The 60,948-nt window shown below is 36.1% G+C and overlaps 1 protein-coding gene across 4 annotated transcripts; it reads left to right on the forward strand.

Annotated features, from left to right (window-relative positions):
• The first annotated feature begins 24,728 nt into the window (after positions 1-24,728).
• On the forward strand, positions 24,729-47,300 carry LOC117406838 (B- and T-lymphocyte attenuator-like). Of its 4 annotated transcripts, none has more exons than XM_059029127.1 (6): positions 24,729-24,889; positions 38,775-39,107; positions 40,131-40,184; positions 41,566-41,694; positions 42,181-42,221; positions 44,111-47,300. In XM_059029127.1, exons 2-6 carry the CDS (start codon positions 38,840-38,842, stop codon positions 44,507-44,509), a joined length of 891 nt encoding a protein of 296 aa, XP_058885110.1. In that variant the 5' UTR covers positions 24,729-24,889; positions 38,775-38,839; the 3' UTR covers positions 44,510-47,300. The 4 variants fall into 4 exon arrangements, with proteins under 4 accessions (XP_058885110.1, XP_033867068.3, XP_033867069.3 ...); XM_034011177.3 differs by lacking the exon at positions 24,729-24,889 and adding an exon at positions 31,916-32,053; XM_034011178.3 differs by lacking the exon at positions 24,729-24,889 and adding an exon at positions 31,916-32,053 and having other exon boundaries at positions 40,134-40,184.
• The last annotated feature ends 13,648 nt before the right edge of the window (positions 47,301-60,948 follow it).

Here is a 60,948-nt window from a genome sequence, read left to right on the forward strand (position 1 = left end):
GAGACCAAAGGTTGGTTTAAAGGTTTAACGATTTAACTGGACCCTGTGGGATATATCTTTGATCACTCGAAAGAGACTTTCCCTTTTAGGAAAGGTTAATGACTTAACGTGTCAGCTAAAAGTCATTATCAAAAAGAGCATTTTAAAGGGGCTGATATTCTAAAAAATACTTCTGAACAAGCAAAAGGGTTGTACGATTTGGTGAATTTAAGCAGATACAGTAGAGTTAATATCGAATGGTGTCTGATATTAATGGTCCTATTGGGCTTTATTCTTAAAATGAAATATACCTGTATATATGTGTGTAAATCTGTCTTCTCTCTCTGTACATTTGTATGTTTGCAAACGTACAAAGACAGAAAACAGATTTACACAAACCTCTATGATAAAATCACACAGGACATCAGATGTTTTACAGATAATGTTGTAATAATGGCTTTTATCAACCCTAATTATAACCTACATCTATTGTTGGACAATCTCATTTTACCCTTGGTGATAAATAACACTAGACTGCTGTATCAGTATATATCTCCAAGGTAACAGTGTCCATCCTGCTGGCCTGGTGAGGATCTCATACCTATTAGATCCTTGTCAAGTTTGTATTCCTGTCTCTCCAGATGGGCAAGGAGATTGTCCAAAACAAACTGCTACCACCACATTATAACTCTCTACAGCCATGAAACACACGACACAGAGCCATATGAAGGCACATATACATTCTGCTGATACATCCAGCGTATCAGCTGTGAAACGTGGAACACAGTAACTGTACACACAATCAGACTGCTTGTTGAATCACTTTAACTGCAACTCAGCTGAGCAAGGTTCATTGTGTACAGGTTAATATCTTATCAGAATTTATGTGACAGGGCAGTAAAACCTCTTTCAACATTCTTTTCCACAATAACACTTTATCAGATTTACTTTTCATAAAAGACAAGCCCTACCACTACCTTCAGCCCACAAATAACCTTTAGTTTAGACCACACACTCAAAGCACTGCTAATACAGCTTGCAATTAACCAGTCCTGTGGTGCACCTTTCTCTATAAAGCATTGCTCTACTTTTCTGTCCTTGTGTTCAGTGGAAAAAAACATGTTCTGCGTCAAGTAACCTCATCCAGTCCTACTGCTAATGACACTTTTTTAAAGATCTCACCGTACAGCTACTGTATATGAGCACATTTTACTTCTACCACAACACAGATTTTGTTAAAAGATTTTGAAGAACTGAAATGTAATTATACATGGGCATTCTAGTAACTTTTGGGATGTTTGAGTTTATACAGGCAATATCAATTGTATCCTGTTATTAATATCGTCAAATGTCGTTGTGTTTTTGCAATTATTTTGAGTGGTTCTGGTTTCCAATATTGAGTTATTAGCATTTTCTCTAAATCTGCCTTTAGCTGATCATGAGATTGTCTGGAAATCTGCATTTGACTGAGCACGTTTCCTCATTCCATTCAACTTATGGAACAAAATGGCCTTTCAACTTGGCAGGTCCCTCCTACAGTACTCACCCTGTCTATATACGTAATTGGACGAGGAGGGTTGAAAGGTCACACTGCCACATGGTTGAAGGATGATAACCAAGTAGCTTATTCTATTTATTTGCTCATCCTCAAGACCTGGAAAAGAAATTAGGGGGAAAAAAAGGTATATTCATTATTACTATGACAACTGCTTTAAATAATTGATGCACTTCCATTTTCAGTGTCATCTCGATATTTGTACTCGTTACAAACCTCTACTTGTACATAACATTTTTTTGTCATTGCTGGTACTGGGTGTGGGAGATTTCAAGACTTGATAAACCACCCCTTAATTCACAACACACACCATGACCATAACAAAACCAAAACTGTCTGAGAGGAAGCGAATGACTTATAAAAGTTCACATGCAAAGCTTGTGTGACTAGAACCAGCTGAAAATATTTCAAGGTCAGTCAGACCAAGGGCTTTGGTAGGAAAAAGAGCTTAAAGCAATTGATTTGGTTTACTTGTATACTGCTGTTCAACGGCAGATTTTTCATCTCCAGTCTGTATTGTGAATATCTTAGAATGAACTCAGGCACTGGAACGAAAAAACTCTTGATTGTAGTGGTGGTATTCCTGTGCGTAACAAATTTAAAAGGTAAGAACAACAATTATAGTTCTTTGCTGCTAACTGTACTGTATGAGAAAAATTACCAGAACTGATACATTATATTATTATTCAATTAATTGAATTGACAAAAATGCACAACTTTTGGAAACATATCTATATGTACTGAAGAAGTTTCCTGCTTGTGCTTATTCACAGGAGACCTTCAAGTAATGTACCCGTCATCCAAAATTTCAGTTGAAGAAATGCAGTCTCTGGTCCTGAACTGTACTGTAAAATACAAATCTAATAATCACACTAATATTCCTAATGTATACTGGTGTAAAATGGAGACGACCAAAAACTGCACTAAGTTTCAAGATCACCCAAAACACCTCATCATGGTATCTGAAATGGATGATACTGAAGAGAACACTAAACGTAGGCTTGTGTCTGTTCAAATTAACAACCTGACTGTATCGGACAGTGGAACCTACCAGTGTAATGCAAAAACCCACGACGCAAAAACAGCCATGGGACACTTTATAACACTGGCTGTCCAAAGTAAGTTGGATTAATAATTTATAAAGTTGAGGGCCAAGATAAGACACTTTTTTCACACGCAGGCTAGCCTACTCAGCCTTTTCTCTCAAGTCTTTGTACAGTAGGTTTACCCGTCTGTAGCTGATTGCTTACTCAATGGCTTCAAACTTAACAAGTATCCCCAAGAACTGTATTTTTCAAATCTGTTTTCAAAGGTTCATATGTAATACTTTTTTATGAAGTCTTATCCCTTTATTTGGTCATGAATAATTACAGTATGACATAATGATTCAGAAAGGTGCTCAAGTAACTTCAGTAATACAGTACATCTACTGATTCATTTGTTAAATGTTAATACATGAATGACATGCTAATTAATAAAACGTCTACGCTTGTTTATACTGGTGTATTTTTTGATGCTTGTAGTTTCAGATGCATTCATTTTAAAATGGCACAGGTTTACTTTTGTATTGAGATCAATGTGATCTTACTGTCCCTAATATTTACTCCCTCATTACTGGTTCTTAAACCTGGGCTAAAATGTTATGACAAACCCTGAAGTAGCTGGTATTCCTATGAACTATGTTCAGCCAGAGCGGAAAGCATGTATGTTTCCTAACATTTGCTCTTAGATCAACATACTATTATTTTCTGTGCTGTATAACAGGGTGATTATGGTTGGTTTTCAGTGGTTTGCATTGTAGTTTGTGTACTTTGCTGTATTTGAGAGTTAGGCTATGTTAGATCTCTCCTTTGAGAGTAAGATAATAAGCTGTTTTTATAGTTGGTTCCATAATTAAAGTGCAATCCCCATGTATATCCCCATGTCACACAAAGATTAGCCCTTCAGTCCACGACTTCATGTTTAACATTCAAAACTAAATTTAATGAACACATCAAACTAAATGAGAGATAGGTAGCCATTTAAAAAAAATGTTTATATATATATATATATATATATATATATATATATATATATATATATATATAAAGCCATTTAAATTTAAATAAGATTTGTATCTCCCGATTAGGGTACAGTATATTATATTTTTAATCACAGGTCAGGCTCCGGAAGTTTCAAACACCAGCAGCTGGGGACTGATCAAGACAGACCTAACCTACTTAATATTTTGTTCCTTCGTGTTTCTTTTACAACTTTCTAACTGACTTTCTAATATAAGGTAAGCACACCTCCCTGTTAAAACTTGACTGCAGTATACTTTTGTGAAAAACAAGCACTTAGAAATAAAGGAGAAATACAATGGTGGGTAAAACAAAAATAATTATTGGGTGATGGAATTATTTATAGGGCACATTACAATTAATATATTATTGCAAGGTACTTGCTATTTTGTCCATTACATGTATTTAATGGTTTTTGAATATTGTAATATCATATTTTTACAACGAGTAACTGGCTTGTTCAGAACCACAGTGCTCGATGCTGTCACCTACAGAGAGCCGAGGGTAGCACATCTGACATGTTTGTGTAAAAAAAACAAAAAATAAGAAATGTTATATGGTAATGGCTCTTTGATGAAAACAACAGTATCAAATGTACTCAGTTATGTAAAACAGGAACCAATGCGTTACATGTTTTATGGCCCATTCTTGTTTTACAGGTACACACGTGGACAAGATGTAGAACCTCACATCACTTTCATCTGTCTCCTTGGGATTTATATACACTCTTCCAGCATGTTGCCACCTGTTAATTGCTGATAAAATAACCTCTGTTTGTATTACTATATATATATATATATATATATATATATATATATATATATATATATATATATATATATATATATATATTTAAAAATAAATATTTATCAGAAAAATTAAACAATTCAATAACAATACAAAAACATGTACACATTTAAACAGTGTTATACATTAAATACGTATTTGTTAAAATCACATCGTCATGATTCAAATTCCTTCTTCCACAGAGCACCCCATCCCACCCCATGTAAAAAATAATGTAATTGTATGTAAAAAAAAAAAAAAAAAAAAAAAAAAAGTGGTATCTTGTAACATTTGTAAGTCGCCCTGGATAAGGGCGTCTGCTAAGAAATAAATAATGCTAAGATAGGGCATTGGCTCCCTCTTGTGGTTACTTCCAATACAACAGTTATTTGTACTTTTAGAATGTTCAATACTGTATGTTTTGTTATAGTGTTAATAAATGCAGCTAAATTATTCTGCAATATTGCATACACTCCTATTTTCATTAAACAATTACTTTTTTTAATTAATTTTAATTGAGCAAACAAATTTGTAACATTTGCATTTATATATATATATATATATATATATATATATATATATATAGATAGATAGATAGATAGATAGATAGATAGATAGATAGATAGATAGATAGATATAAAATAATGCATGGATACCCATGTGATGCTAATATTGAAGAAGACGAGGTTCAGCAGTACAGTGGGGGGGGGTCAACGTAGTGTTTCAGTGCTGTACAGACGTATGTCGTTATCTGTTAGTGCTTCCGCTTTATTTGGATGATCATTGTTTTAATTTCTCAAGTTTCTCTGAGATACGAATGTACCAGCTTTATTTCTGTACGGTACTGTGGGTGTTGTCGACTGATTGAAAACGAGACATATTGTGTTTTAATTGAAAGTGATGGTCTCGAGCAGTCAAATCGGTCAAAGTTGAAATATATTTTCATCTAGAGGAATTATCGCTTTTATGTGTGTGTGTGTGTGTGTGTGTGTGTGTGTGTGCGTGCGTGCGTGCGTGCGTGTGTGTGTGTGTGTGGTTTCGTCATTAAAAGAATCTGTCAACCCATTATCCGGAATGTCTTAATTTGAGTTAATGCAGTCATCTTTGTTATATAACTGCTACTTCACTGCATCTAAAAAATACAGTTAATGACTTTAATATACTGTATATCTAAATGCAATTGTCAATTTTTGAAAAATAATTTTGTCATACAATTCAATGCTATGTAAGTACCTCAAAAAAACAAAGAGGCGAGTTTGTGTATGACAGAATGACCAGTGTATAGCAGAATGACCAGTTCAAATGTATGTCAAAGGTTTAAACTGCATTGGATTACACGTTCCCTATAAAGTAGCAAAGACACCCGAGACTGCAGGTTCTTTCAGCAAGTTAGGAAAGGGAAACAGAAATGTTGCCGACCTGTTGCAATATACAAAGTATGTATTGTTAGTGGAATTTGGTTTCGTGGCAAAAATGTTTGCGTTATTTTTTTCATATGCGAAAAACGCATAATAAAGGTTTTGTAAATATTTATGCTTCACAGTATATCACCCAAATAGATCTTATGCATAAGTGTAATTTTTTGTATTACTGACACCTGCTGGCAGATGTCAGTAATTAGTCAAGTGGCTGCTCAGTGATAGCATCGCTTGTTGTTGTTGCTTTGGGAATCATTGCTTCTAATGATTCCAGTGGGTGTCAGTTAAAGACATCCAGTTTAGGACAGTAACTGGAGTTACCATAAGCACCCGAACTGCGAGAAACAGAATGCAGGAGCCTGGTCTGAGATCACAAAGACCAGCTACAGGTCCTCCACTGACCCCCCACAACACCAGAGAGAATGAGTACTGCCTTGAGCACCTCAACTGGCAGCGCCATCATTGGGCACCTGTTTTGTTCACTGCGGAATCAATATTGAATCTGTCCACTAATGAAGAACGTGTCTGAGTATGGAGATCCTGAGGGAAGGATTAGCTCAACACCAAGAGAGACAGATTCAACTGTATATACTAACTTCAACTGAAATACTTAGTGAAAGTTAAGAAAATAAAACTAATCAATTAATTTATTAAATCTTGAATAAAGTGCTATTCAAAATTCAAAGTTTCAAAGTCATAACTTACTGGATAGAAAAAGGTGTTGAATTTTTATATCATATTAGACCGCTAAAACCATGCGATCCATAGGAGACACAGAAAAGGCCGCTAGAAAAGTCAGATGATGTTGCTAGCTGGCATTGCACTTTATGAATTCAATTTTTATTTCCATTAGCCCAATAACACTAATAATCTCCTGTGACCTATGACCAAAGATGACCGCCTGTAACAGGGGTGTACTGTTCTGTGTGGCTATCCATTGACAGATGAGAGAGACACAGAGGGTGTGCCATTGAAAACGGGCGTCTAGGATTTATTTACAGACAGGTACTTGCAGTGATTAGTGGCCGCCATGGGGGTGCCAGCAATGGTCTCCCTAGTGCGGATGGACATACACACAGGTGTACATAATACATAAACACAAAACAAAAGACAGTGGGTAAAACAGCTAAAAACAGAAGTTTGCCATCCAGTGGCTCAGCGCTGCTCCCACTAAAAAAGAGGTCCCGCTTCAGGAACCTTCTCCCTAACTCACTAAATAAACTGGAGTGAGATTAAAATCCCCTAAACTAAACCCTATCCTGAGCACTTGAATCCCGGTTAACACACATAGTGAGAGGTTACTTTGTTTTCCTACCCTGGTTCGTGTACGCAGTCGTGAGGATTCCCAGCCCATTCACTTCCAGCTTGCTTGAAAAACGAAAGAACCAAGAACAATGGACTGGCTTTTCGGGCCCTTTTAAAGGCAGGTGACCAGGGTTATTATTATTATTTGTTTATTTAGCAGACGCCTTTATCCAAGGCGACTTACAGAGACTAGGGTGTGTGAACAATGCATCAGCTGCAGAGTCACTTACAATTATGTCTCACCTGAAAGACGGAGCACAAGGACGTTAAGTTACTTGCTCAGGGTCAGTAGTTGAGGTGGGATTTGAACAGGGGACCTCCTGGTTACCAGCCCTTTTCTTTAACCACTGGACCACATGGCCACCTGCTGCACATGTCTGATTGCCATAGCTAATCAAACAAAACCACATTTTTATGTCTAAATCATACAAAATGATATTTTACTTATAACCCACCACCACAAACACACTATTTAGAAGGAGGAGGCCTCAGCCTTGCCGCACCACCATTTTGTTTTTACTTTGTTTCTTTGCAAAGCTTCCACCGTGTCAATGTCAGACACCATTTGAGGTTGTGACTGTATATTTGCAAGGTTATAAGCCTTGCATGCTAGATGTGTTGCAGACCTCTGACCAGCTGCCATTTTAACACATGCTTTGACACAGATTCTCTCAATAAAGTTTATTCACAGCTAGTGTCCAGTGAACATGAACCATTTCACTGCTGCATTGTTTCTAACCTTTGGATATATCAATGATACAGATCTTTGTCACATTTCTATTGTATTCATGTTTTCAGACCCTTGGATCTGATATGACATACAGGATTATGCTAATGGTCATGCTTTATTTTTGTTGCTCAGGTCCTTGCATTTTATTTTTGCTTTGAACAAGAGAAAAGCCAAACCACACATTTAACCAACATGGGCTGACATATTCTGTTTGCTCACACTGACCGTGGAAACTAAGACACAGTTGCAGATTGAGATGAGAAGCGCAGGACTGCAAAATGATGATCGTTTTTTAAGTTTGTGGGGGTCTGTTAGGAAATCCAATCTACTGCTTCTTTGTTTTACAAAACTGCCCATGCCTCTAACTGACACACCATTTTGTTCTTCTATACAACAGGATGGCTGTTTTTATTTAAATATATATATATATATATGTATTTTATAATCGTTTTTTAATTGATGCTGAATATTTCATTTATCTGAAAAAATGTTTTTGTTTGTATGTTTTTTTTACCCCAAATTTGCATAGAATAACCTATATTATTGCATTGATCATCTTGAAGCTAAAATAATGATTTGCCTGAGTTACGCCATGTATCAGACATTGTTGCAAGAATAGTATGACTAGCAGAAGAATAGTAAAGTTGATGTCATTTTTGGTAAATGGAAATGTGTTTTGCAGTGGGAAAGACATGTAGAAAACCACAACATCATTTTTATGGTTAATGAACCTGCATATGATGCTTGTGTGGGTTACATGAGGTTAAAGACAGTGTAAAATACATGACTGGTGCTATATTGTAGATAATTGCTTTGACTTAAACAGAAGCACAGAAAACAGTTTTAGATGAATTTGTTCACAATGTCTTCAAATAGTGCCGTACAAGGACTGGTATTACTGCTTTGGTTGACTGGCATGGAAGGTGAGATACACCTACAACATTTAAGTGTTTTTGAAACTTACTTTACAATATTGTTGAGTTACATGGACTGAATATGTTTAATTTTAATTTGTACTAATTTGTACACATTTTTGTATATGGCTTGTACATGGCAGCCCAATTAAGAAAGTACAGCAATCAATAATGCAGAAAAAACATTTATTTAACTTTATATTAATATTTTACTTTGCAATATTTTCTACAAAAATTAACTGAAATGACTCTGGTGTGTTCAAGACAATAATGTCAGGATGAACACAAATTATAACCACTGGTACTTTTTGGTTCTGTTACTCCTTTGAATGAAGGTTTTATAAGATTGTGCTTAAATTGGTGGCTGTATCTGTCTACTTTAGTTTTCTTATGTTCAGGTAGTCTGTATGCTTTTATAATCACATAGGAAATAGATTTAAAACGAACAGGCTTCAATCCAGCACAGATTATCAAGGGAAATAAAATGCTGTAAAAAGCATTAGCGTCATACAAATGGTAGCATCTCCAATAACAATCTGCAAACTTTGAACATGTTTCTGACAGCGGTGTACATGGACAGTATTTAAGAATCTATTACCTGAAAATATTTCAATACAGTTTGTATTGCATTTATTTCCTCAGGTAATCACTCTTTATTCAGCTCAGTATTACCGGTAAATTAATAAAATGCACCCAGCACATGGATTTACAGAATATCCTACAGTCTCAGTTCATTATCTTACCCTGGTCATTAAGAAAAAGTGCACATTTCCATGTATTTATACATTTATTTTGTTAAAGACTGATGGTTTTGGACATTTTATCCATTGTTACTATCAAATAATTGAACACAATTATATATATATATAGAAATGCAAGTGACCTACAGTGTACAGTCTGCAGTCCATTTGGTGATCTAGATCGTCATGTTACTGATGGCTCAAATGTTATTTTAACAACAGGGGATGAATATCATTAACATTCTTGTTTTTAATATGAAACACTAAAGTTGTTTAATTTTTAGGACAAGACTCTGCATGTTCCCTTGAAGCTCGTGTGCCCCGAAATACTGCATGGAATGTTTCTGTTATGAAAACTCTGACAATAAACTGCACAGTAAACTACTGTGAAGAAGAACCTCAAGTAACATGGTGTAAAGTACTTGGGGCTGACTGCAAACCACTGAATGCAACAGTTGAAACTTCATGGAATCAATCAAGCATCCATTCAGCTGTCTCTTTCCTCACTTTCTCCAATATCTCCTCAAATGATAGCTGACAGTATCGATGTAAAGCTGTCGATGTCAGGGGAATTAGCAGTGTGGGGCATTCTATTACTGTTAGTGTTAATGTCGCAGGTGAGTTTTCAAAAGATCTTTATTTTTTCAGTTTTTAATTAACCAGTATTAAGCTTCAAGCAGCCTAGCATTGATAGATATAGATTTGTTTAATTCAAGACAAGTTAATCAGCGGATGCAAAATTCAAATTGTATTGCGGCCAGGCAATTATTTTGCACTGCGCCCTATGTAAGCTTACGAGCAATGCAAATTACTCAGCATGCACAAATCATCCGCAAATTATGATAATGAGGGTCTCAATGAGCGCATCGGTCTAGTGACCGCAGTACAGAGAGCAGTAGTGGCTGTATGACATTTGTAGAGCACAAAAATACAAACCAAAAAAAAAAAAACACCAGTAAAAACTTCTAAGTACTTTTGGCGCACAGAAAAGAAAAAAAGGAGCCGGGTTTCTGAGAAGGAACTGAGTCCTTACAGCTGAGGTCACTTTTGCCAGGTTTAACCCCCATGCTCATAAAACTTTTGTTTAGCATATTGTATATTTTATGTTATAGTATTACTGTATATATCTATGTATATACGTTTTATGATAATCTTATTTTCACTACTATTGTCAATTGCTCATAATGGCTGTATTTTTGTATTCACGGCGATCACAGATTTCGCGCTTTCCGTGAAATGTACCCATTGCCGTGAAATAATATAGTTCCCTGTGAAAATTTCAATTTCTGAAAGAATAGTGCAAATATACATATTTTTTTTATCACTCAAAAATAAATACAGCAAACGTTTGTTTTATTTATGCACTTCCTGTTACACTGCATTTAGGAACATGCCAGCCGGTTAAGTTAAGTTATATTTTGAATGTGACAACACAATATTTTTTCTACTTTAATAAATATTATGTTTAATCGTGAAATATCTTTAAATACCTATTTTTAGACCGTGAAATGCTGTAAAATAAGTCAGTTAAACAAATTACAGCCCATATTATAATATAAAGAATGATGTTCACCCAACTGTACATAAGGCCGTAATTTAATCGAGAGTTTATGGTGACATATAAATCACAAGAACGTTACCTCAGTGATTTATCAATGTCGATACCCGAGATAGAATGACAGCCTTAAGTTATATGTACAGTTTTAGTGTGTATTAATAATACTATTATTTGTAGGACTTCTGATTTAAGGTTTTAACCGATAAAACCCGATAAAACACCCCCGATACAAAAAATGAAAACACCGGAAAAACTGTGGAAATGGTTATCAATTCACGCTGACTTTACCCTATTCCCATTAAAAAAAAATAAAACCTATTGTGTGGTCCAGTGGTTAAAGAAATGGGCTTGTAACCAGGAGGTCCCCAGTTCACATCCCACCTCAGCCACTGACTTATTGTGTGACCCTGAGCAAGTCACTTAACCTCCTTGTGCTCCGTCTTTCGGGTGAGACGTAATTGTAAGTGACTCTGCAGCTGATGCATAGTTCACACACCCTAGTCTCTGTAAGTCGCCTTGGATAAAGGCGTCTGCTAAATAAACAAATAATAATAATAATAATAAATACATTTCCCAGTGCTGCTGGGCAATGTCTCGCCTTCCTGACTTGCATCAATCATTGATTCGTTCTCAATACTTTAAACCTGCACCAACTACTGAATGACAGCATATTCCTACATTTCTATTGGAGACTCTGCTTGCGATATTTAAAACTAGATTACAATCAGGATGGAGGCTTGTTAGCGGGATTTCAGGCTGTATTACAATTAAGATACTGAGGATTTAAAACAGAATTGTGGCGAAATGTACAAAAATGCCTCCACACAAAAACCCCAGAAGAATGTTCCCGTGACCATTGGGATTTCGTTTTGGAAGACAGCAGTGGAAAGAAGGTACAACTTAAGTGTGCAAGTACTGTCGAGTTACTATACATATTTTGACATAAAAACAACAACAAAAAAAACGCTCAAGCATTTTGGAAAGTAACTGAAAGCGTTAATTTCATACAGTATATCAAAAACGAAAGCCCCGGTAGAAAAAAACGATTTACATAAAACTCGAAAATAGCTAAAAATAACCACAGAAAAATACAATTAATAAAACCTGAAAAACAGAAGCCCTAATTATTTGTTATAATACTGTGTATGGCAATTTAACAGACAGAAATTGTAGAACTTGCAGTGCTTATTTTTAACAACTGAAGAAGTGCTGAGAATAACATTTAAATTAAATAAATAAATAAAACAAGTTTATTTTTTAACAATTCATTTAAAATTTATTTCTCATTTTATTAAAAAAAAATGTGGTGGGGTGATGCCTGAAAACTACCTTTATTTTTTATTAAGAATCGGAGAAGAAAATGTGCCCCTTTTTGGGCACCATTAGTCTACACTGCCTAACATCCCACAGAGGGCATGTGGCTGAGGTAATTTCCAACTAAACTGATGTTATAAACAGGTCTCGCACCACCACCTTGTATAATAAGACTGTAAAACACCGAACTTTATAGGAAAATCATTATTCACCATGTATTATATTTGTATTATACCTCATACAGACACATTTCCAATTTCTTTTGATAATACACCTGTATATGCAATTATTCTTTCTCTCAGGAATGCCTTGGTAATCTCCCAGATCACAGAACATTTTAATTCATCAGTTATATTAATATATTAAAATTACACCTTGTATATTTATCCATTAGTCATCTTTGTGTTGGGCTGGTTAAATCACCTCATTCGTTTTTAATGTCCAAGTAAACAGGTGCATGATCTGATGTCAATATTGGATCAATTTTGCACCTCTCTACAGCCCTCATGTATTTTTTGAAATAACAAGTTAATCCAACCTTGAATGTGTTTTATGAAAAGAAAGTGAAATCTCTATGTTCTGAAAGAATGCTTCTGCAGGCATTAAAGCACCAATTCCATTGCAAATAATTTGCAATGTTTGAGCCTTACTAGAAGGTGATGTTCTACATCTTGGTAGTTCATCTTTAGAGGGATCCATTATACAATGGAAATTACCTCCCATCAGGGTTTTGGTGTAAAAATGGTGCCTCATTAATATTGTACAACCATATATATCAACAATTGTTAGTGGTTTCCCATAAATGGTTTACCCCTAATCTTAATTACCAATTCTTCCTTATCACTTTCTTGGCTTTCTATAATGAATGAGATATTTGTTGCTATTATATTAGACCCCACTTACTGTTACGACTACCAGATGAAAACAAATATTAGCCCACCCTGTTTTAAGTTTATGTTCTTCAGCTTTCATATGAGTCTCTTGCAGTAATGCAATCAAGTCCCTATTTCCCCATAGATCTACTCAGATCACCAGTCTTTTTCAGTAGCTCCCAATCTGGTTTTGGATTTTCCATTTGTTTGTTGGGCTGTTTTGCTCTCATATATATATATATATATCTCCTCATATATATCCTCTTGGTTGTGAGTATTTACATTAGATTTCTGAGTTTGAGTTTCAGTTTGCTTTAAGCTTATTAGAATGGGCTCTTGTTTTAGGTGCTGTACCTGACCAATAGTCTTACAATAACATTATGTTTAGATGCACTTTAAAATAAAGTTTATTCACCTTACCTTTGTCTTTGGAAGCAGGTCAAAAGTCAAAGCCTTACCATCATATGAATACAACATCTTCTGCTCAATAGACCTCTTTACTTTGTAACCTGCTTCTTCTCCTCCTTTGTAGCATCCAGACTGGGAATTAAGTGTTCACTGTAACTCTAGCGACTCCTCCGGTGACAGTGACAAGCTTAAAAGTCCAATTTACATATAAAATGAAGCTTTTTTATTTTAAAATGTAGTCATTGCTCCTCCGAAGCGTGTGCCATCAGCCAACTGCTTTTTCCACACTGCGGACTCACCATGCAGCCACCCAAGAGCTACAGCGTCGGAGGACAACGCAGCTCTCGGGCAGTTTACAGGCAAGCCCGCAGGCGCCCGGCCAGACTACAGGGGTTGCTGGTGCGCAGTGAGCCGAGGACACCCTGGCCGACCTAGCCCTCCCTCCCCCCTCAATTGGCCGAGTACCGCCCCTTGGGAGCTCCCATCCTCGGTCAGCAAAGGAATCGCCTGGACTCGAACTCACGACGTCCAGACTATAGGGCGCATCCTGCACTCTACGCAAGTGCTTTTACTGGATGCACCACTCGGGAGCCCCATATAAAATGAAGTTTGTAATTATCAGTTGTATATCAACGTTCTGACACATGTACCCCCTGTAGTTCATTTTAGATTCCTTTTTAAGGAACTATTTTTCAGGTCTTGGTATAATTGCTCTCTAAAGAAAAAACACAGATAAAGTCTTTAATTTAGCTTTTTTGTTTGTTTTTACAGAACCATATCCATGTGATACTGAAATTGTGCACTGCCATTTCTTTAGAGATGTTTTTGCACTGACAATATATTGCAAAGTAAAATACAGCAAACAACAACCCAGTTTTACATGGTGTAAGCAACAAAGGGACACCTGCACTTCAATGGATGATACAAGCAGAATTGAAATAGGTTGGCATCAATTGAACAAACATGCAGGAATATCTTCTTACACTTTATACAATATCACTTCAAATGATGCTGGGTATTATCAGTGTAAAGCTTCAGTAAATCACCCTTGTGAAGCACAAAGCAAGTGGAGTCATTCTATCGCAGTATCTGTTTCAGGTGAGTTTAAACTTTACATTTACATTTTTAACATGTTGTTATTGTGCTGTTAGCTTTCTTTTAGTCTCTTTCATGGTACTGTAACTTGTTATTTAGTTATTTTTGGTCATCTGATGTAAATATTTGAAGAAATGAAAAACAGGACATATCATTTGCATTTGACAAGAAACTTGCACTATACATACAACACAGGTTCAGGTCTTAGAGTGTTCCACTGAGTTCAGTTCTCAGCATCCTAGTCTTTAAATTGTATATGGTACATACTGATACACAAATATATTTTAATCTTGACCCAAACCATACCACTGATGTATCGTAGTGCCTGGCATCAAACATTGAGGCCCTGATTTTCCACTGTGGGTTTTTTGCCCACCTCACACATTAAGCAAAGTGTGAGTAATTTGGCTTAGTGGAAAATATAGACCGGAAAGATCTTCTCTGTCTGCTGCTAAATACAGGAAACACTAAATTTACAGTATCACACCTCAAATAATGGCCTTTTGCCATTTAAGAAACATTTCAAGGAATTGACAAACAGTAGAAATTTGTATTCATGCTTTTGTGTCCTGCAGCATTCTGTAACCTAGGGCCAGACCAAATCAAACCCTGATCGCTCTTGTGAAAGAGTATTTATAAGAACATAAGAACATAAGAAAGTTTACAAACGAGAGGAGGCCATTCAGCCCATCTTGCTCGTTTGGTTGTTAGTAGCTTATTGATCCCAGAATCTCATCAAGCAGCTTCTTGAAGGATCCCAGGGTTTCAGCTTCAACAACATTACTGGGGAGTTGGTTCCAGACCCTCACAATTCTCTGTGTAAAAAAGTGCCTCCTATTTTCTGTTCTGAATGCCCCTTTATCTAATCTCCATTTGTGACCCCTTATGCGGTAATATCGCTAGTTTCCATATCGCATTTTCTTTATCACGAAACCAAAGCTAGCCATTTCCAATCTGCGAAAGGTCGCGGAGAGAAGTTTCACAGGAGTAGCAGGGACCGCCAAAAGCAACATGAAAACAGCTGTTGACCAATCCCCAGCCGGTATTTGTGACATTTTGAAGGGGCGGAAACAAAGCGGTAACATACGAAAAGGCAGGGAAGACAGCCAGGACAGAAAAAAATAAAAGTCTGTGTTGTACTACTGTTTCGTTTGAATATCAGTGAATGAATGCTATTACATACAACCGCTACTAGTAGTAATAATAATAAAAATATGTTTATTATTATTATTATTATTATTATTATTATTATTATTATTATTATTATTATTATTATTATTATTATTTACTATTTGCTTAATATGCGATAGCTTTCGACAAGTTCGAAAGTCTTGCGATGTGATTTATAGCTGGAATTGCGTAGATTTGGTCGGGCGATAGCAAACCACTCCCCCTTCTCAACCCACTTGTAGTCAACAAGCGATATCTGCTTTTTGAAGGGCAAAAGGGGCTTGTTTTGGTTCAGCGATATTTCGCATGGAATTTTTCTTGTGTTTTATTACCACTCGTTCGCTAAGTGCTAACTTTGATTTAGTCTGGACCCTCGTTCAATTAATGGACTTACATTACTCATTAAACAAACAAAAAACAACTTTGAATTAGTAGTGGGCTCTTATACAGTAAAATATAGTACATCTACAATTTACTGTCAACATCATGGATTAATTATTAACCAAATGTGTGTACCATCCCATTGTGAAATGGTGAAGGAATTATTACAGAGTACTTAGAAAGCTTTTAATCAGAAAGGTCCCGGAAATGTGTTTTCACAAGCCAGTGGCAGTCTTTTCAGTATTTCAGTCAGTTATGCTTTTGTTATGGTAGAATGAACATACCTGGTGTTATCTGGTCCCTATTCCTAACTAGCTTTCCAACACTCATTTCTGTAGTCACATTACAACATGTGTGAATGGCACTACTGCAGGGCTCTACTTATATGTAAAAGGAGTACAGTATGTTAATGTTATCAAAAGTAAGCAACCAAAATGGCAAAAGGGTATTTTTGGTAATATCCTTTCCACAGATCACTGGTCTTCTTTTTAATGTTAATCTATCTACTTCTGTTTTTTTTTAAAGAAATAAATCCAACAGCAACTGAAGATTGTATACCAGGGTCTCATAATGGTATGTGTTTAAACTTTCTCTATGTACTATAAATCTTGCGTGCACCTAGGTTTGTAAAACGTTGTCTTATCAAGCTGTGTCATTGTGTGATTTTAACAGACAGGTGTGTTAACAAGCTTAATGTAGAGTGCAAACGACTTACTGAGAAAAAGATCATTGTTAACAAAGTAATCGTTTTGAAAAATAGGAATTTTATCAACGTCAAAACATACATTACAGGTCATAATGTTAACAGTTTTTCAGAATGGTGTAGTTATGTGAAATATAATGTATTAAATCAATGGCTGTGGGGTTTGTTTGTATGAACCAGCCGTACCTTTTTAATTTCCTAAAAGAAACAGATTCACAGTCCATGCATGTGACCAACACACCCTGCTAATAAGATATATTACTACAAGAGATTACAAGAGCCACACATTGGTACAGAAGGGTACAAGACACCAACAACCTCCATAGCATACTCAAATAAGGAATGTGTCCTTATCAGTAACTTTCCACAAGCTTGCCCTTACATTGAATTAAAGAAAATACACAGACAAAGGATAGCATCATAAAAAATAGGACAACACCAATCTTGCAACATTAGTTTTTCCAGGTATTATGTTTGTAAGCATAATTAGTATGCAATATGCAGAATCGGATGTATATTGAAGTTGTGATTGTTATTTCTTCATCGTTTTGCTTACACCAGACGTGCTTACCATCCTGTTGGCTGTTGGCCGCTTTGTCCTGTTGATTCTTTTTGCTGCAGCCTTTGTCATGCTTTTAGTTTACGGGTTTCAGAAGTTGAAAGGTAAGGACCACATTTGTTCATATGATTTTACAAACTATAATTGTACTTATTAGCTTTTACAGTACTGACTTTAGAGTTAAATATAATGTGTTCTGATACCCTGGCCAACAAAATGTAAAAAAAAAAAAAAACTTGTCCATTTGTGCTTCATGCAAATGATGCAATGTGATTTGCAATCATTATTTTTTGTGGGGAAACTAATAAAAGCAAGATTAATATATATTTTGGTATCAGTGGTGCTCTGATTCAGTGTAAATATATCTTCACCAAAAACATGCTACAATGATCATAATCATTTTCTGCAAGTATGGAATGGACTCAAAATCTATTTTCTTCCTTCTAGGGAAACGAAATGAACAGAAACAAGATCAGGAAATGGTACTGTATCAGTTAAACTACCTTTTATATAAATAAATGAACACTCAGACCACTGCAAGCCATAGCATACTTCTACCTAGGCTGCCTGCGACCACATAACAATTATCAATTATCAGGAATGTCAGTTGACAGTGTAAGTGAGTTAAAACACACAGAAAAAGGACACGCTGCTTTGTCAACTACATCGCAAATAAGGAACCGGGAATAAATAACCAACTTCCAGGTGGTCTTTACAGTTTGTGGTTTCTTTTATGCAACACCAAATCTAAATTTAAGGTGCTGACAAATGGAAATATAACGAAGATATTGTAGCATTTTCGGGTTCTTGGGACAAAGATGACTGAGGCTGTGATGGAGTTGAAGGCTCAAGCCGTTTATTTTTGAAAGAAAGAATCAATAAAATAAAATCATGAAGTCAAGGAAGGGAACTGGGAGTCGAAAAATAAAACAAATGCAACATGCAACCCCTGCACGCACACATGCAACATAGGCAAAAAAGGAAAAACAATAAAATAAATTAATAAATAAACAAAATAAAAATAAATACATGAGCTTTTAATAGTTGTGCTGTTGATTGGTAACCTACAAGACTGTTACACGTGCGTTCAGTTTGAAGTTGTGGTCGTGTTGGTTAAAGTGGAAGGAGCCTGGAGTCAGAGGCTTCTGTGTTGTGATGATCAGGGGATGTAGTGTGTTGTGTGAATGATAGATGGCAGTGCAACGCAGGGGAGGGCTATGTATTATTGCAGTGTTTCTCAACGGGGGCGGCCCCCCAAGGGGCATTCTGAAGCCAAAGGGGGGGCATTTACATCCAAGAGGGCGGGAGAGGGGCGTTTAGCTAAAAAGGGAGGCATTGTGTTTTCTTATTTAAGATTAAGGAAAGTTTTATTTCAAAATGTTGATTAACTACTTACTGACTTATGCATTATAAGGTCGTGTAAACATCAAGTCAGAAATGTTTGTTGCTATGCAGCAACATCACTGCCATTTCTGCTATCGGGTTGGTCATGCAAATTTAATGGGGAGTTTTATTACAACAGCGAAAGCCATTGTGTGCTTGTATATGTGTGCTTGTATATGTGTGCTTGTTATTTGCAAATTTCACAAAGCTTACAATTAAAAAAATCTTTAACGACATGGTATGTGCTAACAGGTTAGTGTATTTTAGGATCCCACAATACGACCCCATCGGCTTGGGGTTAAATTACTTTTTTAAATAGCCGAAATCATGTCGTGTTCGGCTTCGGGTTGTCTTGCGGATGATCCCCTCGAGGTGCAGAAGATTCACTTTATGTAAAAGTGAGACTGAATTATTCTCCAGGGAAATGCATATAATTTAAAAAAAAAAAAAAAAAAAACTTTAAACCTCCTGTTATTGCTGTCATAAATATTTTGCAGACTTTTTTTCTAAGTATGAACGTGTCACTTATAGTTATCAAATGTATTTTTGCCAGAAATTAATGTTTTGATAATCAGTTTTACTAAAAACATAATAGTACTCGCTGCAACCGGATCCCCGATATTTGTTTCCAGTTCGTCGGTTCTAAAGCAGGAACCGGGTCCCCGATTTCAAAGGAACTGATTAGCATATCTCTATTGCTATCCACAGCATGGCGCAAGCAAAGAAGATACACTACCGGTCAAAAGTTTTAGAACACCTCCATTTTTCCAGTTTTTACTGAAATTTACGCAGTTTAATGTCTCAATGTACTCTGAAATTAAAGCATAGAACAAATAAACAATTGGAGATAAAAAAGAAATCATGGAATCATTTTGTTTAACAAAATTTAATCTAAATTTTTGACTCATCAAAGTAGCCACCTTTTGCAGATATAACAACCGAACACACTTGTGGCATTCTTTCTACAATGGAAATCAAATATTGTTTGGTAAGTTCTTCCCAACACTGTTGCAGGTTCCCACAAATGTGTTGCACTTGTAGGTTGCTTTGCTTTCACCCTTCTGTCCAGTTCACCCCAAACCAGCTCGATGGGGTTTAAGTCTGGAGACTGTGCTGGCCATTCCATGATTTGAAGCCTACCATTTTGTTTTTTTCTTCTAAGGTAGTTCTGACATAGCCTGGAGGTATGTTTTGGGTCATTATCCTGCTGTAGGATGAACCCCTGACCAACTAGGCGTATACCAGAGGGTATTGCATGGCGCTGCAAAATGCTGTGGTAGCAGTTTTGGTTCAGGGTGCCACTCACTCTGTGCAAGTCGCCGACTCTAGATCCAGCAAAAGAGCCCCAGACCATCACGCTTCCTCCTCCATGTTTGACAGTTGGTGTCACACACCGAGGAACCATCCTTTCGCTTACTCGACGGCGTACAAAAACCCTGCGTGATGAACCGAAGATTTCAAATTTTGATTCATCGGTCCATAAGACCTTCTTACAGTCTTCAGTAGTCCACTGGCGGTGCTTCATGGCCCAGACAAGCCTCTTTTTCTCATTTTGCCATCTTAGCAATGGCTTTCTTACTGCCACTCGACCTGTCAAACCTGCAGCTTGAAGTCTTCTCTTCACAGTTGAAACTGAGACTTGCTTACTTCGACCAGTGTTAAGCTGTGCTTGAAGCTGTTGTCCTGTGAGCCGCCTATCACGCAAGCTGTTGACTCTCAGAAACTTGTCTTCTGACTCTGTTGTGGCTTTGGGTCTGCTAGACCTCTTCCTGTCAGAGTTTCCTCCAGTTTCCAAGTGCCTTTTGATGGTGTAAGAAACTGTACTCACTGACACCTTGGCTTTCTTTGTAATTTCTCTAAAGGAAAGACCTACACTTTTAAGGGTTATAATGGTCTGTCTGTCTTCCTTTGTTAATTGCCTTTTTCTCGCCATTATGAGAGCAATATACTACTTCCTGCAGTACAATACTGTCCAAATAATGCTTAAGAGGGTGTAGTAACACAGTCTGTTCCAACACTGCTTTTATACAGACAGAGGGTTTGTAAGTAATCAACAAAAGTTGGGACACCTGTAGGAATTGTTAGCATCAACTTTCAAGGCTTAATTTACTTACATTGCTGCAGAACAGCTGTAAGTTGTTAACCCATTACTTGTTCCCTGTAAGGCCTTTTTGTATAACTCTGAAATGTACATTATTTTTCAGTTTTTGGTAACCTAAACTTTTTTTTTTTAACCTCTGGCAGTTTACCGCTTACCTTTGTACCATTTCAGGTTATTCACTGGACTTGAACTGCTTAAATTTCAATAAAAACTGGAAAAATGGGGGTGTTCTAAAACTTTTGACCGGTAGCGTATGTCGGCAATATTCCATAATAGTAAACATTTTATGCATGTATCTACATGTTGATTATACCAGGGACTGGTGTTTAGTTATTTATCTGTAATTCTTGGAACTAGTGGAATTAAATGTAATTAATGATTGATGTTAATTAAACTGAATTGTTAATCAGCAATAATTCTTAATTTTTTATTTTTATTTTCTGTGGCAAGGGGGCGATGACAGCTCAGCTGATCCTTAGGGGGCGTTGTTACAAAAAAGGTTGAGAAACACTGTATTATTGCATCTTATTCATTGTTGGGTTAATGTTTTATTGGATCAGGCTTAATGTAAAACTGAATTTAATGAAGGACTTGTAATGCTCCTGCTTTTCAGACTGGGATCCCTACAGATCATGCTGGTGGCCAGGAAAAGATCACTGGACGTCCACAGGATGCAACTGAAGTAGTTTCTGACTCTGATGAATATGAAAATGATGCTGTTTAACTACAGGGTTTCTTCCTATGAAATCAAGCATTCATATTTAGTTCATATTAATTAATAAGTAATAACATTGTCATTAATGTAACATACAATGCAATTGCTTACAATGCTTACATTTAAATTAATCTGTGCTATTTTATATTTTCAGGCAATGCAATAATATGATAAGTTAATTACATAAAAACAAAGGTGTTATACTAAGCATTATGTGAAGTATGTTAAAATATTACTCTTGTTGTTTTTGTTTAGTCCTCCTTTAATAAAAAGTAACTGTTAAGTGTGTGGCCTCTTTATTTTTCATTGTGTCACTATCTCCCTCTGGTGGCTGATAATAGTAATGATTGTGTGAAATACAACCAAGCTAACGTTACATATGAGTAACCCTCCTCAAGCTGTTCTTTTTTAGAATTGAGATTGGTTTTTTAACCGTACAATTTACACTTATTGACAGTCTACCAAAAAAGTATTACCAGAAATATTTATATAGAAGGAATTTGTTGAATTAATTAAACATTTGTATTCCAAGGAGCGGCTGCTGGGCATGGTCTCTTTGGTGTTGCATTTCTGAACAATTTGATTAATACAGTGGAATCCCTCAGTTATGACCAATAAAGGAATTGATTGAAAAGTTATTGTTGTAATACAAAGCTAGTCCCGATGAAGGGAGCTAATCAGAAGGGGCTGAACCACAATGTTAATTGGCAGATGTGATGCTTCCTGTATTTTCAAACTTGTTATTCGTTTTCCATATTTCTGAGGAGTTGTGTCAGTCGGTGTCACTGTATAGGTCCAGGTTTATTGGGATCTTTTTTGGTCCATTCATTTTGTAACTCATATGAAATGCATCCTGGTACTTGTAGTACTTTGCCTCCTTAATGCATAGGAATTAAGAACACAGAGCTGTTTCCTGTCTCTATCCCCTAAACCATAAGGTCAGTGGCCTACCCAGAGATGAAAAGTACTTGCTCCATATTTTTATGGCTATGATACCAAATTCCCTTTTTGGTGAGATGTTCCTTCCTCAGTCACATCTGCAGGAAGCTGCTTTATTTTCCATCAGTTTGTAAAGTTTTCCATCAACTTTACAAAGCATTACCTTTTTAACAACACATATTCCTTTAAATAGTTGAAATATACCAGTTTAAGATACGTTATTAACATATTGTGCAACTAGTCTGAACCCAAATAGCAAGCACAGTATACTGTACATTGGACATGCTAAAAAAATTTCAAACAAATGAACTATTAACTTTTAATCAAAAAATAGTTGTATTAGAATCTGTTTTAGTCATATAAAGCAGCAGTGATAAGGATTCTTTATTTTTATTAGCCATATAAAGCAAATTGACAGCAGAAACCTTTTTTTCTGACAGGAAAACACTTAGTAGGAAGTAACAGGAAATGATAAAAAGAGACATTTTTAGATAATCATTAAACAAAACAAAGAGATATGTTAGCCTCATGGTGGGTGTGCATAGCATGTTTATGATATCACTTCCAGCAGGAAAAAGGATGGTGTCAGTCATAAAAACAATGGCATGATCTAATAATTAGATTGGTTTAAATCAACATCAGTCATGGTGCACCCAATTCCAGCACCAATTGATGTGTTTGGTCATTCATTTTAAAATATCAATTTTTACTAGCTATTCGTTTTAAAATACATTTTAAAACATTTACATATTTTAATAAAACAAAATCCAGGTGAGGTTGAGGGCTTGATTCTCCAACAGATGTGCAAAGAATATCTATGAACAACAAACTGTTTCTACTTTAACAACTATGCATTGCAAATTTATTAGTTTCCATGGAAGGCATTACTGAATAACATTGGTCAGCTAAGTGATTTCAGCTTCATCTGAAACACTGATGTACTGAGCCAGTCGCTAACTCTAGATATGTCATCCAAGACCTCATCACCAGTGAAATTAACTGTTACCCACTGCAAGAATGCAAAGCCTAAAATGCATTGAAAATTAAGTAGAAATAACATGCACATTCCATAACTAAATTTAAATATAATAACACCACCCCTAGAATAACTGCTTACATAGAGGCTGTACTAATAACATTTTCAATTTTATTAGGATGCTTTGTTGTTTCTTGAAGAATCAGTATAATTTAACAAAATCTTCCAGATGGCCGAATTGAGTTTATGTTGCACCAGAATAAATGCAAATTAAGTTAAATGATGAGTTAATGTGTTTAATTTTATATTTATATTAGATTTGGTAGTTTTGCCCATGAACCTGCAATATCTTTGCATTTCCAATTGTATTGGTTCTGCAGGAACAACTGGCAGACATACAGTAATGGAAAATGTAACTGCAAAGCAATGACTATGACATGGTATACAAATGTAATACAACTGCAAAAAATATAACGACCTTTAGTTAGGCTGACTGAACAACATACCGGACTTCAATCCTCATTGCCCCCCCCCCCCCCCCCCCCCCCTTACTGTCTTCATTGAGGATTTAACATTTTAATAAGGGTTATGGTAACAAACAATGTTGGGAGAGCCGTAGCCTTTGGACTTCATGTTGTATATGTTTATAACTTGTACTTTTTGTATAAATTACTTATTGCATACAAACTTGTATTACCCTTTACACTTGTAAGTCTCCTTTGATAAGGCGTCGGCTAAATAATAATAATAACTAATGTTTGGGATGTTTCTTTGAAATTTGGCAAGTATAAAAAAATATATAGGGGCCTACTGGTTTGGGATGGTTGCATAACATATATAAACAAGGCATTTACAGTGACCGTTTCATTGTAAAGTTTAACCATACATATAATACTCACAGCATTTTCAAATGTACTTTAAATTCGTGAAGCACTACGCCTCCTCGTTTCACAACGCTAGGAGTGTAAAGTGAAATTGATTCCAGCCTTATTTTTCACTTGTCAGGTGATAGGGATGTGACGTATATAGCGATGACGTATTTGAAGTTGCGTGCGCATAGACCACCACAGATAAGGCACCACGAGCAAGGTCTCCGAGCCTGCAATTATACACTCTTGAAGCTAATGTGGTTCTTCCCTGGATAGTCCCCTGCGAAGACCGTCAGCCTTGTACAACCTGGATTCGAACTTGCGATCGATGGTAGCCGAGCGCTAGTGCTTTTTACCAGGTGAGCCATTCGGGGACCCGCTCAATTTGTGTACAGTATATAATATGGATATTCATTTAAATAAACACATGAGCTTCCAGATATGTGCCTTACGTTCAAGTGCTCATAATGTTTACACTGTTCTCCTTATTTTGAATTCCTGGTCAAGACCCACCTGTTTAGACTGCACTTGTAAACATCTCCATCTATCCCTCCTACTGTCCCTGGACTTTTCTGACCTAAGCAACATGTTCTGGACCCTCACCTAATGCATTATCCATGCACTACTAATATGTCATTGTAAATAGAACTTGTTGTAATCCTATCTTGTTGCTTCCTAGTTCATATTGTATTTTAGGTGTACTATTGCACTTACTGTAAACTACACTGTATTTGAATATTAAGCGTACATTGTAACCCTGTACTGCCCCGTAACACCCATAAGTAGCCTTGAATAAAGGCGTCTGTCAAATAAATAAATAAATAAATAAATAAATAAATAAATAATATGTTTCTTGACCAGCTGAAAACCACCAGACTATCAGCTCTGTGGCTCAGATAGACCACTGCTGGATAGAACGCTACAAAAACCAGCCAATCGAATAGAAATCTGTGGGAGCAGCCAATCAGAAATGAGATTCTTAATGTTGAACAGGTTTCAGATCCCTGTGAACAAAAATAATTAGGATTTACACCATTTACGCCTATCAAAACAACCTCTCAGAACAATAGAAATGACTAATTTCAACAACAAAACTGGGAATTAAAAATAAGAAATGAAAAAGCACAATACATAATTTAGGAAGTTATCAGTTATCAGGTTTGCAGAATACAGTACCGGTGTCACATGTGAAAAGCTAATTTTAAAATGAAACGGTTTTATAAAGCATTATGTTTTTAACAGTTGATCTAGGTTATCCTTGCCCACTAAAATACATGCTGTTTGTAATTAAAGCTCTTAAAATCACAGTATTACATGTTGGTTAGAGGGAGTTTGACAGCCTGCTAATTGCATTTAACAAAACTGTATTTAGTAGCATTTTCTTTTCATGAGTAGAAGAAATAAGATACTTACAAAAAAAAAGAAAAAGCTATTAATACAGTTTTGTTAAGTGCGATTAGCGGGTTGTCAAAGTTTTGATTTGGTCCCAGCCTAAGTCGAGACAAAGGGGCCAAACACTTTGTCAAAACTGACCAGTACATACAGTAAGTGAATAAATTTATTGACAATAGTGTGGTCTGCTATACCACTGATTTACAACTCTGAATTGCTATAGGTTTTTAAATCAGGTTTTGATTTTTAATTTATTGAATGCATTTGTTTATAAATTGAAATATTAATCAACAAATTATTTTTATATAACGCCCTTTCATAGCAAAGCCATCTCAAAGCGCTTCACAATCAAAAATGTAAAAAGGCCTGCAAAACAAGACTGAACAATAAAAGAATACAAGTAAAATACAGTCCAAAATAAAAACATACATTTTGTATGATTCAGTATATACCAGATACTAAAAACAACATTTAAAAATCAAACTCGCAAATCATGCAATGAACACACTAAACCAGAGAAAAATGGGGATCAATAGAACTTACTAGAAGGTTTGTTACATCATCACTTGAGAATCAATTCTAAAGTCTAGACGATACAATACAGAATATAGTAATTGCATTAAACTTTTCCAAACTGGAATAAAGAGGAGTCATATGCTGCAGTGTTATAGCTGGCTAGCACGGTGTCACTAACACATGGACTACTATTATTATTATTATTATTATTATTTATTTCTTAGCAGACGCCCTTATCCAGGGTGACTTACAATTGTTATAAGACATCACATTATTTTTTACACATTATTTTATTTATTTGTTTACATACAATTACCCATTTACACAGTTGTTTTTTTTTTTTACTGGAGCAATCTAGGTAAAGTACCTTGCTCAAGGGTACAGCAGCAGTGTCCCCCACCTGGGATTGAAGCCACGACCCTCTGGTCAAGAGTCCAGAGCCCTAACCACTACTCCACACTGCTGCTAACATAAAATCACATACGGAGGGTAGAAAAGAGGTTTAACTTTTTATGACATTCAGCCACAGGACTTTTTAATTTGGTTTACTCAAAAAGGCAAAATAAATGTTCATTCCTCTTCTGTTTAGTTACCAGGCTTCTGGGGAAAAAAAAACAAAACAAACATTTCTGCTAAAAAGTAAAAAAATAAAATATAAAAAGCCTATAGTTGTTAACAAATCAGCATATAGGTCTGAGAAAGAGGAAACCATGTTCGTCACAAGCAGCACCTCAGAGGTTATAAGGGCAGTGAGGGTTATAATCTCATTAGCGGTTTTAAGGGCAAAACAGCTTTATGAATTATTTTGAAAGATGAAACTATTTTGGGGTGGGAAAAATATAGTCTATATATTGCTATGTAAATTCCATGTTTGACTGGTAGATTGCATAGTATTAAGATTATCAATGTTTGATTGTCAAATTATTATCCCCTACTAGGGATCAATATACCCGCCAGGGGACAGTGCTTATGTATGTCTAGAGATGTGCTTGCCCTAGTGTGATGAGGCTTGGATTACTGAACATATCATAATCTCTGGATACTGCATATGCTGTTTGTCTGTCTGTCTGTCCGCCTGACTGTCTTTCGGTATGTCTTTATATACAGGTAGTGGACAAAAAAATTGAAACACCAATGTAAAGTCACTTAATAGGGCGTTGGGCCACTGTGGTATCTCGCTCTGTGGAGTTCTCGGCGGACCGTTTTTGATGAAACTGACAGAGCGCCCCAGGTTGAAATTTGCAGTCAAATGAGCTGCAGTTGCTCGCCTGTTTTGTCTTACACTTCGAATTAATGCACGGATATCACGATCCTGGAGTATGCTCTTCCGCCCACTGTTGCCCTTTGCTGATGATGTCTTTCCCTTGGAGTTCCATGCCGACATCACCTTAGACACCGCTGCTCGTGAAACATCAGCAAGTTGAGCTGACTTGGTCACTGAAGCCCCTGCCAAACGCGCCCCAACAATCACCCCTCTTTCAAAGTCACTGAGGTCTCCTCTTGCAGCCATGCTAGCCATAATTATAGGCAACCAGGCCTGTCCAGCAGTTTTATACATGACCCTAAGTATGCTGGGATGTTATTTGCTTAATTAACGCATGAGCCACACCTGTGTGGAAGCCCTTGCTTTCTGTATACTTGGTGTCCCTCATTTACCCAGGTGTTTCCATTTTTTTGTCCACTACCTGTATATATAAAGAACATTTTCAAACTAATATTTATTTCTTGCTGAAATACATAATAAAAACTAAGTTTAAGGTTACGTTACTGACCTTTATAAAATTGTATTTTCAAATGATATTCTGCAAATCTAAATATATGGATAGGTTGACTGATGACGGACCAATCTTGTTGAACTGATGACTCGAAACAAGGTATTGTTAAGATATACTATCCTTGACATAACAAGACAACTGGGGAACTGATAATACTCCATTTCATAATGTAAAAGTAGCTATTCCCACAGGTAACACTAAAACATACAGAATCTCAATCTTTATTGTAACTGACTCCAAACAGCCTCTGTAGAGCAGCCTGTGTAATTGAAATACAGAGCAGCCAATAGAAATGCAGTATTTCATGGTTGCCCTCAGTGATCCGGTCTTCCAAATCTAACCCATTATTATCTGCAGAGGACAAACAAATATTGATATATCAAAAATACATATCTAAAAAGATATACACATATATACATACAGTATATTTATACACATCCCTCTACTATGTAGCAAGTTAAGCATAACATTATCAAAAGGATGCCCAAATTAATGGGGCAAGCGGCTTACTGATACCCACTATATACATTTCTTTCAGCTGTCAAGCCACACCACTCGCAATATATAAGTTGGGAGGCACCTTTAAAAATGAATATCACAGTGACCTTTTTGGTTTCCTTTTAATACCTTCCCAAATGAACAAGTCCTTTGTTAAAGACATTTTACAGCAGGAGTCTGTTGGTATTTTACAGCTTAGAAAATGACAAGGTACAGGTATGGCGAGGGATGATGTTACATAATGTTACATAATGTGCTTATCCTGTCATGTTCCGTTCTGTATGTGATGAACATTGCAGAGCATCTCAATACTGCATGACTAATCCAAACGTGTGGAATCTTTACAGTTGAAGTGGTTTGTCACGAGCGCAGTGTGTAAGAACAGTTCATAGCATAGCAGGTGTAGTGTAAGGGGAAACATTAATCATGAAGTGAAAGTCCTTTTAGCCATTTTCCCCCTACACATTTCCTGTCTGTGTGACCCTGGTGCTATTATTAGACATTTGAGCCCACCCAGAGAATAATATAGTATGGTGTACTGCTGTCTAAGGGGGTGTGAATCTGTAATGGCAAGTGGAAAGAACAGTGTGACACACGGTTTTGCATTTAACCACTTTATGTCATTCAACCCCCAAGGGAGAGCGAAGCCCATGTTCATAATTTCTCACACAAGTAGAGTCCATTTTAATTAGATGTGCCTCCTGATGGCTTTCAACTGATTACTTAACATCGGCATTGCTTATGTGATACACATTTGTTTTCCTTAATTACTAATTTTCATATTTTAATTTGAGAGTAAAATAAATATTATTTGTATGAAATATATTATTTCTTATAGGTGCTATTAAGCAATGTAAGTGTGTATGGTCTGATACGCTATTGTTATATTATTATTATTATTATTATTATTTATTTCTTAGCAGACGCCCTTATCCAGGGCGACTTACAATCGTAAGCAAATACATTTCAAGTGTTACAGTACAAGTAATACAATAAGAGCAAGTGATACTACAGATTAAACACTTGGCAGATTACAGTACTCTGAAGTACAGGATTAAATGCAGTAAAATAGGGGGCAGATAAGAGCAAATAAAGCGCATTTAAGGAAGGGTGATAGTGTCCCAGGGGAAAAACAGAGGAGATCTACAGGTGCTGTCTGAAGAGGTGAGTCTTAAGGAGGTGCCGGAATGTGGTCAGGGACTGGGTGGTCCTGACATCTGTAGGAAGGTCATTGCACCATTGCGGAGCGAGGGTGGAGGGGCAGCAGGCCCTGGAGAAGGTGCGGTCCAGTTGACGGCCAGCTTTGTGGGTAGGAGGGGATGGAGAGAGACAGAAGTCGAAGGAGTGAAGTAGAGGGAGGAATCCAGCAGAGTGGCTGGGGTTGGAGAGATGGATGTTGAAGTCACCTAACAGGACAGTTGGGGTAGACAGAGAGGGGAGGGAGGAGAGTAGAGTAGCAAGTTAGTTTAGTTTAGTCAGTATCACAATTACCTGTATTCTAACCAATCTGCTGATTTGAATTCTATATTGACTTTTGATTGGTTACTGCACGATGAGCTAGTGTGGGATGTATTGTTTGTTTGGTACTGAAGAAGTAAGCTACCTTGAGCCTGCACATTTTTTACCATTTTCTGTATGGTATAAAACATTGCCCTTTTATTTGAACATTTTCAACTGGACGGGCAAGACTGGCTAGCAGCAGGAATAGCGAACGATGGAGATGCAGTTAAACACCAGGAGGACTATTGTTTATAACCAAACAATAGTCACCAAACCAAGGCTATTACAGTGAAAACAAGGCCGAAGAGCACTCACATCTGCAGTACCTGAGTCCCAGGTTGAACTGAGAAGCTGTCTCCCATCTCCTCCTTCATATACATGGTCAAACTAAAACTGGCATTCAATTAGCCAGTTTAGCCTGACCACATTCTCACACGTTTGTATTTTTATTTTATTTTTTTTCTGTCCCCTCTAGTCAGGTCAGGCCTCCCATTCAAACACATACTTGTTCACATGTTTGGTTGGCATGCCTAATTGGAGGGGAGGTACATGTTTATTTACATTGTAGTGAAGGGTTTTTAAACCCGTTCCTCTCAATACCACATACTGTACAGTAAATACATAATTTACATGTGCAGGGCATCTGCCTGGTGAGAGGTTCCCATTAGGGACTGTTAGATTCTGTTTAATTTCCTAACTATTTAAATATTGATACTTTCATACACATAAGGGTAATACATTAGCTTTGTAGAGTACTGTAACAACTGACATATGTATTTAGGAAAATAATTCTAACATTTAGCACCTGGGTAATGTTTAAAAGTTATATCTTTGCTGGAGATTCTACAGGGAGAGTTGCATTAGCTCTGGCCCTCTTGCGGGTTAGGAAGGCAACATAAGCGGGGACTCTTTGTCCTGCCTGGGCTACAGTTAACTCTATTGGCTCATGGTGAGGTGAATGCAGACCCCTGCAGGAGCTGGTAGCTCTTCAACATCCTGGGTGTAAAGAGGCAATTGGCATGTTTAAATTGTAAACTGTTCTGCACGATATTTCTCTGCATTATTTTCTGAAACACGTACTAGAACAACGTTTAAAATACTAGATTGTAACTATACAGCTTATACAATGACAGGTGACAAAAAACAAATACAAAAATAATGATCATAAAACGCTCTAAAAACAGCTTTATAGCAATCCCTCGTTTGTTATAAAGGGCCACCTGGTTACAGTTTAGGGTAATGCATTACAGTGGGCTGTTGGTTTACAGTAAATGATTAATATAATAGAAATGAACAGTATGTGGTATCATTAATATAGTACCATTTTTCACCTGTTCTTTTTTTTTGTATTTACATTTGTTTACTAAGTGTGCTGTATTATAAATACATATGGCAACACATATATTTGAATAAAGCTAAAGACTGTAAAAAATAGCTCAGTCAATATTTACAGTATGTTTCTGAATTGTGCTGGCCTATTTGTGGTTCGGTAATATATTCAGTGCCTGTTCAAAGGAACGTGTCATGAGGTCATGACTACTAATTTAATGTAATGACACTCAAAACTATGTAAGAGGAAGGGTTCTGCAAAGAGGATGTAAAACCACAGCTTACTTTGAGCGGGGGAAGAAATCTGACGTAACATGTAGAAAGAAAATTTTGTGGCTTTTCCTCATTTGATACAATAGTGATGCAAACAGGCATTTCAGATTTGATCTCAATGAGTGTACACCTATCTGACGCTTCAGCATTCACAACTGCACATGGAGGGCCTGTGGCTACAAGAAAGAAGGGTTGATCTGGCCTATTTTCTATTACTTATTCTTTGTATCGAAGTCAAGGGTAAGCAATATTTATTAAGAGAGATTGAATAAGATTTCACTTTAAATATTGTGTAACTGGGGGGGGGGGGGGGGGCAGAGGTTGTATTATTGATGTTTATAGCGTGGCTGTACCCTTTTAGTATATACTGTATTATCCATGACCATAAAACACTGAATACTGGTCAATTACAAAAATGTATATAATCAATGACAAACATTGCGACTTATAGTTTACTAGCTGAAGTGCCGGGCGTTGCCCAGGGAAATTCAATATTTCAATATTTCATGACAAATTGGTGATCTTTCCCTTTCCCTTTTTTTTTGGTTTTTGCCATTTTTTAATTTTTTAAAATTGTTGTTGTTTTTATTTATTTTTTTGGTTTTGTGGGCTTCTTTAATTTGAGATACATGGCTACTGTAGTGATCCAGCAATGGGGTTACTAAATAAAGTACCCCGAGGGTACTTTATTTAGTACTTTATCCAGAATTTTGGATCCAAACATAGCCCTCGACCTTCCCCTGAATGAAAGAGGAGGCCGTGCAGAGTTTGGTTGCGCTGGCTCCTGCGGGGTCCAAATGCATAAAGGAACAGACAGGCAGACAAACTTTCTCCTTTATATATTAAGATAACCAAGAGTAGGTAGTAAAATAACTGCTGGGATTATATAGTGTTTGAGGTTCTGACTTCAGGTGTTCATAATAATAATAATAATAATAATAACAATAATAATAATAATAATAATAATAATAATAATAATAATAATAATAATAATAATAATAATAATAATAATAATTTTTAATTACTACAATGTCTTTCCACAAGCATATTATTGATAAAAAAAAACATTACTGAACATATTTACTGCTCAGTCTGTTCACTAAGAAAGGAAAGTTGATCAACACTGTGAATAGATAAATATTTATAAATAAATGTGAGAAAAAATACATTTAAATGAAATGTTTTAGATCTCTGGTCACTGGACTTATGCTGCATATTGTTGAGGTCTTAAATGACCAAAATAGAGGTACCGTCAGATTAATGGATGAGTGTGAACAACCTAAACAAAAAATAGAGGTACCATCGGATTTTATAATGTGAAACAAGTAAGCAGCACAACTATCATATTATACAACTTTTTGGGGTTGCAGAGTTTTCACTCATGTTTATAGTTTTTCAGGTATGTTTTAATTAAAACACGCATGTGAAGAACATTTCATTTTGGTAAGGTTGTTCACGCTCATCTATTAAGCCATTACCCAAGTAGATACAATGTCTACATGTTCACGCCATCATCAATGTGCTGATTTACTTTCTTCTGGTTTGTACACCATGAACACCCTGAAAATGCATTATAGTATGCTTCAGCTTTCTATTTCATATCTTCATCGAATCAGAAGTCAACAAGATGCGGTTACTTGTGGCTGCTTACAATACAAAAGTGTTCAAATAATGTACATTTATTTGAAATGCAGATAAAGGTGTGGTAAGATAGGGATAGATAGACAAAAAAGAGAAGCATTTCATATATAAAAATAAATATATACAAATACTGAATTAAAATATATTACACTGATGATGGCAGAACGTTTGTCTAAAGAATCAAGTAGTTTTCGCATTAATCCTGGATTGCCTTACCTAAAATAACATTATAGAACAAGATTAGTGCTGATTATAATCGATGACACCAGTTAGCCATACGTTTTCCTAACAAATTAATTTAATTTGCCAGTTTTATGAAAAGGGATTTAAAGTTGCAAACCAAGAGTGATGAAATGAGGAAGTAAGTGTTATTGATAAGTGAGGTTTTATCTAGAATCGCAGAAAACAAAGGCACATTTTCTATGAGGAATACAGTAATTGTTAAGGTATAAAACTAGCGAGAACAGGTCAATTGTCATTTTTGTTCTGAGCAAATTCCTTAGTTTTATACCATTCTAACTCTGAAAATAATCTTTACACTTTCACAGTTTGGAAGTGTGTTTGGGTGTGGGTGCATGTTATTGGAAATGGCTGCTTGAAAACAAGTAATGGGCCAAATATGGTTTTGCACCTGAAAGTTAGGTGGGCTTTTTGTTTTTACTGCTCTTATATTGTTTGTTTTTCTGAACTGTATGGTATTTCCACTTTGTAAAAATGTTCCTTCTTTGCATCTTATTTTTATAGACGTCTTTTCGGTTTCTAGTTTTGGTATCTGACTCATATACTGGATCAGGTGTGGGTTATTTATACTGGATCAAGTGTGGGTTATATACATGTGTTTCCAATCCTCCAGTTTATATGCAGGAGTCAATTGTCATGAGCACGCAAGCATGTTAATGTCTGGAGTTCATTTCCCAATAGCTACCAACATTGTGAAAGCATCAGAACAACAACCTTTGTGAAGTGCACTTTTATGTGTTCTCTCAGTTCTTGAAGTTCTTGAGTGTTCTTGGGTAGTCTTGACATGTCTGTGGATGTTTATAATACAATACACTGCAAAACCATTGGGAGATCACATACACATAGTAGTGCATATGTGCATGGCTGCTTTACATGTATGGCTGCTTTACATGTATGGCTGCTTTGCAAAGAACAGTTTCTTTGAATCTTCAGTAATACCGTTCTTTAATAAAATAAAGACTTTACGCCTTTAGACACCCAATAAGACTTTTTTTTTTTGTAAAGAAATCAATAAAATGCTTGAGAGAATATCAAAGGGTTTTGGGAAATACTAGTTAAAAGTACTAGTGTCATCGGGAAACACCCTCATGGACAATGTAAGCAGCATTTTTAAGTAAATACAAATTATTTATCTTGAATCTGTTTAACTTAGGGAATAGCATTTTAATGCAGTACGCATTTCTCATATGTTAGCATGTTAGTGTATTCTTTCTTAATTTACAAAGGATCTGTTTTATTGTGAAAGTATTTATTATTTTTTAACTCAAAAATATGTCTTGGACAAACTCAGTGCTCTGATTGGTTAGATCTCATGACCTAATTTCCATTTCATTGCCATCTGAGAGTGATGTTAAACACACAACATCCAGACTGGCTGTTTGTCTGACACTTCGCAATGTGTTGAATGCGCTGAGCTGTACCTTACTGTCACAGGGCATGCTGCATTGCACAATGACTGCACAGCTTATTAAGTGTTATTGCTTATCTTACTCGTTCTTAACTCTGTCTTTAATCACTAGTTTCACTGTCACCATTGCATAGGATTATTTAAGGCTTATTATCAGGGGAAAAAATACTTGGTTTGCAGAGGGTGCTAGCTACTGTAAAATTAGCATATTGTGTGCTGTTTTGTGTATTTTATGTTGGTTTTGGTTCTTACACTGATCCATCCCTACCCTCTTTAGTTAGACATTTGGTTGCATTGACTACTGTAAAACTTAAAATAATTGCCTGATCTCACATAATCGCCGGTCTCCAATACGCGCCGGGTCTGCTGCCGTTTAATTGTTTTACGGTACTTAGATTTTACGCTGGATTTTGTGGGGTGCCATGTGTAAAATAAAGTGTTAATTTTCCCAGATTTAACGTAAGTCTTGTATTTTTTCCCCAGATTTATAAATGTTGTGAAAATAAATAAATATTTTTTAAATGTGTACATTCAGATGTAATTTATAAATCTAGTTACAAGATTTAACATTTGTGCTTTCACGCGATTTGATTGGCTCTTGTAATGCTGAAATGTGCATATTTCCCGATTAGCTTTAAAAGAGCCAATCAAATCGCGTGAAAGCACAAAGCGGGCGGAACTTATTTGTATACAAACTCCAGATTTAGCACCAGTTAAATATTTAGCTAAATGTTAAATCTTGTTAAGAGATTTAAGATTTAGTGAAATATTTAGCTAAATGTTAAATCTTGTTAAGAGATTTAAGGTTTAGTTAAATATTTAGCTAAATGTTAAATCTTGTAACTAGATTTATAGATTATATCTGAATGTACACATTAAAAAAAAATATTTATTTATTTTCACAACATTTATAAATCTGGGGAAAAAATACAAGATTTAAGTTAAATATGGAAAAAATAATAATTAACGCTTTTATATTTTTACACATGGCACCCCATAGAATTCACACTACATGACTAGCAACCTTGGATCACTTTTGCGCTATTAAAAGTAGCCCAACTATGCCACACATTTTAAAGACTGTGGCCTCAAAAAGAATAAAACCATAGCATAGGTATAAAACCAACAAGTAATAACATACCTGCACCTGAAAGCATTATAATTCTGAATTGTTTCTTGCTCATTTTATTTAAAAAAAAAAAAAAAAAAAAGTTTCCTCTCAGGAAATGTACCTTTTCACTTACTTCAAAATAGTAGAATCATCATTATTGCTGCCAAGGTGACAAACCATGTTCATAATTGCTTTTCCTGGCAAACTCTCTGTAATTGTTTTTCTTATTTATTTCCTGTAATAAGACAGAAAACCCCCAGATTTGTAGCGTGACTTAAATTGTGTTTTGCATGAAAGATTCTCTTTTGTTTAAAACAAGGCAGTCCTAAAATGTCCAATAGAAGGTTGTGTGTCTCTTGAGTTTTGTCACGGCACAGATAATTGGACCGTACTTCGGATATAGATTCTTATCATGCAAATCAGGTAACCCTAGCAACCCAAGAATACACTGGAGTCAGACTGCGTATTTACTGTAAATTTACCAGGTGTGAATGCGTGGGGTAAAATCTTTAAAGGGACCTATCCTTATCTGAGAAATGAAATACAAACCCCACATGAAAGTAAGTAAAGAGTAAGTAAGTTATTGTTTGGGAAAGTCTGTGTGTCTGATAACAGTCAAACTGATAGGAAACACTGCAATAGTTCAGTTACCGAGTAACTTCCTGCAGCCTCAACAACTACCTGTAACAAATACTGCAGCAGTAAACACATTTCCTATACTCCGCATAGGAAAAGCGTTTACATATCATTAGAACAAAAATACGCTGGCAGGGTGTGCTTTACAATTCGTAAGGGAATGTGATCTCTCTTTTCTGGTCAGACTCTCACTCTGCAAGAGTAACAGATTGTGGTAGTGTTCTAGTAAATTTAAAAAAAAACAAAAAAAACGTATTTTTCAATATTGCTTTATAAGTTGTGCTTTCAAGCTCCATTTGAAAATCCCAATTGTGTAATTTAGTGAAACCACCAGAACTATTTTTATTAACATAGCAAATTGCTCTTGCATTGAGTTATTTATCACAGCATATTTTATTAGAATTATAAGAATATAGTACATAGAAAAATGCTTAGGCTTAGAGAGCGTGTATCTCGCCTTACAAAACAAGCAAATACAAAACCTTTACAAGCATAAACAATAATGAAGCTGTGAAAACCCTGTATCACTCAATTATTGATAAGCAATTAAATAACCTGCACGCCTTATCTCGGCCTGATTTCAGTCCTCTTGAAAGGATGTTTCTTCCACATTGCTCATATTAAAGCCTTATGTGAAAGAAACAAGGGCGTTACATGATATCTAAATGACACATTCCCAACAGAAACAAGGGCGTTATTTGTGACACACTGGCTATAGAACAGCCCACCTTCATTCAATGTAATATTCTCACACTACCACTTTCAGTATGTATTACTCTGCTTTTATTGAGAAGAGTGGTGACTATTGTATGAATCATGTTATATCTGTAGTAGCCAATATAGTGCAGCTAAGGTATTTTATTTTAACATTTATACCATGCAAACTGCTGGAAGCAATATACTGTATTGAGAGAGTAAGCTTGAAGAGTATCTCAACAATAATAAGAGGGAGTGCTTGTGATATATTTGAATTGCATTTTCAGAAAGCAACATGAAAGATTGATACGTATGTTGAATTCAGCTGGTATACATGGAAGAACATGTATGTGTATACTACTGGTTAAAAAACAGAAAGCAGAGCACAGTAAGGAGGTGTCAAATCAGACTGGGGTGAAATGTTTACTTGTCTTCCACCAGAGTTGGTGTTCGTACCCTTACTGTTCCTTGCTGGTGTTAATAACTCGGATCAAGACACAAACTGCAAGATTGTTAAACTTGCAAATGGCAATTACCTGTAATTGGGCAAACTTGTGGACAATTAAATTTAAGGAATGTGAAATACTGGGGATCGCTTGTGTGGTTGTGTGAGCCCAGATTAAAATCATTATAGAATACGCTTTTATTCGCATTCCCAGTTTTTCCCTTTTGAACCATTTTAAATTGCAGTCCCAACCACAACTTTTTATCTAGCAAAGTCGGAATAAGAAAGACATTACACAGTTAGGAAATTGAGATGGTGTGTTATATTTAACAGCAGTAAAGTATAATACAAAGCATAATACAAGCTCACACAATGACAAAAATCCATTATAATAATATGCAATGCATTTGGGTGAAATGCCTAGATTTGGCACAATTCATGTTAAAAAGATATTAGGTTTTTATAAGCTCCTAAAGATGACACATTTAAGTGTGAACCCGAGTTACAAACACAGGGAGGGTGTAGATAAATCTGTAATGTCAGGAGTCAAAACATTGTTTTAGCAGAAGCACCTCAAGCAAACATAAATTTAATCTCCAGAATAGAGTGCAAACAAAACAGCTCAATGTTAACAATACAATTGTAAATTCCAGTGGCTGTAATCACCCAATGAAGACAGAAGCCAAAAAAATAAAATGCAAATGTTATACTGTACTGAAGGCTTATGTTGTATCAGTAACAGATATATGATACAAATGTTTTTTTTTTCATTTGTAATTTTTAGGACAAGACTCTGCATGTTCCCTTGAAGTTCGTGTGCCCCGAAATACTGCATGGAATGTTTCTGTTATGAAAACTCTGACAATAAACTGCACAGTAAACTACTGTGAAGAAGAACCTCAAGTAACATGGTGTAAAGTACTTGGGACTGACTGCAAACCACTGAATGCAACAGTTGAAACTTCATGGAATCAATCAAGCATCCATTCAGCTGTCTCTTTCCTCACTTTCTCCAATATCTCCTCAAATGATAGCGGACAGTATCGATGTAAAGCTGTCGATGTCAGGGGAATTAGCAGTGTGGGGCATTCTATTACTGTTAGTGTTAATAACGCAGGTGAGTTTTCAAAAGATCTTTCTGATAATTAAAAAAATATTAACAAATGTATGCATCATGCTATCATTCTACTAGTACAGAATGTTCTTGATATAACGTTTTCCGTTCAAGGTAAGTAATACACTCATGGTGATGTATGCAGTATGTGTAGAAAGTCTTATTAACACTTTCAACGTAGAGCTTTATGTAATTGTTAAAATATACCACTTTCAACACACCCAAGAAGTGGGTCTATTACAAGCTGATAATTATAAATGAAAAACACTTTGATATTCATTAAAGTGTTCTTGACTGTTGGTAACTTAAACAACAGTCTAGATCAGTTTCAATAATAATAATAATAATAATAATAATAATAATAATAATAATAATAATAAATGAATCCATTCAAATACACACTGAGTTAACTCATGAGTTCAAGCTTTGTGAACAGGGCCCACTGGTGTACATCTACATATATGTACTTCTCTCAGGTTCTTTTCCAGACACTTTTCTTTAACTGAAAACAAAAACTAACTCAGTTCGGAGTACTGACTAAACACTTTTTCTTTTTTTAACCCGACTAACCAACCGGGCAGCTACTCTACTCACTTGTAATGCAAAAGAATACACGTTACACATAACAACAAGCACATTAAACAAAAGGTTTTCACACTACCTTTTTTTCCTTTTACGGCTGAACACATTCACAACCAGGCTTCTCACTCAGCAGCCCAGAATGCAAAAACTGTGGGGTTTTTATACCCTACAAAATCATGCAGTTGGCCGATTAGTCCAACTGCCAAAATAATTAAACAATTTTCACAATTAACCAACAAATAATCACATTTAAGTCTTTTCAGCCAATGGCCTTCTGGGGAATGTAGTCCTGTGCTCCACATGCACCATTGTCTCCCTGCATCTGAATACATTTTTTTCTCTTGATCTTGTGGATTCAAGAATTAGGATTCCTCTTTCAAAATTTGATTTGAAGACCGTGGTCTAATATACACTGTAAATAAAACACAGTATTCTTCTCTTTAGCAGTCTGCTGTTCAGAGGAAGAAAACGTGCCCACACCAAACATGACCACATCAGGTATTATTATTATTATTATTATTATTATTATTATTATTTGTTTATTTAGCAGACGCCTTTATCCAAGGCGACTTACAGAGACTAGGGTGTGTGAACTATGCATCAGCTGCAGAGTCACTTACAACTACGTCTCACCCGAAAGACGGAGCACAAGGAGGTTAAGTGACTTAGTCAGGGTCACACAATGAGTCAGTGGCTAAGGTGGAATTTGAACCGGGGACCTCGTGGTTACATTTCTTTAACCACTGGACCACACAGCCTCCATGATTTCTGATCCATACCAAGTAAAATTTACATTAATTAACAAAACATAAAAAAAGAATTATGTTTTTTTGTGGGGATTTTAGTAAAGGTAACACTGTACATTCTGTCTCTAATTACTGTGTATTTACATAGTAGTTACTTAGTAAATACATGTGCACTTACACATAATTACAATGTTATTATGCATAGTCTGCTATGGACTGGCATCCCATCCAGGGTGTAGTCCTGCCTTGTGCCCTCTGTGGGCCGGGTTATGTTCTGGCTCACTGTGACCAATAGGATTAAGCGGTTACAGATAATGGGTGGATGGATGGATTAGTTACAATGTACTTAACGTGTGCATCTGTTTGCACAATATATGTAAGTACACAGTTGTGTCAGACAAAAGGTTAGGGTTACTGGGTTTAGGGTTATGTTTAGAGTTAGAGTTATGGTTAGGGTTATAACTATGCATAATAACATTGTAATTATGTGTTAGTACACATGTATTTACTAAGTAACTACTATGAAAACACACAATAATTAGAGACACAATGTAAAGTGTTACAAAAAAAAAACAGCAAATGTCCATGCAGTGACAGGTACTGTATTATATATTTGTGAAATCATCTGTTAGTCATTATCAAAATGTATCAATCAACCACATTTAAGTTTGAAAAGAAAAAAGACAAAATTGCAAAACTGACAAAAAAATCAATACAGTAAAATCTCTGTTACGCATAAAATGTATTTGTTCAGATAATTACATTATTATTACTGTCCTATTTGAATCATTTGAACAATGCTGGTATTTAGATCTGTATACTTCATTCAAAATCTTACTCACAGTATAAAAAGCAACCCCGTCACATTTGTGGTTCCTATAACATTGTACAGAGCATCAGAGACCCAATTAACTTCAATGCACCAATGATAACTGTCCCAAGTGTTCATTTAGCAAGGGTCCTTTAAGAGTCACCTTTTTGAAATCAGATGCAGTTGTCAGACACCTATGATAGTTGTATTGTGTACCAATCCCCATTCGGAAACTACTTACAACCTAACTGCCTTTTTTATGAACCTTGAATATTATGAACCTTGCCAACCGAAAACATTAATGCCATGAATTTCTCTTTAGGAGCCCAGGAGAAAAAGCCTACCCCACAAAATGATAGTTGGCTGACATATATTTATATATGTGTGGGAGTACTTATCCTGATAATAATTGTGGCGTTAATCTCATTTTTCTGCATACAAGGACACAGAGGTAAGTGACATTCTACATAAACCTGTGTCCTTATAACAACGCTTATTAAAAGGTTGATGTACACAGGCAAACATTAAGTTATAAAACACCAACTTACTTATAAATATTAAAATATATTACAGATTGAAATGTAAAATAGTGAAATGATTCTATAAATCTAAAGTAAATGGTCAGTTCTGTTTCTACTCAGCCCTTTTGTCAGTTGTTGCCATCATAAATTAGAATAATTTAGTACGTTATGACACGTTTATTTTTTTCTTTCTGTCCCATACATCAATTGTAAAAGTACATTTGAATTAAATTTGAATTTGTATAAGATTATATTCAGGTCCAGGGCAGAAAAGGGTTACCAAGATATTACTAGATAGGATATTTGTGAAAAATGACCATATATATATATATATATATATATATATATATATATATATATATATATATATTTAAAACATAAAGAGGATAATCTTCAAAATTCATTTTTTTATTTAGTGACGCCCAAATCAAAAGAAGCCATGCAGAACAATCAGAAGGTGAGAGTTTTTCTTTCAACTATGGTTTTGTTATTTCCCTTTCAATTCGAAGATGACCACCAACAACATTATGTATGTGATATGCCTGCCCATTGGGTAGGTATCGCTGAGCTCTCTATACCAGAGCTGCCGATCGGCCCCTTCATGGGATGACGCACTCAGTCCAGCCCATCGAGGGATTAAAACCATCATCCGGAGGAAGCCATTTCTCTTTTTCCTTCTCAAGATGGTACTGTAAGACCTCTATGTCTAGCTGAGCGTGTTGAATTTCCCTTGCGTTCGTGCTGAAGCCGGCTTGCTACTTTCCTGGAATCACCGATTCTCTATTTCGAGTCTCTTCTTTCTGTCTTTCAGCAGCCTCCTCGCTTGCGTTGTAGGCTGCTCTGCTTTTTACTGTCTGTCGTGTGTGAGCGACTGCCTGTGCAGTCACCCCGTGATTGAGTGTCTATTTCTTTATTGGGAGAATAGAGTTCCTCCACAGGGCTAGGCCTTGCAGCATCCCTGCTGTCGAGTGATTCCCCCAGCCCCGTCTGGCAGCTAGAGTGGGCCTGTTGTTGGCTGCCACTGCGCATCCCCTGTTTCTGTTCAGGGTTGTGCTGTGGATAGCTGCAGAGCGGTTGTTACTCAGCCATCCAGCCGTGTATTCCTCCACCGGGCTATGTTGCTTCATCCCGTTGTAGAGTAGACATCACCGGCTGTGTAGGCCTCCACCGGTTCCCAGCTCTGCTGGATTGTCTTGGCCTGCCCTCTCAGTGCGCATAAAAATTTCAGTTCACCCGCATTGCCGTGGTGTCTGTTGTATTTTGTGTGCGTGTATGTGTGGTTTTATTTCACTGCTTTGCAGCTGAAAAAAATAAAAAATTAAAAAATACAAGCGCGAGTCCTCCACCGGGACCCAGCTATGTTGTGCCCCGCTGTTGAGTGGCATCCACTGGCTTGGTTCAGCCCGCCTACTTGGCACGCTTGGTCACCCGCTTGGCGTGGTGAATGTGTTTCTCCCATAGCTGAATTGCTGTGTGTGTAAGCCTTTTTTTTCCCTATTACTGCCCTTGCAGTTTAAAAGAAAAAAAACAAGAAAAAAGAAAGCAGTACATTTTTCTTCCTGCCTAATACGCTTCAGCTCCTTGAGCCTGTGCTCCACTCTGGTGTACACCACGTTGTGTGACTGCATGCAGTCCAGAACCTGGTTATCGCCACGCTGCACTTTGGTGCAGCACCGTGCGCTCCCCTGTACTGCTCTCCTATTGCCTACCGCAGCCACTCGAGCCTGTGTATCCACGGGACACGGACCCTAGGACAGCCCCTCTCAAAGCAGCGTCTGTCGCATTGGATTGTGGACACAGTCTCGATCACGTATGATGGTGCTGGCTTGCCCCCACCTGGGAGGGTAGCTGCAAAAGAGAAATGGCCTCCTCAGGATGACGGTTTTAATCCCTCGGTGGGCGGGACCGAGTGCATCATCCCAGGAAGGGGCCTATCGGCAGCTCTAGTATAGAGAGCTCAGCGATACCTACCCAATGGGCAGGCATATCTCATACATAATGTCGTTGGTGATCGTCTTCTCTTTCAGTCAGGGTTACGGTAAGTAACCTAACGTTATACTTTATGTACAGTACAAACATTTCACATGTATAAGAACAGCCAAATTAGAATAATGGAACAGCCCTGAACAGTTTTATTATTTTGTATTTTTTATCCAGAATTAGTACATTTTTATCTTCAAATCACCAAAGGAAAACACATGTATAGTTGGGCTGATTTGCCCTCTACTGCCCATTTTGAAATCCTGTAAGTAAGCACTTATTTATGGGAACTCCAAAAGTGACTTTATGTACTGTATTCAAATCAGCATGGATTTCACTATTATTTTCATTTTTTGATTTTCGTAGCATAAAACGCCTAAAGCCTCTCGCCAGTCCAGCACAGCTGCGAGTTTACCCAGTCGTCCCAGTGATCATATTAAGCCCGCTGGTCTTGCTGAGGAGTCAGTCTATGACAACGATCACCACTCCAGAACTTCTAGACATACTCGGGTATCTTCTAGCAGGGGTCGAGCTAGCAGCACAAATGAATCAGCCCCAGTGGCCATCATGATCAATCCCCCCGATATCTATTACAACCAGGAGGTTGAGGATGAAAATTGTCCCATCGTGTATGCTGCTCTGAGACACGCCTATAAAACAGAGGAAGGCAGTCAGCATGTGCGTCTATCTGCAGCATCTGAGGAACAGACAGAGTATGCTGCTATACGAGTCAAAAATGGATTCAGGACACAAGACGACGTTTGATTAGATCGATTTACTAAAAGGAGCAAAATGGCAGAATGGACTGCAGCTTGAAATAAATCAAAATCTACTTTCTCTTAAATTATCTTGTGAACTGAAATCTGAGGCTGTAAATCCATGTTTTACATTTGTTTGGATGGTGCTATGAAGCCAAATGGATGTAGATACCAGTAATTATGGAACCTTAAACACACAGAACAGTTTCAATCCAGGTACAATTTTGATCAGCCACATGGTAACAATTGTCCAATTGGTGATGGCAAAAGGCACACTGGTGACACTAGTTCATTGTTTCAATGTCTTTTGTTGATTTTTTTTTTTAGCATTGCTGTATATCTTATGATTGATTGTTTAATGTTATGGATGAATAATTCAAGAATGTTTAAAAACACAGACTAACCTACAGTACACCTACAGACAAATTAAACAGCAGCTGAAATAGGTGGCAGCCCATGCTTTGCAGCTACTTCTTCAACAGCAAGGAATGTAATCTTTTTACTTTAAAATGTACTGGTATGCAGCTACCGTCTCTGTTCATCATCTAATCTTTGCGATTGTAAATTGACAGCCTCTGTAAAGGTACTGTAGACACAGTGCATGGCATACAGTAAGTAGACCCCCTGCCTCCATATGCATGTGAATTACAGGGGTCTTAGACAGTGATTATTCTTAATAATAACAACCACATTTTCAATCTATCTGAGAACCTATCCTCCAGAATAACAGCAATTACGAAACAGAAGCGGTCAACTGTCCAATATGACTCAGATTGAGTAGAACCACAATCTGTTTTTACAGAGACCTCAAACAGCTTCAGAGTGACCAAAGCTAGAGTCATGTGGGACCTTACAGTTAACAGGCTGTATATATGTTAGTTAGTGAATAGTTACTGTTTCACCACTGATGCCACATAAAAATGAACTCTCCCTTCAAGTGAAAGCCATTTAACCTGCAGCTTCTCTTTATGCAGTCCACATTAGTATGTGTTTTATATAAATTATCCAGTATTAGATTTCATATGTTTTATATTATATACATTTTAAAAGACAATCTACAGCACAAATGGTTAATTTCAGACTGAGAAATGATAGTGTATGTTTGTATTAAATGTTTATGAATAGTCATATCATATGCTTCATAAGGAATACATCTTTCATAAATATATTTAACGTCAAAGTATTTGCAGAATTCTGTAAATTGCTTTTCAACGCAGTACATTTAAAAAATATATATTCACAAGTATGGATGTTTCATTAATTTAATACAGACTTTGTTCATTTAACCTTATTGCCTATCTGTGTTATTCATTAAAACACTACTTACAGTATTGTATACTGAATCAGGCATGAGATAAACTCTGAAAGAGGTTTGGGGTATGTGATTTCCGAAAAACTGTATTATAATTGCAAGTATCTATCCTCCCAATGGACCATACCCCCAGTCCCATGATCATCTTGTTTTCAGGTGATATACCTGTAACATCGTGTACCCTTATATTACCAGTATATTACTTTGAAGAAAACCTAGCACAGCCATTTGTAAAACACAGTATTGCCAGTTACTGGTTTGAATTTGTTTTTAACGTAACTTAGCATGCAATTGTGTCCAGGTATGTTATTAATGTGTCATCAAAACTAAACTAAAACTGACACTTTTCATCAAACCCACGATATAATGTGCCCCTGCAGATCTATATGAATAAAGGGAATTTACAAAGTATATGGAAAATCTGAAAAATTATTTTGCAGATGTTATTCTGAAGGGATTTTCCCTAATAAGCTCATTTCACTCATCCCACTCCCCAACTGAAAGCATAAAGCCCCTGTTTCCAGTGTTTGGTGAGATGAAAATGAGCACCCTGAAAAGTAAAGATTATTACTTATTCAAGGATTTACAGGTTAGAAGCGTTACATAGAATGTAATATCTATATACAGTATGTACTGGTACCTGGACACAGGGCAGGCCCTGTTATAATGCAACTCTTTATAGCGTGGAACAGGTCATAAAGCAGAATGGCTGTGGTTCACAATTTCCCCACAGAAAGTTAACATTCAACTGCATTATTTCTAGCTGAACATGTATGGTCCCAGCTATACTGTTATAATACATTGCATATTCATAAAGAAAGTGCATCAAAAATACATACATGTTACTAATGAGTTAGAAAAATTGGCATACATTTACTAGGAAATGCTGATTTTGATCAGAACTCCCTGTTGTTTTTAATTCAGCATATTGGTTTATGTTATTGAATAAATGTTCAGTGCTTCAAAAAATCACTATCTTTCCCTATGCTCTTTCCTTCCCACACTCTCTATCCCTGCCAGTATTACTAGAACTGCATGTAGAGATGAGAACAATCAATGGAGTCTTTCTTTACTGATAACTAGCCTTGTCATTGAGTTTATGAACACCATAGATTGCTATTACAGACGGTGGCAACAACACCAAGCTTCTTGGGTTTTATAACTTAAATCCTTTTGCCTTAGAGGATTAAGTTCTCTCAGTCAGGAGAAATGTGGGCTAACAAAATCAACTGAATGTGAATAGCCTATCGCACTGTATGTATACATATTTCTATGTATCACCAGGCTGATTGTATAACGTATTTGTTATATAACTGAGACCATTGAAATGTAATTAATAATGTTTTACTGCTGCTCTTATTGTAAGACAGGAGATTCTTTGAAATTGTAAACTATTGTAAATATTTATTTTGATTGGTAAAATAATGTCACATGCAATGTATAACCATCGTGTTTCAATTTTACTAACATAAGTTAATAATAAAACTATAATTGATGTAAAAAATATATATGTTTACTGAGTATAATAACCTTTTACTGTTTTTGTCATTGTGTTCACTGCATATTATCAAATTAACTGTAATCAAATATTGTACAACACCAAGTCACATTGCTCCACAAATGTCTCCAATCCCAAATCAGTTGATGAAGAATAGGTGTGATTACCTTGGCCAAATTTCTCCCACTCTCAAATCTCAGCATACCAGCAAAGAAAATAACAATACATACTATAATCAACTGGGATGACCAGGTTGTGTTGCATATATTATACATACCTCCCAGTCACTGCTTTAGACAGCTTTAAAGTCTATTTTAATTATTTCTCTAGATTTCTGTGAAACCAAAAACAAATTACTAAAGGAAGTGCTATTGAATGTGTTACCCTCAGTTACAACACATGTAGCACATGAACAATGTTAACATGACAATGACCTTGGTGCACTATTGCATAAAGTGGAAAGACTCACACAACAGTGGAAAGATCTAGTAGCAGTGTAACAACACTTCCAATATACATTTATTCCATTAGTCAGCCAAACGCACACTTTAATCACAACCTAGGGAATACAAATGTGAAGCCTAGGTCTCTTTGTTTTCGGTTTTTATTTTTTGATCATGTGATGTCCCTTTTTTTGAGCCGACTCTGTTCAATTAAACTCTTCAAAAAGTGTTGATTGTGAAACTAGGTGGTCTACAAAACGTCACAAGACTGACTCCTACTTATTTCGCCACCCACTAAAGCTAAAAGGTCAACTTTAAAATTGGAAAAAATTATGTGATTAAATAATATTTATATAAACAAATAATAAACTGAATTCAATGTGAACCTTGGAAAATGTAGGTTTGTTTGTATATTATTTTGATTCAGACATACTGAAGAGGGGATATACCTGTATCTACAATTTTCAGAATTGGTTTAGAGTTATCTGATTTAGGAATTTATAGTCAGAGGGCTAGTCTTTTTCCAGTTCTTCTGCAAAAAATGTTTTTTTGCACAACCACAAGTACTGTAGCAAGAGAAGGCCCTAATGAATGCTCTGCTCTTAAGTTTGTAAGCTGCATAATGGGCTTGTTACAATTCATTGTCTGTGACTTAGACAACTTATCTTTGAAGATATAGGAATATCTTTTTTTTTTAATACCAATGTTTGCAATTTATCATATCAGACACAAAAAAACCTGATGATACAAGTTCAAGCAGTTTACTTTCATCTGACCTGTTTGGTCTGTTTTTCTTCTGAAACAAGGCATTTATGTACATGGGTTCATACACTTTTAATTAAAGGGGATCTAAGATTTCACTTCTACGGCTTTAAGTTCCCCTTTTCCATTTTCTTGGTTCCCTTATTTCACTTTGACTCAAGAGGTATTTATAGGAAGGCTTTTGTGATTTATTTATTTTTGACATGTAGATGGAGGTAGCAGTGTGGAGTAGTGGTTAGGGCTCTGGACTCTTGCCCGGAGGGTCGTGGGTTCAATCCCTGGTAGGGGACACTGCTGCTGTACCCTTGAGCAAGGTACTTTACCTAGATTGCTCCAGTAAAAACCCAACTGTATAAATGGGTAATTGTATGTAAAAAATAATGTGATATCTTGTAACAATTGTAAGTCGCCCTGGATAAGGGCGTCTGCTAAGAAATAAATATATATATATAGATAGATAATTTTCATTAATCAATTAGTCAAACAAGGAAACATCCAAATAGCTAAATTACTCAAGATTTAGACATTTACATAAAATTGTAACAATTATTATTGTGTTTTAGTGATTAGTATTAACAGTCCCTGTTTTGCCCCGCCTCGCAGGGTGTGTCACAAGCAGAATGCGTCAGGTGACACATTTATAACCATTCTTATAATTCCAATGTATAACTGAGGCACACAAGCAGTGGGGAAACATAACACAAATCGAGCAGACAATAATGAAGATGTATAGAATTAGGACTCTGACTTTGAGGTTTTTCTAATGTCGAAAGAATAAAAGTGCTCTGTATTGAGATGATCCAGACTCTGGGTTCTGTTCAATCTAAATATCAATCCGAAATGTTTCACAGTGCATTGTACTCCTATTCTGCTGCAACTATTAAGTTCAGTTTATTCATGGTGTGCCTGCAGGGCTAGCACAGGTACATCTCAATAGTGTGAGCACTGTACAAAGAGAGGCCTAAATAGTCCACATTCAATAAGGTATAATAGCAATACAACAAACAGTCATTTCAAATAGTTACTTGCTATGCCTCAATATATAAGACATTTTATTACAGCCTCTCTTTAAAACATTACAAATGGTAGTATAGTTTTTTTTTTTTTTGTTTTTTTTTATCAAAGTAGATCTACACAGTGAACCATTTGATTGGGATAATCTTAATTTTTCCTCTAGGAATAAAATGTAACTTTTCTTATTGTAACACTACAGATGTCTGCAAACCTAAAATAATGCTGTGTGGTCCAGTGGTTAAAGAAAAGGGCTTGTAACCAGGAGGTCCCCGGTTCAAATCCCACCTCAGCCACTGACTCATTGTGTGACCCTGAGCAAGTCACTTAACCTCCTTGTGCTCCGTCTTCCGGGTGAGATGTAGTTGTAAGTGACTCTGCAGCTGATGCATAGTTCACACACCCTAGTCTCTGTAAGTCGCCTTGGATAACGGCGTCTGCTAAATAAACAAATAATAATAAAGATGTATTGGATAAAAGCTGGGGTTTCTTTTCAAATACACAATTATTTAGCAATAACTTGACATCATTAATTGAGCCTAAACTAGGAGAGGCTTCCATTAACTTAAAATACTCAACAGAAACTGTCTCCACGTCTTTATTTTAGGTTTGCAGCAACATTTTCTGAAGGAAGAGGATTAAACAGATAATAAAACATATTGGTTTCATCAAGGTAATATATAAACGATTGTCTGTTATCAAGCTGATAAAAAAGAAGGCCAGCCTAACGGGGTACATACTTAAAAGATAAGCTGGTGAAACATTAAAGGTGTGCAAGGTGTTTCAATGGTACACAGGAAATCCTGTTCTGCAGATACCTCTTTAGTTAGAACTCTAAACTTATTTCTCAATAGTGTGAGCACTGTACAAAGAGAGGCCTAAATAGTCCACATTCAATAAGGTATAATAGCAATACAACAAACAGTCATTTCAAATAGTTACTTGCTATGCCTCAATATATAAGACATTTTATTACAGCCTCTCTTTAAAACATTACAAATGGTAGTATAGTTTTTTTTTTTTTTTTTTTTTTTTATCAAAGTAGATCTACACAGTGAACCATTTGATTGGGATAATCTTAATTTTTCCTCTAGGAATAAAATGTAACTTTTCTTATTGTAACACTACAGATGTCTGCAAACCTAAAATAATGCTGTGTGGTCCAGTGGTTAAAGAAAAGGGCTTGTAACCAGGAGGTCCCCGGTTCAAATCCCACCTCAGCCACTGACTCATTGTGTGACCCTGAGCAAGTCACTTAACCTCCTTGTGCTCCGTCTTCCGGGTGAGATGTAGTTGTAAGTGACTCTGCAGCTGATGCATAGTTCACACACCCTAGTCTCTGTAAGTCGCCTTGGATAACGGCGTCTGCTAAATAAACAAATAATAATAAAGATGTATTGGATAAAAGCTGGGGTTTCTTTTCAAATACACAATTATTTAGCAATAACTTGACATCATTAATTGAGCCTAAACTAGGAGAGGCTTCCATTAACTTAAAATACTCAACAGAAACTGTCTCCACGTCTTTATTTTAGGTTTGCAGCAACATTTTCTGAAGGAAGAGGATTAAACAGATAATAAAACATATTGGTTTCATCAACTGAAGTCTACTTTAGATATGATTTATACGCTTTCTACAAATGTTGGTTTAAAGCAGTTTTTCTAGCTACATTGAAAAAGACATCTAGTCTAAATGTTTGTTTTTTAAATGTAGTTTCTTCTGGTATTTTTTTTTTTATTATTTTTTATCCAAGGTTTAATAGGTATTGTTTCAGTTGCATGTTTTGGAGATGCCATGAACTTTATGCATTTCAGTAGCAAATGAATGATGCATGGCAAAAGATTAGAGCTATCCTTGTTAACATACAATATTATACAGGTATTGAACTGTAATATTTCATTTGGACTCAAGACATTTTTATAGAATTAATGACATTAACTGCAGCTGACACTACTACTTCTGTGTCAAGCACTGTATCTTTCATAAAATACATTATTTTTGAGTCACTCTGGAACTCTCTACCTATTTTTAAAACCAAGCCCTTGTGGTTGGCTTTTTTTTTTACTTCTCTACCAGCTCTGAAATCAAGGGACACATTTTAGTAAGTCTATAAAAACATGTCATTGCAAGGAGGTTTGGATAAATCGTGATATTGTAATTAACCAGACATGGTAAATTGTATTTGTGCTTGCACATACAGCCCTTTTTTTAGCAACAAATGCAAGGGCAAAGGGACATTTTCTGAAAGGGAATGGAATTTTAGTGGTAATAAAATATCAGGAAACAACTAAGTTGTAGCTAGGAGCAGGTACATTGTTCTGAGATTATTTTGCTACAGTGATTTTTTTTCCTTTTATGTATCACGTTATTCCTTTCAGAGATTTTGCTATTGCCCTTGCACTTTCTAAGGCCCATAAATGTTATTGAAGAGAATACAGTTAATTGCGTATTTAAATATGATGTGTGCTAGTTAAATTAGACTAATTAAATGCAGCACTAGATTACTCTGACTATCTATTAGTTACATGTTTGATATTACAGAGTTTTCAATTGTAATTTCTGGGTAAAAATTCTAGTATGTAGGTATCCAGCCCCATTCTGTAATTTAGCAAAACCAGACTCTATCTATGGCGTTACTGTATAATTGCATAAATGCTTGTACTGAATAGGCTTATAGAACTGAATAGGCTGACTGGATATTCAAGAAAAAGAAACAAAAAAAACATTTACTGTCAGAACAGAAGCATTGTAAGCCAACAAAAGAAACAGCAACTTGTGGTAAAACCAAAAAAATACAGTTCCAGCTCTTCAGATAGATGTGCCACTGTGGTCTACCCTTTAGTGATGTCTTCAGTGAGCAGGGGCAACGCAGTATCTATCAAACTACTCAGCAGTGGTTTAAAAAATATTTAATATTTCAATGATCCTTGTATTACATACTGAAAAAGATTAGCGTTAGCTGTTATATATAAAAATACAAATCATAATAATACACACAAAAAACTAAACATTAAGAGAGTTAAATGTTAAAATGAAAACCCTCAAAACTCTGAAAACATTGAACTTCCTTTACGATTAGTTCCAGTCTATGTGGTTAATGTAATACCTATGAAGTGGAAACTTTCTGAGGTTGCGAGTTTTGCAAATCCTAACAGTGTGCATTGTGGTACTGCATCAGGGGCTTCAGAAGCAGAGAAGAGGGGGCTGTTGTTTCTGACACCATTTCTAGCTTTTCTATTTTTTCTTCTATTTTGAAGATGCATTTGTTACAAACTTAAATCTTAGTTGTGATTGGCGCGCAGTATTATTAATATATATATGGGCCCTATTCACAAAACTTCAATGACTGTTTTGTTATGGACTGTTTTGCACTTAACAAAACATATTCAACAGTTTTAGAGAGGATTGGAAATGTGTTCAAATTCTTCAAAGCTCTTTCACGGAAAGTAATGTATACATGCGCTTAGTCCTTAAAACAAAACATCACGTGACATAGTCTTTACAGTTTTGTGAATATGGTCTCTTATTGCATTTTATGCTTTCTAAAATATAGGAACTGCCATCAAACAAAATTATAAATCATTTTAAAAGTTAAATTTCATGCTGATGGCACACTTGTAAACTAAGGGTGAGAACATTACTGCACATTATGTTCTCGTTATTCACATACATTTATTTTGTTTGAAATACAGTAAGATCAGGTGCTAAAGTGCAGCAAGTTGGAACAACCATTTACATGTAGTTCTGAGTATGATATTTTTTATATTATACATGCTGTGGTTCCACAGCATGTGCAGACTCAGCCACATTGAGGTGTGGAGTGTCTGGTGTAGAAGATTTGTGGTGATCTCTAGTTTTAAAAGATAGATAATGCAAATGAACAACAGTTATTTTTATTTTATGTTTAAAAAAGTCCAGTATTAAAAAATAATAATAATAATAAAATACATAAATATCATGAGGTAATGTTCACCTCCAAAAAACAAAACAAAAAAACCCCGAAACATAATAGGAATACATTTTTTGTTTTTTTTAACTGGCTAAATTAAAATAGCTTTACCCTGAACACAAGCTACTAAGGTATTAGCCCTAGTTCACTGCTGAGTACAAAAAAGTTACTATCCTAGCAGGGAAAATGATATCCCTTTCAATAAGTGATTATATTGCCATACCTTTTGAAAATAATTATTTTGATAAATGCAATATGAGTCCATTTCTTTCTCTAAAAATACTGTAAGGAATTCTCTCAGGAACAACGGCAGTTGGTTAATAAGTTGTTCTTTATTTGACACAGAAGAGAAAACAGCGGAATAAGAGGGAGCCAATCCCCCTGGACCTAGCAGGGCACTCTAAGCAAATGACTACTGTAAGCGTACATGTATATGTAGTTCCATTCCTTCTCTACAAGCTGGTTAATAACTTCCTTGCCCATATTAGGAGTTGCTTTGTTCGGCTGCACCCCCATCTGCACCCCATTATTTATAGACATTAAATACGGTCAGATAACTTTTTTGACAATGTCATTTTGATGCTGTCGTTAGTTTAGACTCCACCGCACCCAGCGTTCAGTAACTCCAAGTTGTAGACAGCATTTTGCAGTCGTTCACTCTTTTGAATAGCAGGTTGACGCTCAGGACCAATGAATACTTAAATGCTAATTAGGTAGTCATTAAGCTTTATCTCGTATAAAACATGCCTTCATAGACGAAAATCGTTGAGATTTATTGACGCATCTCAATTGTCTCTTATGAATAGCAACTGCCGTTAAATAAGCGACTTTGGACGAAATCCGATCATGTAATGTTTTCTCATTTCGACAGATGTTAACCCTTTCTGAATATACCCCATCATGTCTATGAGTATTTTCCACAAAGCAATACTATTAGACAATGCAGTTATTAACTATTTAAATACCAGGGGCTAAACAACAACCGCGCAGGAGGCTGTGTGGTCCAGTGGTTAAAGAAAAGGGCTTATAACGAGAAGGTCCCTGGTTCAAATCCCAGCTGCCTCACTGTGTGACCTTGAGCAAGTTTTGACCTTGTGCTCCATCTTTTGGGCGAAACGTTGTTGTAAGTGACTGCATAGTTCATACACCGTAGTATTCTCTATAAGTCGCCTTGGATAAAGGTCTCTGCTAAATAAATAAATAATAATTCAGAAACTAATATCCATATAATATCCATATAAATTATTATATTTGTTTAACATTACATCTTTTTTTTTTTTTTTTACTGTTTTTACCATTTTTTGCCATGCCACTTCAAAACCACATCTCATACAGCAGTATGTACAGTACGTACACCCCTCCACCATTTCCCTCAACAGGGCTAATAACACTATGTAACACAATTTTTGTTCCTGGGTAGTAAGTGTTATTTCCTAATTGCTTATGCCTCAAAAGTATAGAAAATGGCTATTATTCCCCACAAACTTTGCTTTTGTGACCAGGACAGTGATATTTTGAAATTTACCTATTTCCAATGAGAAAACGGGCGAATTTGTGTCTTTTCATTCACATAAAGTCAGAAAAAAACAACATATGAATCCAAATTAACATGTATTTATACTAAGATAATACAAAAATGACTACAAAAGATTTAGAAGTGAGTAGTTTTTCGAGATTTACGATTATACTGTAAATCACTTTCACAAATCACCCCCCAAATGTAGTCTCCCATCATGTTCTCGTTATACTGTCCTTGGTAGCAGCATTCAAAGTCTAGTATATCCTGGTGGAAGTGCTCGCCTTGCTCCTCTGAGGACGCTCCCATGTTCTCCTTGAATTTATCAAGATGAGCATCAAGGATATGGACTTTGAGGGACATCCTACAGCCCATTGTGCCGTAGAGTCTCAACCAGCTCCACATAGTTTTCGGCCTTGTGATTGCCCAGGAAGCCCCGAACCACTGCAACAAGGCTGTTCCAAGCCGCTTTCTCCTTACTAGTGAGCTTCTTGTGGAATTCATTGCACTCCAGGATCTTCTTTATCTGTGGTCCGACGAAGACACCGGCTTTGACCTTTGCCTCAGACAGCTTAGGGAAGAAGTCTTGAAGGTCCTTGAAGGCTGCCGACTCCTTATCTAGAGCTCTGACAAATTGTTTCATAAGGCCCAATTTGATGTGCAGTGGTGGCATCAGCACCTTCCGGGGGTCCACCAGTGGCTCCCACTTGATGTTGTTCCTCCCCACAGAGAACTCGGTCCGCTGTGGCCAGTCCTGCCTGTGGTAGTGCGCCTTGGTGTCCCTGCTGTCCCAAAGGCAAAGATAGCAGGGAAACTTGGTAAAACCGCCTTGGAGACCCATCAGGAATGCCACCATTTTGAAGTCTCCTATGACCTTGATGCCATCTCAGAAAAATGCAAAAATGCTTAAGGCCTCTGTATTTATACTACTATTTATATTACTGGAAAGTTCTAGAAGTTACTCCAAGTTTACTCAGCACTGAATCTATCTGGAATGTTCTGGAAAATAGGTCAATTTCAAAATATCACTGTCCTGGTCACAAAAGCAAAGTTTGTGGGGAATAATAGCCATTTTCTATACTTTTGAGGCATAAGCAATTAGGAAATAACACTTACTACCCAGGAACCAAAAAAAAAATAATAATAATTGTTACATGGTGTAATATGTGCCTTTTCAAAGAGGTGGAGTTGCTCATACCAAATGAGCAATATGTATAATGTTGTGCAGGAAATTAATTCAGAGAGAAATAATATGTGTGTGGAAGTAACAACATCCACACACATATTTAAAATATGTGTGTGGATGTGTTAAAGTATGTTTTTTTCTTCTATGGTATTGTAAGGAAACATGTAAATCTTCCAGTCTTCAGCCAGTAAAACAACAAGACAATGGGAGACCGATACAGTACATTCTGGACAGATAAATAAATCCAACTGAGCCTTACAATCTCAAGAACAGTTATATTTTTTTGGTGTCTCTGTTTTTATTGTTCTGGGCGAGGCAGAGGCAGTTACATTTCAGTAGCTGCTATAACCCTAAAGCCCAGAATGTCCTGTCTCTTAGTGCTTTACTTATATCAGTTGCCATGGCCTCCCTAAGGAAGGAAATCAATCTATAATCAGAGTTGCACTTTATTATTTGTTTGACAAATGTTGTGCGATTCAAAAATCCAAGCAGATTCATATATCATTTGATGTTATGTAGGACTGACCTTTGGTTTTTTCCCAACAAACATCTCTAGAAGGGGGGTAGATATGCTGTTAAGATTAATGTTTGAAAGGCATTATTTAGTTTAGAATGTAGTATTTCACTCAACATAATCTCTTTTGGCTGCCTAACATTTCCTGTTTTTCTCCCACGTTAAACAGTTCAAATTTGTGCAATTCACAAGACAACATGCACTTGCAAATACAAAAATAAATAATACCTTTGATACAGACACAGTGTTACCACTAAAATAAGGCTGCATAATAAACAATGACAATAACAAAGACAAAATAAATAAATAAATGATATGAATAAAATGCAAATTAGCAAAAATTGTAACAGTACATACTGTCTGTTGCCAGAAATTTTAACACAAATGACCACACTGAGAAGACATCACAATTTGTGGGTTAAATCACTGATGAGACAAATGCAGCCAGGAAGCAAAAATAACACAAATTCATTTTTACAATAGGTACTTTAGAACTTCTTGGAATGAACATATTCATTCTATATTCATTACAGAAGAGCTAATGTTGTTAAAGAGATATATGAAAGATACATAATTATGAAATAACTAGCATTCCCACTAAAGTGATCAAATTAAATAGAAAACACATGTAAGGTTGTTTAATTGTGTGAGAGAGTCTAAGAAAGAATATTCTCATATCGTGTTATGGAATATTTTCTGTACACTGTAAAAAAAAAAAAAGAGGCATTCTTCTCCATTTTCTGGTGTTTCCTGTATGTTTTTAGACAAAGAAAAGGCGATGTGATACCTTTTATTGGACTAACTAAACAATAATTAATCACAAGCTTTCAAGACCTTATTTGTTTTCTCCACTATTTACCATTACATATTCCCTTGTCTGCCCGATTATCTTGTTCAATGCAATTTCAATCTTTTAAGAGCAGTCACTTGTTCCAGGAACTCCCAATGCGGTTCTCAGAAAACTTAGAAAATAATTTATTATTTTAGGCTCCTCTTTCAAATATAAAAGCCAGCACATTTGTGTGTGATAATGTGTATGAACACAGACATATTGGTGACAAAATAAAGTTCAAATGAAGTGTCAACAATTCTAATCTAGTTTTGTAGTGTTAGCCAATAAGTTATCTTCTTTCCATCTTTTCATCTTTGATTTGCGAGACCTGTTTTTTATTATGTTTATAGGAGACAGGCCAATGGCCAATGTATGATTTGAATTGTAGCAGAACACAGAGGGGAAATCTGCTTTTTCATCTCTCACGCAATATTACAGTCCAAAGAACATAGTTCCCACAGAGTGGTGGGAAAGTTGACATATTCTTATTGTCAATTATTCACTATTATTATCGGTTTTGTGTTCATTTACCCCAGAATACACATAATATTTAATTTGTAAATGTTTATTGTTACCTGTATTACTGTTTCAGCTCACAAGCACATATTTAATGAAGTCCCAAGCACATGTTATCTCTGAGCAAGCCTCAGCAGGGTGGAACACTTGAGTTTTTAAAAAAAAGATTTTCATGAAAAATTAAAATGAATGAACACTGTTACTGTTTTAGGGCACACCCCTTGACGTCATTTGTTTTTTTGTTTGTTGCTAGTCTCATTTGTTAGAAGTGTCTTGAAACTGAACTATATATACAGTATATGAATCTATTAAATCAGCTGTCAGCGATTGAAGGGCCAAGGTCTCTGATACAGTAGTTAAATAGTTAGTTATTTTGTGGTCTCAATCCAGACAGCTATAAAGAATGTTATAATTAAGGTTAGATGAGTTTCATTTCTTGATGTTTTACAGCTTCTGTTTGGATTGGGAAACAATACAGTATATGGAAAAGAATGTAGGATTTTTAACACACTGTTTGTCATTGATATGATCACTCAAACCATATCCACATGTTTATCACAGACTAGATTAACTGCTTTATGTTTTTTTTTTTTTATGATGGTGAGAGTTGTTCAAACTATGATGACAGCAATACATTTTTGTTAATATTTCCTGTACAAAAGACTGAAGAGACAATAACAAATGTATTTTCTTTTGTAACATTTTATTTTTTTTTACCATTTGTACTGCTTGACTACAGCACGCTGTATTTTATGATTACTTACATTGTAAGAATGCCCGGTAAGCATACAGAATAATTCTCTACACATGGTTGGTTGAGGTGCACTGGAGGGCACAGGGAGTATTCTATTTATATCCCAAAGAACACTTTAGTATAAACCTTTTTACTAATTTGGACATTTTAGAATTACAGCATTTGAACCTGTTTAAACTAAAAGCAGCTTATTCTTATTTTTTTTTTAAATGCATTCAGTGTTATTGTACAAAACAGCAACACAGCTGTTGGTAGCCAATACTGTTCTTTTAAAACTCCATTAACACAACTCTTAACATATATAACATATATATATATATTTTAGTTTGTTTCAGGATCACTTCATGTCATAACAATCTGCAGCAAACAGTGGATCATTTATAAATTGCTCCCTATGCCTAAAAATACCTTTCTTGGAAATGTATTTTTTTCTGAGCAGCCTGGAAGGGAATGAATTGGCAAAGACTTACTGGTACCAAAACCACTGCCAGTCAAATATCTCTTTGCAAACATTTAATTATAATGATACATTCTGGTAACCAGAATTCCCAGTTGCTTTCTTTTGGTCTGATTCTTAAAATAAATCCATCTGTTTCATGTTTCAGGTTATGTTGTGATGGATGGGATTCTTTCATAGGCATCTGTATATATTTTTATATATATATAATATATATATATATATATATATATATATATATATATATATATATATATATATATATATATATATATATATATATGCACTGTTATTATTTGTATTGTTTGCGGCGTGGATAAAAGTGCCACATATTTGTTATTGTTTTAGATTTTAAAAACCTTGTGAAGATCAGCTAGTGATTTATTTAGCTAGCTGACAGTCACGCATCCTTACTAAACTCGTGCAGACGGTGACCATCTCCCGAGTTAATTCATTGATTAATTGTTGGTAATCGGGAGATGGTCACTGTATATAAACCTGCAGCTCTCTACCCTCAGGGGGAGTGTACAGAGGAGAGTACAGGAGAGCGAGCAAGGAGAGAGAAAACCAAATAGAAACAACTGCTAAGCATGCTAGTTTTCATCAGCACAAGACTTATTTATTTATTTATTTGGCCCTTGTGCCTTTTTGTTTGTTGTTTGTTTAAATCTTTTGTTTGTTTTGTTTATTTAATAAAAGCACTGAGCGCCGTAGCATTCAGTTTCACTACCACCATTCCTTGTTTTGGTTCCTGTTTCTGGTCCATGAAGTCACCACTCGCACGCCACTCAATAGCACTTGGTCACAGCATCTCAGTATAATATCAAGCGTAGTTCTCTAAAGCAGGTCCAGATCATTTCCAGAAAGGATTTGAATCCAATATGTCTAACTTGAGCAGTGCAGGTTTAGATTCCAGTCTATTATATTCAAGGATTTTGGCCTGATAATGTCATTGTCCTCATCTTCTGTTTCCCACATTTGGTCTTACATTTTTTATTTCTAGAGCACACTTCCTACATTTACAAAGCCACAGGTTGTTTTGTTCAAATAAGGCCAAGGATATAACATCTAATCGTGTATGTGAGAGTGTTTCTGTCTATGGAAATGTGTAAAATGCCAGGAAGGACCTTTTTAATGATTTGAATAACGGCAGTATTAAGATCCACCACCACTTAGAGTAGTTCAATTGAAAAGACCCTGAAGAATGTGGCAGAGTATGCTCCAACATGGTGTAGTTTGCCCTCCCAATGTTAGATGGCAGATGTTAACCTAACATCTCACCAAGACTGTCAGGAAGTAAGAAAACGATTTGCTCAGAGTCAACTTGGTGAGGGGCAACCGGAAGCCAATTCCCTATATCAACCCCAGTCGACCATCTTGGTAACGGCAAGCCAGTAATTTGACAAAGCTGACTTGTCCTCCACCGATTCGTAGGTTGCCAGCTGAGTGGGTGGAGCCTTGGGGATAAAGGAGGGATGGCTTCATGTTTGTGGGCAGTCAGCCTTTATGCAGTGAAGGATACCACAACTGCTGAGTGGCTGCTGTTTGAAACTTGATCTTGTTTTTTTTTTCTTTGTATTGGGAAAAGCAGAGGAAACTAAATTGACACTCCAGGTGCTCAGTATACAAAAACATTATTGTGTGTTTAATTATTATTATTTTTTTAAGTTAAACTCCTGTGGCACTCTACCCTTT

The sequence above is a fragment of the Acipenser ruthenus genome, chromosome 8 (genome assembly GCF_902713425.1).
Source record: "Acipenser ruthenus chromosome 8, fAciRut3.2 maternal haplotype, whole genome shotgun sequence".
Classification (NCBI taxonomy): domain Eukaryota; kingdom Metazoa; phylum Chordata; class Actinopteri; order Acipenseriformes; family Acipenseridae; genus Acipenser; species Acipenser ruthenus.

Excerpts from the sequence above, each read along its gene's own strand:
- LOC117406838 (XM_034011177.3), top strand. The coding sequence starts at position 31,975 with ATGGAGGGCCTGTGGCTACAAGAAAGAAGGGTTGATCTGGCCTATTTT. Across the intron at positions 41,695-42,180 it reads CTGCATACAAGGACACAGAG|TGACGCCCAAATCAAAAGAA; the intron begins GTAAGTGACATT and ends TTTTTTATTTAG. Across the intron at positions 42,222-44,110 it reads CCATGCAGAACAATCAGAAG|CATAAAACGCCTAAAGCCTC; the intron begins GTGAGAGTTTTT and ends TGATTTTCGTAG.